Below are 72,089 nucleotides of genomic sequence, written 5' to 3'. Positions count from 1 at the left end.
GTAACGGTGGAACTCCTGTGGAAAATGCTATGTCTCTACCAATCGAACCAATCGGAGCTATGGTACAGGTTAGTATTTCCGTTTCAAGTTATGCATCATTGCATATGCGAGACCATAAGAATATATTATTTACCTTATGAAAAGAAAACATGGACTGAAACCACGGGGCTTAACCCCAGGAAACTCGTCATATGTTTGACAAGTAGGAAAGATTGCCTGGTTAAACTGGTTGCTATAGGAAAGAATGTTTGTCCAAAACCTTCGGTATGGTTTCTCTCAAGTCTGTCTAATTATTAGCGCTGGTATTATATGGCAGTTGCCGAGGCGTGAGATGATGCCCACGATGGCACCACTGATGCTATGGTGGGAGTATACCCAAATTAGCCCAGCTAGGTACTGCGGTTTTGTTTTGCCGTTGCGTGAGGATGACGCCCAGATTGGCACCATTGTTGCTATGACGGGAGTACGTCCAGATTAGCACAATGAATACTTGTCGAGCTGTATGGGACGCTCATGAGGACAAGGGTTTTTATAAATAATGTATATACCGATCGGACATAATAGCGCCAGTAGAGATTCTTGAGTGAACCTAATCCAAGGGTTGTTGGTTTAAAATTGGATGACTTCTTGTTTGACAATTGTTTGTAATACTGTTTGAAGGGCTGTTTTAACGAACCAGTATCATAAATAAAGTAAAGGAACATGTATGTTTAAACAGTGTGGTAGTAATTAGATAACAAAAGAAGGGTGAGTGTGGTGTGGAAAGTGGGAGAATGATACCCCGACGGTATCATTCTATGGACGGGTGGACCCGATGAGTCGGGTAACTTTCCAACGATAGAATTTTTTTTTTATGAGTCATAAATCTTAAAAGAGACAAACCTTGGCGGCTGTGCTTCTGAAACATGGGAAAAAAAGCGCACAGGTTGGTCACTCTAAGATTTATACTTTTAGATATAATTGCTTATAGATAGTTTTTAGATAGGGTTATGGTGGTCACGCTCCGCCATAGCGAGATAGGACCAATCCTTCACTAACGGTTCATGCCCGTGGCTACGTAGTAGCTAAGGCAATGTCCGTTGGTTTTTCTTTCTCAGGATTGGAGACCTATCAAAGGTACTCCGCTCCTCTCAAAAAGGGGCAGGGACCTCACACTGGTATCAGAGCCTAGGTTAAAGCTTGGGGAGATTTTTAGATTGATGTTTGGATGTTGAAGGATGCGAATGTTTGAAATAATAGAAGAACCTAGAAAAATTGTTTTGAGTTTTTATATGGTATTGAAGATTGAACTTACTTGGTACAGGAAATGTTCATTCAGCCTACCAGAATTTCCAGGTGTTCACCATCGTATTTGAAAATGCATGCCAATCACCAAATTATCAGTTTCGAAAAAGGGTGATGATGATTTTGGATAGGGTGTTTGCACCACCTATTCCAAGGGTGCATAGAGGATGGGGTATCAATTGGAGTCCATCTGGAGGAATCTATACCATCAATGCTGACAAGATATTGTGCATGGATACCAATCTCAAGAAACTTCGTTGGGCAGAGGAGTTAAAAGTCATCGAAGTTTATCTTTTCCTTGCTACTAAGAATCCGGATGCTACCATTACCTTGGGAGGAGAAAAGATATCTCAGACTCAATGGGTCTATAACCAAGTTACAAAAGTTATCCATGGTGGTAGGATTCGACCCATATGTGTATCTCATAGCTTTCAAGGGTCAAAAGAAACTTATTATCTTGATCCTTTAGCCTATCCTTTTGTAGTCACTAAACTCAAAATATAGAGACATTACAATCCTTGTACCTAAAGACTACCAGCCTTGGTAGTAAATAATGTGTATATAAATAAAGTTTGGATTAATATTATCTTTTGTTCGTATTATTGTCTGATCAAGTCTTGCCTTAAAGTGGATTAAAGTTATAGTATCCAATAAAGTTTCACTTAATCTATATTGCACAGAGTGCGGTGTACACATCTCTTCAAGAGAAAAAGCTACTTCTCAAGCAAGCTAAACTTCCATCTTTCAAAGGGGAAGGAGCCCTAGTTGAGCGCGATGCTGAAGTGTGGCTCAAAGAGATCGAGGATTATTTTTCTACTGGTGGTACTACTCCCGATAACCAAGCAATGTTGGCTATGTTTCGTCTCACGGGGGATGCCAAGCTTTGGTGGAAACAACACTGCAAAGATAACCAAGTAGCTCAAAACACTCAAACTTGGGAAGACATTAAGTATGCTGTCAAAGGACGTTATCTTCCACCCGCACACGAATCCCTTAAGATGAACGAATTCTTCAACTTACGTCAGTTTCATCTTACAGTGGAAGAATACTACTCCAAATTTGTAACTCTTAGACGCTATGCTCCGCCAATGACCGCAGATCAACAAGTAGCCCGTTTCTGCCAAGGGCTAAATGCTCCTTTAAATACTCGTCTAGAAGCCATGAGGCCTGTAAATTTGCAAGATGCTCTTTTAAGAGCTAAACCCTTAGCTAAAGAGATGTCAAACTCTCAAAGGGTACGAAATGGAAATTTAAAGAATGTTGGAAGGAGAGGACGGCCTATGATGTGGAACCAAAGGCAAGTTCACCCAGTTCACCAAACTCATCCAGTAGTTGCAGCTTCAGCAAATGGAGCTCAAAATGCAGATCTTAGATGCTATGAATGCAACGAGCTAGGACATTTCAGGAATGTATGTCCTAGGCGAGTCTCCGCAACAAATACACCTAATCGAGCTAGAGGACGAGGCCAAATAATAAATCGTGGAGGAAGAAATGGAGGATGAGTTCGAGGGCGTAGAATGGCTGCCAGAGTCAATGCTATCATAGGAGAACCAACATTGGGAGAAGAACAAGAGGAAAGAGCAACTCTACATGCTGCAATTGATAACCCAAGAGCAAGACAACAATATGCTGTCATTCAAACACCTGCAAATCACCGAGGTGAAAAATTTGAGCTTCTTATTGATTGTGGTAGTACTCATTCTTTCTTGTCACCTAAATGTTTAAGGAGGTTAGGACTTAATCAACACCCTGCAAGAAAGATGAGAGTTGAATTATCCAATGGAAAGGAGGTGTTATCTCAGTACACTGTGGGAAAAATAGATTTCAAGTTGGGAGAATACTCTAGTTCTGCTACTTTTCAAACCTTACCCATAGGAATCTATGATGGAATTCTTGGAATGGATTGATTAGCCAGTCATAATGCCAATATCCATTGTGCCCAAGGAAGTGTTACTTTTGTGGACAACCTAGGTCAAGAAGTCACTATTCAAGGCCAGAATGGACGACCAAAATCTTACTTGGTCAAAGCTAATCGTCTTTTGAAAGGGTTACGCAAGGGTCAACAACTTTTTGTAGTCAAGCTAAACAAAGTAGAAAAATCTTCTTCAACCCTGAACCAATGTGGCTAGAAGAATTTTTGGATGTTTTCCCCAGTGAACTTTCTGAACTACCACCACCTAGGGAGGTAGACCATGAAATCAAAATTTTTCCTGGTAGTGAACCAGTCTCAAGAGCGCCGTACAAGATGTCACTTCTAGAGGCTATAGAACTCAAGGAGCAGCTCAAGCAGTTGATTGAGCAAGGGTTTATCCGACCTAGTACATCTCCATGGGGTGCACCTGTTATCTTCCAAAAGAAAAAAGGATGGCTCTCTTCGACTTTGCATAGATTATAGGGGCTTAAATCAGGTTACCATCAAGAATAAATATCCAATTCCTCGTATTGATGAGATGCTGGACAGATTACATGGAGCCAAAATATTCACAAAGATCGATCTTCGATCTGGCTATCATCAAATTCGAATCCAGGAGGCTGATATCTCCAAAACAGCTTTCAACACTCGTTATGGTCATTACGAATTTACAGTGATGGCTTTCGGATTAACGAATGCTCCTGCAACTTTCAATCGTCTGATGCACGATATCTTTAGAGAATTCTTGGATGATTTTGTCCTAGTATTCTTTGACGATATCTTAATTTATTCCAAATCAGAGGAAGAGCATGAAGGACATGTTAGGAAAGTGTTAGAGCTTTTACGCCAAAATAAGCTGTATGCAAAGAAGAGCAAATGTACCTTCTTTACCCCTAAGGTCTGTTACTTAGGGTTTATCATTTCACCTGAAGGATTCTCTGTTGACCCTGACAAAGTCAAAGATATTGTGGAATGGCCTCAACCCACTTCACAAACCGAAGTCAAAGGGTTCTTAGGTATCACAGGGTGGTACAGGATCTTTGTAAAGGACTATGCTCTTAAAGTTGCACCACTAACTGACTTGCTAAAGAAAGGAGCTACGATACTTTGGGAAGAAAAACATGAATCTTGCTTCAAACAGCTTAAGGAGTATCTTGCTTCAGAACCTCTCTTAAAACTTCCAGACTTCACCCAAGAATTCGAGGTGATCACAGATGCTAGTAACCTTGCATTAGGAGGAGTCCTTACTCAAGAAGGAAGGCCTGTAGCTTATACTTCTCGGAAGCTTAGGATTCATGAAGTGAATTATGCTACACATGATTTAGAATTGCTAGCAGTTATTCATGCTCTCAAGCTATGGAGACATTATCTATTGGGCGCAAATTCCAGTTGGTAACAGATCACAAGAGCCTTAAGTGGATTGTTACCCAACCTAACCTTAACATGAGACAGAGGAGATGGATAGAGCTCATGCACGAATATGATTTTGATATTAAATTTAGACCAGGTAAGGATAATGTTGTGGAAAATTCCCTAAGCCGTAAAGCTTTTTTGGGGGCAATTTCCATGGCTAACAACCCTATTTTAGACAAGGTCTCCTATGCTGTTGTCAGAGATACACATTACCAGATGCTTGCTAGTATCCTACGTGAAGAGAGGGTATCATCAAATCAGCCTAAAACTCTATATTACTCCTTAGAAGATGGGAAAATTTACTATAGAAATCAATTATGCATACCTAAGGATTCTACCCTAAGGAATGCTATCCTATATGAAGCACACGATGGCCCAACTTCAGGACATCCAGTTTATGCCAAAACCATCAATGCAATTCGCAGAAGATACTATTGGCAAGGTATGAAGGGTGATGTCCTTCGCTATGTCAAGCAGTGTTTGTCTTGTCAAAGGATTAAGGCAGAGAGACTAAAGATGCCAGGTAAATTACATCCTTTAGATATTCCCCAAATGAAATGGGAATGTATTAGCATGGACTTTATCACCGGGTTTCCTTCTGTCCAAGCTGGATATGATTCAATCGTGGTCATAGTCGACTTGCTTACTAAAGTGGCTCACTTACTCCCAGTCAAGACAACCTTTACAGCTTCAGATATTGCTCTTCTGTTTGTGAAGGAGGTTTTCAGAATTCATGGTTTACCCAAGAGGATTGTTAGCGATCATGATGCCAAGTTTACTTCAAAGTTTTGGGTATCATTGTTTCAAGCTATTGGAACCCAATTATGTTTTAGTACTGCTTATCATCCTCAAACTGATGGCAAAACTAAAAGAGTTAATCAAGTAATTGAAGACATCCTCAGAGACTACTGCAATAGAGAACCTCGCAAGTGGATTCAATACCTACCCTTGGTAGAGTATGCATACAATTCCTCTACTCATAGAAGTATTAGAATGACACCTTTTAATGCTCTTTATGGTCAAGAATGTTTATCACCTCTTAACTTTTCTGACCCCACTATAAGGGTAGAAGCCTCAAAGAAAATGCTTGAAGAAATGGAAGCTCAAACCAAAGCTATTCGAAGGGATATTCAAGCGGCTCAAGATCAACAAAAGAAGTACACCAACTTACAAAGATTTGATCGGATTTTCAAAGAAGGCGACAAAGTTTTTTTACTAGTAAAGCCCAAAAAGATCAATCTGTCTCTCGGAAGGCATAAGAAGCTTAGCTACCGATATTGTGGACCTGACGAAATAATCAAGGTTGTAAGTGATCAAGCATATAGACTAAAACTCCCTTATCATCTCAAAGTGCATGATGTATTTCATGTAAGCCTGTTAAAACCTTATGTATATAACCCTGACCATGTCCTTGATGATGAGCAAATCATTTTACCTGCCCAAGATGTTCTACAATTCCAACCTGATACTATCCTAGAAACTCGAGAGAGAAAGATTAGGAATATATCCATCAAAGAATATCTTATCTTATGGAAAGATTTCCATATAGAAGATGCTACTTGGGAAGATGAGACATCCCTTCTTAAGGATTACCCTTTACTTTTCTTGAGATGAGGGCATCTATAATTCTAAGTTGGGGAGATTGTAAGGTCTCTAATTGCACACAAGTTCTATTACGCATTTGTATTTTTTTGAACCATCACTCCTTATTTAAGATATTCGAGTTCAAATTATGAATTGTAGGTTGAGAAAACCTAGAAATTAAAATTTACGCTACAAAATTCTGACATGTTTAGCTATATGAATCACTAACTAACTTATTGCAAGACTTATTTACTGATTGTAGAATTTTCTTTTACTACTGTAAAGTTTAACTTAAAAATGTAAAGTAAATTATCATTAAGAAAATAAATAAAATAATTATAAAGACAAAAGAATACACAAGGATGACAAATGAAGGCACATGGACTCACATAGGAGGGGACAAAGTGGGACACACTGTCACATGAAAAAGGAGAGGCTACTCTTGACTAATCTTAATGAGGGGGAGCTTGTGTGGCCTTATCTTTTGATGATAATGACAAAGTGGTCAAGCTCATGGGTACCACAAGGGTACCAAAAACGCGGGTATGATTTTTTTTTGGGGGGGGGGGGGGGGGGGGGGGGGGAAAGTTGGACGTTTTCTTTTTTGCTATAAATAGAGCATCCATGCTCACACTTTAGACATGGAGATTGCCTCTATAGCGCTCACAAAGTGCTGTCACTTCTCTTAGAGAGAAGGCGTCCACAAACCACTAAGAGAGCAAAAACTCTAGTGGATTAATAAGGTGCGTATTAAGTGAGCATTCAATTAGTTTTAAGAAGGATATACTCTAATCTCTCTAATAGATTAGTAAGATTCAATTAGTTATGTGTGTGTGTGCTATCTATTACTCTAATCTCTAATGGATTAGTAAGATTCAATTAGCTATGTGTGTGTGTGTGCTATCTCTTACTCTAATCTTCTAATAGATTAGTAAGATTCAATTAGCTTTAAGAAGGATATGTGTGTGTGTGTGTGTGTCTTATCTGTTACTCTAATCTCTCTAATAGATTGGTGAGATTCAATTAGCTTTAGAAAAGTATGTGTGTGTGTTCTCTTTTACTCTAATCTTTCTAATGGATAGTAAGATTCAATTAACTTTAGAAAAGATGTGTGTGTATGTTTTCTCTTACTCTAATCTCTCTAAGTATACCTACTCTCTCTAGTTAGTACATCTTCACTATTAACTTATATATTGTTAATTGAAAGTTAATACATAAGAGAACTCGTCATATTCTTATTATACATGAAATTCTCATTCACCAATGTTATTGTCTATTAGGTTAAATAGAATTTTGAATAATACTAAAAATTGATTTAGTTGAAGTATAGAATTGAAGTTAGAATTGGATTAGAAATGTCATGCATAAAAGTAATGCATTCCTAAACTTTCACTCGTAATTTACACACTTAATTTTTTATTAATTAAGATTAGCAAATATTTGATGTATAGAAATTAGATGTAGAACAACAACACTAAGTGTGAATCCAAGTTGGCGAGGGTTCAAATTACAGACTCTCTTTGAAAACAAGGAGATTACTAAGGAAATTGACCAATTTAAAGTTCTAAGTGTATACCATAAGTGTAGTACAAAAAAATGGCTCCAAAGCGTGCTCGAACACAAGGCGCTAATGATGATGAAGCCGGTACAAGTAACGGTGGAACTCCTGCGGAAAATGCTATGTCTCCACCAATCGGACCAATCGGAGCTATGGTACAGGTTAGTATTGCCGTTTCAAGTTATGCATCATTGCATATGCGAGACCATAAGAATATATTATTTACCTTATGAAAAGAAAACATGGACTGAAACCACGGGGCTTAACCCCAAGAAACTCGTCATATGTTTGACAAGTAGGAAAGATTGTCTGGTTAAACTGGTTGCTATAGGAAAGAATGTTTGTCCAAAACCTTCGATATGGTTTCTCTCAAGTCTCTCTACTTATTAGCGCTGGTATTATGTGGCAGTTGCCGCGGCGTGAGATGACTCCCAAGATGGCACCACTGATGCTGTGGTGGGAGTACACCCAGATTAGCCCAGCTAGATACTGTGGTTTTGTTTTGCCGTGGCGTGAGGATGACGCCCAGATTGGCACCGTTGTTGCTGTGACGAGAGTACATCCATATTAGCACAACGAATAGTTGTCGAGCTGTATAATGGGACGCTCATGAAGACAAGGGTTTTTATAAATAATGTATATACCGATCGGACATAATAGCACCAATAGAGATTCTTGAGTGAACCTAATCTAAGGGTTGTTGGTTTAAAATTGGATGACTTCTTGTTTGACAATTGTTTGTAATATTGTTTGAAGGGATGTTTTAACGAACCAGTATCATAAATAAAGTAAAGGAACATGTATGTTTAAACAGTGTGGTAGTAATTAGATAACAAAAGAAGGGTGAGTGTGGTGTGGAAAGTGGGAGAATGATACCCCGATGGTATCATTCTATGGACGGGTGGACCCGATGAGTCGGGTAACTTTCCAACGATAGAATTTTTTTTTATTAGTCATAAATATTAAAAGAGACAAACCTTGGCGGCTGTGCTTCTGAAACATGGGGAAAAAAGCGCACAGGTTGGTCACTCTAAGATTTATACTTTTAGGTATAATTGATTATAGATAGTTTTTAGATAGGGTTATGGTGGTCACTCTCCGCCATAGCGAGATAGGACCAATCCTTCACTAACGGTTCATGCCCGTTGCTACGTAGTAGCTAAGGCAATGTCCGTTGGTTTTTCTTTCTCAGGATTGGAAACCTATCAAAGGTACTCCGCTCCTCTCAAAAAGGGGCAGGGACCTCACACAAAGGTAGATTTACTCTCGTAAGCTAAGCTTTAATGGTAACTTTGCACTTAGGTGTACGCTTTAGTGACTACCTTGTACTTTTAGGTTTTACGTTTTAATGGAAACCTTGCAATTAGGGTCAAGTGATAAGAGTATCTATGCATCATAAATTAAGCTTCAAAGGTAGATTTACTCACGTAAGCTAAGCTTTAATGGTAACTTTGCACTTAGGTGTACGCTTTAGTGACTACCTTGTATTTTTAGGTTTTAAGCTTTAATGGAAACCTTGCAATTAGGATCAAGTGATAAGAGTATCTATGCATCATAAAGTTAAGCTTCAAAGGTAGATTTATATCATAAGCTAAGCTTTAATGGTAACTTTGCACTTAGCTGTAAGCTTTAGTGACTACCTTGCATTTTTAGGTTTAAGCTTTAATGGAAACCCCGCAATTAGGTTAAGTACTAAGAGTATCTATACAGCATTAAGTTAAGTTTCAAAGGTAGATTTGCACTCTTAAGCTAAGCATTAATGGTAACTTTTCACTTAGGTGTAATCTTTAGTGACTACCATGTATTTTAGGTTTAAGCTCTAATGGAAAGCTCAAAAACTCATAAATTATAGGATGACCTTTTAGCTTCCTAAAATGGAAAGCTAGGTACCATAAGAAAAGAGTAGTTGTCTAACCTTGATAGAAGTAGTGTAGTTCAATTTTTGGTATTGAAGAGTATTTCTAAAGTTTTCAATTTGAAGTTTGTTTGCGAATACGGGATGGGGGAGATAGGGGATAACTTCGCGGAATTGATCTCCGTGTTGTTTGAACCAAAAACTCTACAAGCTTCCATGGAGATGCCCCCTGGATGGCAAAGGATTGCAAAAACCTGGGAATCGACAAAACGGGGATTGGACACCCTACAATTGAAAGCTATACACAAACACATGGAGAGGCTTAAACCATCTTAGCATTCCTTTCTACAACCCATAGGTACACTTCATGGTTGCATGCACATACACCTCCATTCTCCTTTTTGGTTGTTGATATTGGTACGTTGTTTGACGTATTCCATTTCAAAATCTCTAGGCTTGGTGAGTGAATGGGAGATAGATTGACATACCCATTTTTCTTAGGTGTGACATAAGTATGGCTACAAGAAGGATGTCATGTAAGGCTCGAGGAAATCACTATATATATATATATATATATTGCATGCGTTCAAGGGCTACTTATAAAAACCCTTAGCTATGAATTTCTCCTTAATAGAAGGGACCATTTTGCTATTTGATTCGTAATTTTTTTCAAGATCTTTTTTTTAACACCCTTATAAATGTGAGAATTCAAGATAATATAGAACAAGATATTTTTGACTATTGAGCCCATTTGATAGGAATTTTTTTATTCTCCTCCTCCCCGCCCCCCCCCCTCCCCCCCGGGCATGGGAGCCATGAGGCAAGCTCATAGGATAGACAACCAATATATAGAAATTTTCCATGTTCCATGTGGATGGCCTCAAAGGTCCTTGTGAAGGATTCTATTAAGGCCCACTCTACAAAATTAGATGGAAACGTTTCTGCTAGAATGAACAAACAACATATTATGCACACATTTGAAGCAACGTATGAGGTGAAAGAAGAAAAGACACAATCCTATGTATTCAAATACAAGGGACCATACACTTTTTAGAAAACCTTGGTTGACTTAACGTTGTCCTAGCTTCAATTGAGAAGCTATATGCAGATGTTGCACCTTGCCAGAAGCAGCTTGCCATTTTGTGTCTGCTTGAACTCCATGATTCGCCCCTTCTGATGGTGTGCTTAGGAAGCTATGCATCTACTTTTGACCTTGTGTGCACATTTTGAACTTGGCTACATTGTCATCCGCATAGATCAATTGTACTTGCTTGATAGCAACCCAAGGACCACTATCATTTTGTACATTGCTACAAGAAATCAAGTCAATAGCACTCCTAAGTCATCAAGAACCTTTTGGGGATGCCATGGAAAGAAGTAGCACAACTTGCACAAAGATATTTATGATACTCACTTGACACGTATATTATGGCATTCATGTCTCCTCCTACTTTAGGGGAAAATGTCTAAATGTCACTTTCATTTGGCTGAATTGCCTATACTTGATGGAGTTCCTGTTGTTTTTGATGGATAACATCATATTCTGGGCCTGATGTACAAGTTCTCTTTTCTATTTAATGTTGTACAATATTAAGCTATTAAGCTAGAAGATACAAGATCTTTCTTTTCAAACAGTGATGATGACACCTATTAATGACTGGTCCATATTTTTTTCAATGTCCACTTTTCACTTACCCTCTACTTCTAAGCACGTACATAATATCTACATCAACATGGGACCACACCTGAAGACATCCTTTCTCACATTGTTTTGGATCAATGACCACACTATGCGATTGTGGCTTGATTGATCTAGTCACGTACCCCCATTAGCCCCGTTTCAGCTGTGTACCCACATCGTGCGCAAAAGGACTCAATGAATTTTTCACTCCTCCCCCTATTGCGGGGGATATTTATGGGCGAGCAGTTTCTGGCGAGCGCTTTTAAGGAATCAGGTGAGCAGATTCCTAAAAAGATTCTCTCTTTCTCTGTGTGGACTATCTCTCTCTCTCTCTCTCAAAGAGAGAGAGAGAGAGAGAGAGAACTATAGGTATGGAAGCTAGACAAATTGTTTCAAAAACAATATAGACAGGGGTACTTAAAACAAGAACTCCCATTAATAATAAAAAAGTTACATTTTATTAAACTTGCATTACATAAACAAGAAGTGTTCATCTGTTGGAAGGCCCAGTTTTAGTAGTTGATGTGCTCCCTTCGATTGGCATATTAAGATTCACCATGTTGCTTAGCTGCTGCCTCATTTCCTCCTCTGTGATGAGCCCAATTTTCTTCCAGCAAGAGAAAGCTAGTTGTCCCGTCTCGTTCAAATTGATTAAGCTCCGCATATTGAGTTCCTTGCGGCATTGATAGAGGCGATACACGTTGATGGTTGCCTTGAGAGCCTAACGAAACCAGTTGGCTCCATACAATGCCTCTCCATTTGGAATGGCTTCCATGGCATCCCAGGTAGACTTTATTTTACTCGCAAGATCGTCAGACATAGTGAAAGAAGGAGAGGGGTGCTAGGAAGCTAGTGGACGCTTTCACAAAAAATAACTCAAGTTATGGCAATTTATAGCCACTGTGGTAATATTATATTATTTTATACACGATTTGACACATAAACAACCAGTACTCAAACATGAAAAAAAGTTGCAAATGAATGTATCCCAATGTGACCATCCTAAGATAAAATTAGAAAGTAGTACAATTGTTTAGGTAAAGCATACTAAGAAGAAGTGAGCATTGTCAAATGCTATGCATCCATGCCTGGATAAGTCCGGCTTTGACTTAGTGCCCTGAAGATATCAACATCTGCCAAGATTGGTTGATGGATAAACATGTTCTCATTTTGGCTTAGCCCTAGCACATGCAGATAAATAAAATAAAAAGGTTTACATGCAAGATATGGTTTTTGATTTGACACCCATTCCATGAAGTCTGGGCATGTGCACGATGGCTGGTTGCTAATACAAACTTTGTACATCCCGACATGACCATCTTCACTGTTCGTCTCTACTTTGAAGACCTCACTAACACCATCTGCTGCACATATCTCTTCTACGACCTTTGCTCTTAGGGCTAGTGCTAGACTGATCTTGGGAGCAGCATCCTCGGAAATGGAAGTCTGATACCGTACACGTAGACCATCTCGCACTGTGGCTCTTGCACTGCCTTTAGGAGTGGATGCATCTTTTGACTTGAAAGGAGAGTTTGTCATATTTTTCTCTTGAGCAACTGGCGTTACATTACATACTCCTTCTTTGCTTAGCTCCACTTGATACCCCCCTTCATGCAATATTTGCACCTCATCCTCCGATAGGTTGGTGCCCACATGCACGGGCCAAGTGTGTGGTGGATGAAGAGGCTGCGGCTCAATGTTTTGGTCTACTATATGACAATGCAAGACATGATCTGGACAAAACCAAAACCATTGACGCACCACACCATTTGGATGTTTTCGATATCCTTCAAATGATGGGGCTGGTATACCAAGGCTAGAACCTGCTATACTGCATCCACACCTGCGTCCGCCTCTTGGTGTGCCACTACATGTGACCCTACTACCTTGTGGAGTTCGACGTATGGCCCACATTGCCTCATTGACCTTGCGCTCAACTACATACTACCCACTAGAACCTATACTTCGTTTTGGGGTTTGTGATATCCCTTCTTCTGCAAAGTTGATCTTACGTGGTCTTCCACACTTCTTGCAATCTTTGGTGACCGAGTTGTACTCAAGCCTATGTGATGCATCATCTTCCACATTGATAACCTCATTTGGCTTCCGTTTTTGCCTTGATGTCTCCTTATATCCTGTTAATGGAGTTGGTTGTTTATACATTGGAGTGCCCTCAGTAGCCGCATTCACTGCTCTAATCACCTGGCTAGGACGTTTTTCATGGCGTTCCATAAGATTTTGTATTGATGGACCCTTCCCAATGTGTTTTCCATGGCTGTATGAAATGGCCTTTGTGCTCTGTTAGATGGAATTTGCAAGGTCGGTTGTACATGCATCATATAATGATATGCGTTTACGGAAACCCTCCCCTGCTAGCGAGCTGCCATGCTTGCTCTTCGCAAGGTTAGTGCGTGGAGTGTTTGGTCCATCAGAGCTACTTTCTACGCATGTCATAATGCCACCACAATGTGCAATACGAATTTCCCACCAACTAAGCCATGAATCCATGTATGGAATGTTACGGTCTATGCAATGACCGTTACGCCACCAATGGCGTATCAGACGAGCCTCTGCTGCTGCAGCCTCTTTTGTTGGTGCTTGCCTACACTTCTCACACATTTCTTTGTGTGTGTGTTGACAAGCTTGCACCACATACTTCATTGTGTGTTGATTCAAGCTTTGCTTCCAATGGAAAAGACAAGAACGCTCTCGGCCGCTCATTGTATTGGTTTTGTCACCACCATTGAAAACAATTCGAACTGCATTCCAATTTTCTTGAGCTTCATCAGCCATGTAGCCAAAGAAATTTTCTTTGTCACACCCACATGATATCATTACATCATTAAGGCACTCCCAAAACAAACATTGCGTTTCCATGTCTTCCTGTTTCATTTCACAAGTTGCACTAGTCAAAAGGTCCTGCATGCTGCAAACAAATTGTTTTAGAGAGAGTAAATGGAAAGCCACAAAGCTCTTAAGATAGGCCATGTACCTTGGATCATAGACATGACAGGCTATAGTCACCCAATCGTTAACACGTCTGGTGTGATCAAACTGGATCCACGCATGTCGAAGATCACCATCCCGGTCTTGTCTCATTCGGTTGACTAGGTCCACACCGGATGCCAGACCAATTGTGGACATTTTGAAGACATAACATTTCTCCCCCTCCATACCTTGACCAGGGAACCAGCTTCCATGGAAAAAAGCATATGTGCAGTCTCGCTTCAGTTTTAGGAGTGCATCAATGCCAAAAGATTCTTTGTCAACCCCTCTACGTAAAATAGATACCGACCTCCGAAACCTGTCAATGTTAAAAGTGTTTAGATTAAAAAATAATTTAGCATAGAGTTTTGCATCGAAATAAGAATCTACGAAATTCTCATACCAGTTATCTTGCACCAACTGGCCCAACTCCTCAGCGATTGCAAATAGTTGTTGCTCGCCTAAAATACCTTCATTGGTGTTGTTGCAAAGAAGTGTGGTACTTATAATTTCTTTTGCCAAACACATTTGAACCTTCCTGGCTCCTGCGTGTGGGTCAACAGTCAAAATCCTTTGCACCATCAGTTTGGTGTTGTCCGTTAGTGTTTTGGATGTGCCGCTGCGCACATCGTGTCGATGTGTGCCACGATGAATCACGACTCTAGTGGCAGTCTCATCGGATGGCATGACATAGTATACTACACAATCACATGCTGCAATAAAAAAAGCAATTGCCTTACAAAAATGGCATGTAAGGCTCTTATCTCCAATCTTACAATATTCCCCAGGTCCAGTTGCTTTTTGTATGTACTCGTTGAAATGACTTGTATTGGGAATATGGTAATTAACCAAGCGGACACATTGTTCATTCATGCACTTGAAAGATTCTATGCAATGACTAAGACGCACTACACCTGCAAATACAATATTGGATGTAGTAGGCTTCGACCACAAATGAGGATCATACTTATGCTCCATCGCATCCATATGGTGCAACTTTCCCATGGTAGGTGGAAATTCTAGAACGAGATCGCCGTTGTAAGACCTTGGAATCTCTGTAACTTGTTCCACTACTTTGATTTGCATTAACAGCTTTGTCAATGTGCCCTTCTTCTCGGTTTGTAAGAGGTTTTGTCTTGTACTCCTTTTGTAGCTGTTTAAGGGCAAAACTTGAGGGGGGGTACATAGATCTATTAACTCCTTCGGACCGAATTGCATCTTTGACGGACTATCCACAATGGAAATAGGAATCATGCTAGGTGAGCCGGCATACTGTGTTTCATGAGATACGTTGACTTTGTATTTACGTGAAAGCTGCTCATCCAATACATAGATGAATTCACCCAAATTGTTGAGAGTCCTCTCAAGAGGCAAATTCATTTCAATATCACCTACTTCGATAACACCATCTAAAGTTGTAAATTGCATTGGAGAAATTAATTCTAAAAGAAATGATTCAGATATTATGAATTTACCATTGTAAAAAGGATAAGAAAACTCTTTACTCAATAAATATAAAGAGCAAGCCATAATAATGTGCTAAGCAAATAATTAAGCACAAGATCACAATTTATAAGCTAAAACAAATTGATTATATACTCACGTCTAATAAGTAGCCGTTATAAATTTAAAATTAATATTATTTTATTAAATTAAAAAATTAATGTTAAAAAATATGAAATTTAAAAAAAAAAAACAAAAATTTGTTTGTGTATGTGTGTGTGATCACGGGCTGGAGCGTTTTGCGTGGACGAAAGCAAGGCACTAACGCAAGATGGTCTTTTTGTTGTTTCATTCGCTTAGAAAGAGGCAGGCGTAGAAGAGAAGGGTTCGTAATTCTACCAAAATTAGTAGAGTTATAACCCACCAAAAAAATATTGTTGAAGTCATGTTAACCGTTGCCAATGTGAATGTCCTCTTGATTGAGTACGCAGTGTAAGCTTTGTTTTATCTCTACGAAATTTCAGAAAATAATTCTTTGTAGTAGGCGTCCCCAATTTTGAGCCCAATTTTAATTAAGTATGCTAGACAAGGTTAGGCAACTTTATTTATGAAATCCATCTATTGGTTGGAAAACTTGAGGGGGCGGGGGCGGGCAGAGGCCACAGGTTGGGTTTGGGGGGGGGCCGTGGGCACAGGAGCGGAGGCGGGGGCGGGTGGAGGCCGCAGGTTGGGTTGGGGGGGGGGGGGGGGGGGGGCGCAGGAGCGGAGGCGGGGGCAGGATGAGGGGGGGAGGGGGAGGAGCGGAGCGGGATGGCGTGCATACTCGCCCATGGCCAGCGCGTTGGCCATGGGCGGGCACACGCTCCACACGGGAGTGTGTGTCCGTCCATGGCCAACGCGCTGGCCGTGGGCGCGTGGGTGCCCATGGGCGCCTCTACCTCTGGCCAACGCGTGGCAAGAGGCAGATGCGCCCGCGGGCCCACGCGCGTCCACATGGACACGCAACGCAGGTGGCTGTTGCGTGTCCACATGGTCACGCGCCCTGCCACGGAGGCAGTAACGTGGCCACGTGGACAGCCACGTGTACGGTCGCCCAGCAACAGTACATGTGGCTATCCACATGGCCACATTACTGCCTCCATCGCAATGCGCGTGACCACGTGGCGGGCCACGTGTTCCGTCGCCAATCGACGGTACACGTAGCAAGACCACGTGGACACGCAACGGCCACCTGCGTTGCGTGTCCACATGGACGACCACGTGTGTGTGTCCACACACACACACACACAAAAAGTGTGTTGATAGCGGGAAAAAGAGCAGTGCAATCGGGTGGCCTCTGTACTCGTGCACACTCCACAAACCACGCCTCATGAAAACAAGCAAAGAACAAAACAAAGGGGGCACCACCCTAAATTAAGAGGTTTAGGGACCTCACACATAGTGCACATAGGCAAGTGAGACTTCTGGCATTATGATGGCATCAAAACATATGGCAAAACACATAGAAGCGAAGCTTAGGGACCTTATGTAGCATATATATACACAAGACATCAGCTTAACAATACAACGGCATTTGATCATACATAACAAGGATATAGAGAAGCAAGCCAAGGATGGCATAATCCCTTGTCAAAAACAATCAACCCAGCAAGTAGGTATGATCCTACTAGCAACACATCAATACCTTAGAGAATGATGGCGAGGATGGTGGCCATGGAGCATGAGAGAAGACTCCTTATTTAGGTTTTAGGGCTAGTAATGTAGCATACTAGAGGGAGAGAGAGAGAGGGAGAGAGAGTAGAGCTCTATCCATAGCTCCTCGTTGTGAGCAAGGTCGTCATAGCTTCGTTGCTTGGTGAAGTGGGTGAAGTGTTGGTTTTGAGTGAGAGAAGGCCTCCTTATATAGGTTTCTGAGAGGGTTTAGGATTAGGGATAAACATGCTTAAATCCGCTGATTGGGGTTACTTTTTTCTTAGGGTGGTCAACAGATTCAGGTCACCTGATATGTCATCATCAAGATATTCTCTAGAGTGATGTGAGAGGGGAGGATAAATGCTGATTTTTTTTTATTGTGACACATGGGGATAAGGCCTTGACCAGCATTTAAGAGCAGGTGAAGTGGCTGTTGAAACTGGAGGTTCTGCACATGTCAGGGGGGGACCTGGGGGGGGGGGGTGGCAGCTGGGTCCTCTTGAATATCAAATTCTCAAAAAATCCTCAACCATGGCTTCTTTTGACATGTGTTCTTTGAAAAAATCACCATGTCTCTTTTCAACTCAAAAGTCTTTATCCCTGTTGACTCACCTTTACCATAAGATTTTCTCCTCCTGTAACTGCATTGTTGATGCCCAATCACTGCTTCTAGTAACAGTGAACTGTTACCTACCAAATACTTATGGTGCAGTAAAAAATATTTACCATGGGTAAAAAAAGTTACTGTAGGTAAAAAGTGATTTGTATTTACCATGTAGGTGAAAAATATTTACTGTCGATAAAAAAGTGAAAACGGAGTATGCTGTGCTGTGAGTCCACACGAACATCCTCGTGTAAATTTCACTAGAAATTCACACCTAGAATGGGCTATTCTGTAAGATATAGGTTGTAGGCATGCATAAGAGCTCGTTCCCACGTATCTTCTGTCCATGGCACTTTTTACTCTTTGGTGCTTGTGAAGTAGATTTTTCTTCTCTTTCGAGATCCCTTGGACTAGAGTATCCTCATCTCCCCAACAACTGACTGTGCCTTTATTGCATCTTTAGAAGGGGTCCTAAAAACCATGCATCATATAGCCCTCCCCCTTAAGCTAGAGGTATTTGATGCCTCTAGCTGTAGGTTGTGCTACAATAGGGTTCTCTTGAATACTTACCGACCTGGTACCAATTGAATTTGCCATGTGACTGCTTTCTTGGCTGATGCACCCTGTTTAGTCCTTTCTGATGAATAATTGTATCCATCCATGACTAACAACTAGTCTCCTAGACCCTTGAAAGCCATACCCCATCCATTGTCAATATCCACTTTCACTGGTAGCATTCTCTTTTTTTCTTTTTTTCTTCTCTTTTTTTTGTTTGTCTTCTCTTTTTTTTTTTTCCCCGAAACGACTATGTACATGATTGTTACCTTAGTTGGAGCTCGAATATGATGAGCTCTCCTCTGAACCATCCTTAGCATTGATTTCACCAGCATATGGCTGTGAAAGACGACATTGGTAGGCCTTCAATCGCCAACCATTTACCGGGGTCTGATGTACCTTACCATCTAGGTCACCTAGTTGGTAACTACCATTTGAGAACCTCTATATCACTACAAAAGGGCCTTCCCACTTAAGCAAGAACTTACCATCCTTCCTGCGATCAAAGTGATTGTCGTATCTGAGCACTAAAGAACCTTCCTTGATACCTTTCTTGACAAGGTTGCTATTGAACTTCTTTCATTTATTCTCTGCCTGGGCTGCATAGTACTTCACTGCTGACTGTCGATCTAGCCCTAACCTCTCCAAATCGATGATTCTTCCTTCCACCTGCTTCTCTTGACTATCCTCTTGATGTGCTTTTAGAACTCGGAGGCTCGCTAGCTCCACTTATATTGGCAATAGTGCCTCTTGCCCGTAAACCAAGTGAAAAGGTGTATACCCCAAGGATGTTTTAAAGGATGTTCTGTAGGCCCAAATTGTTGCATCTAGGTGTTTGTCCCATGCCTTAGGATGTAAATGCACTTGCTTAGTGATGATTTTACATATAAGACCATTTACCTTTTCCACAAGACCATTGCACTGAGGGTAGTATGGTGTAGAGTGCTTGCGCTTGATTTTTAACTTGCTCATCAATTGCCCGACTAAATCAGCTCGAAATCCCGGTCCCTTATCCGAGAGAATCTCTAAAGGTGTGCCAAAACGGCAACAAATGCATTCAAAAATGAAATCACTCACGTCCTTGGCTGTGATGCGCTTTGTGGGACGAGCTTCTGCCCATCTGGTCATGTACTCCACCCCCATAATGATGTATTCCTTCCCTGATTGAGTGCAAGGTAGTGGCCCTATTGCATCTATTCCCCATTTTTCAAATGGCCCATAGGTTTTGATTGGATGCTGATTTTCATGGGTAGGATGCCTTGGTCCAGCTTTTTGGCAAACCTCACATGTGCGGCACCAATGTTGTACATCTCAATGAAGGCTTGGCCACGTGAACCCTGCTTGTAAAATCTTTCTGCTAGTAATCTCTTGTGCAAAGTGGCCACCACACACACCTTCATGACAACTAAACAAAATATCCTTTATCTCTTGGGATGCAGGAACTCTCCTTAAGACAGCATCTCTCCCTCTACAATACAAGTCCTCATTCACTAAGCTATAGCTGGTAGCCTTTTTTGCCAACCACCTACGTTCACTTTTACTCATACCAGAGGGTGCTTCACAATGCTCAAGAAAGTAAAGTAAATCATGCAGCTCCTCCTTTCCCTAGTATAAAGGACTTTTCACAAGGATAGCACCTACTATGAGAGTTTGTAGTTCTTCAACTGCTAAGGCATCTGCTTCTCGATTTTGATCTCTAGGTACAAAGTGCACTCGAACTTCTTTAAAACCCTTCAACAAGGCCTTTGCTACCCTCATCTTAACAGACAATTTGTCATTTTTACAGGCCCATACACCAACCATTTGCTTAACAATCAACATGGAGTCACCAAAAACATCTAGCTTTGTGATGCCCTGAGAAAGACAACATTGCAACCCTAAAACAAGGGCATGGTACTCTGCTTCATTGCTAGAATGAACCTCTTTTAGATGAAACCCTTTTGCAAAGATCTTCTCCTTCTCTGGACCTAATATTACTATGCCTGCTGATGCCTTGTCTTTGGTCCTCTTGTAAGCCCCATCAAAATACAAACTGTGTGCTCCCAGTAGAACTTCAGGCTCCGGGATAGGCGGTACCTTACTAGGTGCCTCTTTCTTGGCCTTCTCATAACACCTTTGTGTGAGGACATCTGCCAAACAAGCACGGGTGGAATCCTCTACTTGTAGTGTGTAGTCAAACTCTTGAAGCTACACCACCCACTTTGCTATTCTTTGAGACAATTCCATGTGTTGTAGGGCATATGGAAAAACCTCCTCAGTTGTGATCACCACAAATTGTCTCGGAAGTAAGTAAGCCTGAAACTTCTCCACTGCAAACTTAAGAGCTAGCACCAATTGCTCAGTTGCGCTGAAACCCTTTTCAGCAGCTGTCATCAGTCTACTAGAGAAGTAGACTGGTCTCATGAGAGATGTCTTTGGGTCTTTTTGCATCAAGACAGCTCCTAGAGCTTCTGGACCTACACTAGGATTTACATAGAATAATTCACCCCATGTGGGTTGTAGGACGACAGGCAATGAGCTCAAAATGGTTTTAACTTCTTGAAAGCACCTTTCACCCTCCTCACTCCATGTCGATGTAGTGTGTTTAGTGAGCTGCTGCAAAGGATAGATTGCCTGAGAAAGGAGATGTATCAATCGTCCCATGTAGCGAACCTTTTGAATGAAGGAGACTAGTTGCTTCACGTTTGAAGGAGTAGGTAAAGCTAACAATGTCTTTACCTTTTCAGGGTCAGCCTCAATACCATCTTGAGACACAACATGGCCTAGTAGAGTGACCTTGCTCTCACCTATGTGGAACTTGTCTTTATTCAATTGCCCACCCAATTGGACCAGACGGGTGAAACCTTCATCAACCTTGGACAGATGTACTTCCCTAGAGCTGTAAATGCAAAAATCATCAATGAAGACTCGTATGGACTTACCAAAGTAAGGTTGAAACACCAAGTTCATAAACCTCTGGAAAGTAGCTGGGGCATTAGTTAAACCAAAAGGCATAACTCTATAAGCAAAACACCCCCAAGGTGTTATGAAGGTAGTCTTTCTTTGGTCTTCATCTGCAATTCTGATTTGGAAGTAGCCTGAGTACCCATCACACACTGTGTACCTTTCATGACCAGCCACTTCATTTAGTATTTCATCTTGAAAAGGCAAAGGAAAATGGTCCCTTTTTGTGGCTGCGTTTAGAGGCTTGTAATCCACACATACCCTCCACTTCCCATTTTTCTTTGGTGCTACCACAACTGGAGACACCCACTCAGAATCTTCCACTGGGTAGATAAATCCTGCCTTGAGTAATCTTTTTACTTCTTTTAAGAGTGCATCTTGTTGCACTAGCCCTAATCTCCTTAGCCTTTGCACCACTGGTTTGGCACCTTCCTTTAATTGGATATGGTGTTGGGTTACCGTCACTCCTTTAATGTGCTCGTAATTAGTTATAAAGAGGCCAGCATGCTTCTTTAGTACCTGAAAATAGGGTTCTCTCTCTTCTTCTAGTAGGTCCTTAGCTAGCATCTCCTCTAAGCCTGTGGCTTCTTCCTTGTTTAGAGAGTCTTGACCACCTTCTCCTTCTGGGTTTCGCAGTATTATACCCATGACTTCCAAAGAGCTAGCATCCTCCTCAGATGACTCATCCTCAGATGAAGAGCAGCTGCTTGTGCTCCATTCATCCATAGAAGTCTCCATCTCTAGGTCTTGTTGTCTACCCTGCTTCATGTCATACACAATTTTTTGTTGCTTGCCACCTACCTTATGATTTGGTCGCAACTCAAGGGAACCTGTCTCCCAATCTTGCCTAGCTTTCATAGCCATAAGCCAAGGTCTTCCAAGGATTAGCGGATAGCCCTCCCCCTTAGTTGGGATCACATAAGCATCAATTGAGATTGCAACACCAAAAGCTGAAACCTTCACTCCATTAACCTTTCCCACACAAGCCACCCTTACATTATTTGCCATCTTAGCTTGTAAGGAAGTTTGCTCGTTTACTTCCAAACCCAACCTGTGCATTAATTTCTCTGTCATAACACAAATCTCGGCTCCACCATCTACGTACACATTGGAGACTCGCTGACTCTTAATCTTTGCATCAATGACTGGCACGATATCCTTCATGCCTCTTGCACTAATAGACCCAACTGACTTTGCCTTAGCCCTCCTGGTGCTGACCATCGTAGACCAGGTTCTACGCATCTTTGGGGAAAGGTGGAGGAGTTGCTGCCATGAAATCTTTGGTCCTTGCTTACTCACATCTGCTACCAGGTCGTAAGGTATGGATCCTACCCCAAGTGGAAAGTCTTCTACTCCTATGTGCCTCCTTGACCTACTCTTCCTTTTCTTGTCTCCTATCACTTGGGAGGAACCCTCATTCCCTTTATCCGGCTCTGAAGCTTCCATTTCATCAGTTCTTTGTCTCCTAACTCTCTTTATTGGCATGGCAACAGCTTCCTCCATTTTTTCTTTCCCTTTATCCTTACCATTGTCAAGACTTATGACAGAGACAGCCCTGTCCTCCCCTCCCGATGGTAGTGGAGGGATCTCTGTTGGTGCTTGTGGTGGTGGAGGAGGGGGTCTCAATATTTGGATTGGTGGAGCCACGTGTGCATTTTGTCCATTTAGTGGCCTAGCTCGAGGAGGAGTGACTTGCTGGCGAGGAGACCGTCTTTGATTACCATTTCCTTGATAGCGTCGTGGATGGGGGCAATAATACATGCCGTGACCTACCTCTCCACAGTTGTAGCAAATGTACTCACGTGCTTGCCTTTGTCCTTCTTGTCTATTTCGTTCATTTCCTGGCTGGGGAGCCCTTACACCTTGAACCAGATTGATGGACAGGCTCTCTAGTTGATTGGTGATTTGTTGAAGTAATTCTTGTTGAGAGGACTCTTGGTCTGTTGCCCCTGTCCCTGCTACTACCCTTGCCGTAGGTTGAGCTAACGGTGGAGGCTCCATTCCCCCTTGTAGTTGAGCTTGGAATTTTAACTTCCTATCCTTCTCCCTTGCATAAGTCATAGCTTTATCAAAGGTATCTGGGAATTTACCTTTTTCCTTTTCTCGAAGGATGGGGTAAAGCCCTGCCAGGAAATAGTCCTTCTTTAGGCATTCTGGTGCCCTTTCTCCTTCACATAGTGATGCACACCATTTCTCCCACAGGTTGGAAAACTTTCCTTCATAGCTTCTATAGTCATTGGGTGATGTTTGGCGTAGCTCTAAGAGCTGTCTCCATATCTCCTCTGGAGGCTCATGGCGGAGAAATTCTTAGATGAAGGCCATCTTTAAGGACTCCCAGTCTCTTCTTTCTTCAGGTGCCAAAGTTTGATACCATAATTTTGCACCTTCCCTCAAGACCAAAGGAAAGGTCCTTAACTTAGTAGCTTCGTCATCCCTTTCCGATACCAGAAAGGCCATTTCCAAATTATCCAAAAAGTCTGGAACAACCTCCCCAGGCTTACCATAAAAATTAGGGAAGTCCATAAGTGAGAGAGTAAACAATTACACAAACAGCTCCAATTTATTTTAAAATAGAGTATGGTAATTACAATTTGGAGCTTTAGCACAACTTAGCTCAAAATAGGATGAAGATCGACACATCAAAGGAATGGTAATAGTCTAGTAAGGGTAGAATGACAAGATGAGGAGAGCGCAAGATTTCCCCAAGTCTCTCGGCTCCAAACAACAGGGCTATTCTTTGCTGATAAAAGATTTTTCTATCAATACAAATATTCACACGGATATGACGCACAAAATGGAAAGGAAACATGCGAGGATCATCATTCTCATTATTGGTATCCATACTTACACACAAGAGCCTAGCTTAGTTGCACCACCTTGGGACCAATGAGCCTGATCAGCCACAGAAGGTCAGCACCTCGGATCACTTCGACTCTTCCTGATGCATCTGTGAAGACGTAAGGCATGATGGCAACACTTTGTACAATGCTGAGCCTTTTAGCAAGCAACAATTGGATGCTATTACCATAATCAGCATGACGAATGAAAGTGACACCATTAATGTGCAGCACATCATCAACTAAGATAGTTTCCTTAGATTGAGATAACTTCTTGAAAATTACCAGCAAAGGTAGGGCAGGGAGGCTTTTCACCCGGTCTCCAAAGAACTTTGGACAATATCCAAAGTGATCTTCACGCGGACCGGAGGTTGGCTTGGGATTGGTGGTGTCTGGATTCACAAAGTGCACTGGGAGCACTCGCAGACGGGCGGAAATCTTGTAGGCAAGCCTTCGCCTCTTTGCTTCAGGAGGATTTAGGGGTGAGAGTCGTGGTTGCAAGTTGGAGGTTAAGGTTGGTTGCTCATTAGCCTTTTTCTTGCCTGTAGTGGTCATGTAATCCCTTATTAATGAGATTAAGCCAAATGTTACCTTACGCTTGAGCACGCGCTGCGGCCTTGGGCCACTTAGGTGTAGAGGTGATCTTCCTCCTCTTAGTCGGCTCCTCAGGAAAGAGAGGTCTGGTGATGCTTTCTCTTCCCTTAATGTGTGTCACAGTACCTTCGTGTATGTTGATGTAGAATATTTCAAGCTCGTGTGCGTTGGAGGTTTCTGGAGCACTCATAGGTTGAGAGGAGAGGTATATCAAGCTCTTGTTCTCACTCTCCTTCGTTGGTGACGATCACGAACAAGGCATGTAGAAGAACTTACTTCTTGAATTTCAATGACACTGCAACCTGGTAACAAGACCTCGATGAAAGCTTTTAAGGCCTCTAAAGCCTCCTCCTCTTCTGTTCTCCAATTTGCAAACTCCTCACGCCATTCGTCCATGTTGTAGATTGCACATCTTCATTGCTTGTGGACTGAAGGTCTGTGTAGCCCTCCTCAGTGGGGGCACCAAAATGATAGCGGGAAAAAGAGCAGTGCAATCGGGTGGCCTCTGTACTCGTTCACACTCCACAAACCACGCCTCATGCAAACAAGCAAAGAACAAAACAAAGGGGGCACCACCCTAAATTAAGAGGTTTAGGGACCTCACACATAGTGCACATAGGCAAGTGAGACTTCTGGCATTATGATGACATCAAAACATATGGCAAAACACATAGAAGCGAAGCTTAGGGACCTTATGTAGCATATATATACACAAGACATCACGTTAACAATACAACGGCATCTGATCATACATAACAAGGATATAGAGAAGCAAGCCAAGGATGGCATAATCCCTTGTCAAAAACAATCAACCCAGCAAGTAGGTATGATCCTACTAGCAACACATCAATACCTTAGAGAATGATGGCGAGGATGGTGGCCATGGAGCATGAGAGAAGACTCCTTATTTAGGTTTTAGGGCTAGTAATGTAGCATACTAGAGGGAGAGAGAGAGAGGGAGAGAGAGTAGAGCTCCATCCACAGCTCCTCGTTGTGATCAAGGTCGTCATAGCTTCGTTGCTTGGTGAAGTGGGTGAAGTGTTGGTTTTGAGTGAGAGAAGGCCTCCTTATATAGGTTTCTGAGAGGGTTTAGGATTAGGGATAAACATGCTTAAATCCGTTGATTGGGGTTACTTTTTGCTTAGGGTGGTCAACAGATTCAGGTCACCTGATATGTCATCATCAAGATATTCTCTAGAGTGATGTGAGAGGGGAGGATAAATGCTGATTTTTTTTTATTGTGACACATGGGGATAAGGCCTTGACCAGCATTTAAGAGCAGGTGAGGTGGCTGTTGAAACTGGAGGTTCTGCACATGTCAGGGGGGACCTGCGCGGGGGGGGGGGGTGGCAGCTGGGTCCTCTTGAATATCAAATTCTCAAAAAATCCTCAACCATGGCTTCTTTTGACATGTGTTCTTTGAAAAAATCACCATGTCTCTTTTCAACTCAAAAGTCTTTATCCCTGTTGACTCACCTTTACCATAAGATTTTCTCCTTTTCTCCTCCTGTAACTGCATTGTTGATGCCCAATCACTGCTTCTAGTAACAGTGAACTGTTACCTACCAAATACTTATGGTGCAGTAAAAAATATTTACCATGGGTGAAAAACTTTACTGCAGGTAAAAAGTGATTTGTATTTACCATGTAGGTGAAAAATATTTACTGTGGTAAAAAATATTTACTGTCGGTAAAAAAGTGAAAACGGAGTATGCTGTGCTGTGAGTCCACACGAACATCCTCATGTAAATTTCACTAGAAATTCACACCTAGAATGGGCTATTCTGTAAGATAGAGGTTGTAGGCATGCATAAGAGCTCGTTCCCACGTATCTTCTGTCCATGGCCTACAACCCCTTGGACTAGAGTATCCTCATCTCCCCAACAACTGACTGTGCCTTTATTGCATCTTCAGAAGGGGTCCTAAAAACCATGCATCATGTGTGTGTGTGTGTGTGTGTGTGTGAACACACACACAAACTTAAACGCACACACACACACGGGCGTGTGTGTGTGTACACACACACACATTCGCGTTCGTGTGTGCACCACACACACGCGCCTCAGTGCAGCGTGTGTGTGTGTGGCGCACACACACGTGCGCGTGCGTGCAGCGTGTGTGTTTGCACACACACACACACGTACACACGCACGTGCACGTGCACACACACACGTTGCACACACACACACGCACACACGCTGCACATACACATACACACACACACACGCTGCACATACACACAAAAGCACACGTATACACGCACACACGCACGGACATGGCAAAACACACACACACACACATTCCTTTCTCTCACACACACAATCATAAAAAAATTAAAATTAAAATTAAAATTAATAAAAAATTAAAATCTTTATAAAGTGACCTTCTCTTCTTCATTTTTCTTCTTCTCTATTCTCTTATGCTACACAGAGCTCTCTGTCTCTCTCTCTCTCTCTCTCAAGTTCACATCTCAAACTTCCAACCTACAAATTCTCATAAATCATCCTATATCTATTTCTTATAAATTATTCTTCTTTCTTGCAAGCATGAGAACAAGAAACCAAACAAAAAATACTGGTGCAATTGATGAGGTGGATGTTACTACCTCACAAGAAGTACCTCTGTTAGGCACACAGGATACCCAACAATCTCAGGCATTCAGTTCTTTGGATCGTATTGTATCCATTGTAACTGGAGTGGCTGGAACATCACAATCAAGCGCCGGACCCAGTCATCTTGTGGAAACAGGTACCGCTATTGAGAATGTCAAAGACGAAGTGTTTGGAAATGTTGTCGACAAACACATTTCTTTGGGTTGGGTGGATTCTCACAGAGTACCATACGATGGGAAACTTCCACGATTGCCTCTTTGTCGACTTCTCTCAAACCCCGCCATCCGCACGCATGATGACCATGTGAACGATTTGCAAATATCTATTGCAAATAAAAGCTACCAACCAACGATGGTAAGATTTATTGTTAGTGAACGAATTCCTGGGGAGGATCACAAACAATTTACTCATCGTGGTCACGCTGCGAGGGATCTTGCAATGTCATATGATTTGGATGAAGAGCTTCGCCAAATCCCGGAGCTTAGTCACATGGTCGAGAGGTACTTTGTGGTTTGGGATGGTAATCTTCGATTGGAGGCATGGATGCGGTGGATGAACGAGAATGACATTCCAATTGAGAAAGCGCCAAAGGTGGAGTGCATTCTAGTTGTCTTTCAGCCACATGAGGTAGCGGAGTTTCTATTGGTTTTGGGTATGATCAATAGGTGAGCCCTTTTATTTTTTCGCTAATGTAAATGCATCTTATTTGTAAACTATATAAATTACAATCGATTGTTAAACAGGGCCATGAGCGCTTCAGTGCCTCATACGACTGTTCATGATATTTTCATGATGAGAAAGCTAGGGTTGGCGGACCCTACATCACTTCTGCAAAAATTCCCCGAAAGAGCGCGTTTGGCAGCGGAAAGGGCTTTGAATCTTAGAGGTCCAAATAAGTCTAAGTGGCTAAAATTTCCAATGGCTGTCCTTGCGCAACTACTTTGGAAGCTATACTTCAAACCAATTGTATATGAGAATATGTTTTGATTACGAAATTTTATTATTTGTATTTTGATTGAGTCTTTTGAAAATAATAGGAAGAGTTCGATCATATGTTTAGTAGTAAAACGGAAGGGCTGCCATCAAAAGGGAGTTTTGACTACGAGTTGGCACCTGACGCTTACGAGGAAAGCATCAATCTAGCGCTTTCTCAAACGGAGCAATACTTTACGCGCAAAGGGCTAGAGATAGCCACCATTGCAAATCCAGAAAATGGCAGCGATTTTTTCCAAAAATGTATTTCATTTACTAGTTGGGGTGAGAAGACCACGAAAATGACACCCTCGAGAGTGGCAGAGGTAGCGTGCGCACACATTAGCCCAACAGAGTAAGTAATAGTCGTTTAAATCATTGGATATATTTCTTTTTTTATTATGTAACAATAAAAAATAAGTCTCGCGTTTCCTTTGATAGGAAGTGCCGATTGCTTGATTTGCTCCAAGCCGATGATGCATCCTTGAAGGAGAAGGGCATCGGTTTGATGGAGAAGGCCTGGATCCAGTGGCTTTGATATCACGTCTACTGGTGGCGGTTGGAAAGGTTAGATTTCTCAAACATTTGCACCAGATAGCAGTTTGTTGTGTAACTTGTGACTTATTATTTGCTGCTGCAGGAGAGTGCTTGAGATGGCCGAGAAAATGGAGGCCGAGAATCATGATGTTGCTATCCAACATGAGAAGGCTGAAGGTAGGCATGGTTGCACGCTTGCCCACACATTATTGACATACAGACGCAAGCACTTTGAGAAGGCCTTCAATAAGTGGAGTGCTCTGATCAAATCCACACATGAACCCGAAGAGCAACCCCATTTTTCTTGTACGGCACGACGCTTGTTGTACAGGCTCGACATCTTTAATTGAAAAATTAAGAATGTAGTAGGATACACTAATCTTGTTCTATGCAAATGAAAACTTTGTGGTCTGTCTTGTCGATGGTGGAGAGATGCTCTTGTCTTTCCCATTCCCGAGAACCCCAGTGATGCATGGTGCAGGTCGGAGAGAGAGGAGACGGGCTTATATCCTGACAAGTGGATAGATGACTTGCGGCCAAAGGGAGCGTGGCTCAAGTGTCCTTGGTGGCAGGACTACCCAGACAAGGAGTACCCACCCAAAGAGGAAGAGCTATACATAGGTATGCCTCTATGTAGTTTTTACCTTTGCCATGAAGCAATAGAATATGGACTCAGTAACTCTTCTTCTTTTAATTAATAGCGGAGCATAGTGCGTCACGGAAGAAAGCGGTTGTGATAGACGATGCTCTATCTCCAAACACATCAAACAAACCGGAGAGGAAGAAACAGACCTCAAGGAAAGACTCGCAAGCACAACAAGCTGACAAGCAACGTGGGAAGAGAAAGAAGAGGGCTGTAGTTTCGAGCGACAGTGAGAGCGAGCATGTGGTTGTGGAGTATTCTGTAGAAGTCAGCGATAGTGCTCATAGCCTTGGTTCTATGAGTCACAGTGTACCGACACTATCCTTCACTCCCAGACCAGTGGGGGGCATCCAGGAGTCCCCTCCATGTTCACCATCACATGGTAGGGCTGTAGAGGACTTATCAGACATGGCCAGAGTTGTGGGAGATAACCATCCAGGTACGTGAAAATGCTTAATGTTGTGTTGTTCTCTTTAGCATTGCTTGAAAGATATATTTGATCTTATGTTGCTATATACAGATATGCATGTAGAGCCACGCCACCTTGCAGTGCATGCTAGTGCCAAAGAGTTGTCAAAAGCTATTCCAGATGTGTTGTGCAATGACAGGTAAGCCACGCTTATATACAATCATAGTTATGTGCACACTTATAGTGCTAACAAAAACTGCATGCAGTTCTATGCAGTCACTACGTAGATTCTTGGGCTCTCTATCAGGAACAGGGCAGATGAACCCCAGCTTGAGATTGGGTGGCGTACGTTTGGTGTACATGGCCTTTCCCTTACACACTAGGCCACATGCAGCTAGCACGGGTGGGGTTCCTATATGGAACCAATGGGATAGTGATCTTGTGGATGCTGCATTCCTTCTGGCATCCGAGTTTCTTTTGGTGGATGGCATGATTGTGGCGACATGTCGTGCAGAACATCTTTCCATCGTCACTTCGAAGGTAGAGGGATCTGGTTAGTTGTACGACTGTTCAGGACTATTTAGAGGGGGTATGTTGTTTTTTTGTTTTGATGATGAATAGTAACTTCGATGTTCATGGGTCAAAAAATAATGTTTTACTTGCTCCCCGCAGGTTGGTACTTTGTTGCTAGCCATTTTTTCACCCCCTAGAACTAGTGGGTGCCGGCTTCCGAGGTAGGATCGAGCGGATGGAGAGATTGCAGCAAATGTACGTGGCTTCTTTGCAGATGACGACATGTTGTGGGAGAAGCTACCAGGATAAGATTCCACACAGTGGACGCTTGATCGTATGGGCCGGCCTTTTCGTAGAGGTGTTGAGAGGAGTCCAGCGTTTGCCAGGTGGTAGAATTTTTTTGTTAGCTGTTTTTATTGTTCCTATAAAATTATAGGTATATAAATCTTAAGGTAACTTTTTTTATGTAGATGGCTACTAGGTACCTTCACAAACATGGGAGATGCTGTGTTGGATTGTTTTGCAGGAGTTGGGACATTGCCATCACAATGTTTACTACTACGTAGACATTGCATTAGTTGTGAGAAGTATTGGGTAGTTTTGAGTGCTTGTTTGGAGCCAGCTCAGCACCTACCTTCCGATTTAGGCTCGACATTGATGTTTCATAGGAGTGTCAGAGCTCAGGTAACTGAGCAACCGCAGCAGGTGTCCGAGCAGCTTCATCCGCTTGACCCACCGTTCCCGACACCATTGAGCAGTCAGGGCGGGGCAGTAGCAGCACCATATCCCACTTTCACAGCCCCATTTTTGGCATGGCGTGCAATTGGACCATCTCCCAGTGCATTCATTGCCTCCACATCTGAGGCCCCACCCGGGGTTGATCCATTGCCTCTTTCACTACCTACATCCCCCCCCACATATAGTTCACACCTTTTGCCATTTGGAGTAGTTCCCCCACCATTGGTGCACTGCCCCCGTTGGCACGACCTTTGTTTCCTCCCAGAGGATATGGCCCCCCACCGCCCTTCTTTCCTCCACGTCACCCATGATGTATCACCCCCCATATGTATTTACTTTGGATGCAATGGAACTCATAGATTTGGGGTTTGCTAGATGAAATAGACCCTAATTGTGTGTGTAAGGAACTGCTATTTCTCTTATTAATAGTATATTGAATGATTCACCGGTGTTTTTTGTTTGAATGTAAGTTGGTCGTGAAATGACAATCAAATTTTAGTTGGGGGGAGAGAGAGAGAGAGAGAGAGAGAGAGAGAGAGAGAGAGAGAGAGAGAGAGAGAGTTGGGTAGATTGTCCCTTCTTTTGAGAATCCGCTCGCCTGATTCTTAAAAAGCGGGTCGTTTTCTGGACGAACCCATCAACGAGCCACCAAAAGGGACTCAAATCATAGGATGCGAGTCTTATCAGCGAGTGAGCTCCAAGTTACGGGCCCTTGGCCTCTTGGTGAAGGTGTTCATCTTGAGTATCCCGGGAGTCCCCGTAACACTTGAGTATCGCCAGAAACAGCTCGCCCACAAATCGCGTCCCCCTATTGCATTGGTCCAACTCTTTCCCATAGTGCGGTTGTTATATGTGAGCTTGTCACCCTCCTATCACGTTGTTCTAGCTCTACGGCCACACCACATAAGAACCTTGAATCACCTTGTAAATCGGATTCCTAAGGTTTTCCTAAATCGTGTGCAAAAGCGCTCAGAGACTTTGACACTCCCCACGTTGGGGCCATTTTAGCTCTTGCCCACACCGCGTGAAGAGGGCATCGTACAGCTTGTCACTCCCCCCCTCATCGTGTCATTCTCGCTCCATGCATACACCATGGAAAATAATCTTGAGTGACCTTATTATTTGGACTTATTTTTCTAAATCATGTGCAAAAGCGCTCAGAGGCTTTGACACTCCCCATGTTGCTTCATTTTAGCTCTTGCCCGCACCGCGCGAAAAGGGCATCGTATAGCTTGTCACTCCCCCCCCCATCGCGTCGTTCTGGCTTCATGCACATACCATGCAAAAAAATACCGAGTGACCTTATTATTTGGATTCCTATGGTTTTTCTCATACGAAAAAGATATTAGCAAAAGGCCTATTTGGTGCCACACTATGCCTTGCTTGCACAACGGGATAGGGGGTATTTTTAGAATCTCACTACCCCAACCCTCATGTTGTGTGGGTCATGTTTGGAACACCAATTTGGTGCCACAGTGTGCCTTGCTTGCACAGCAGGATAGGGGGTTAGTTTTAGAATTTCATTACCCCATTCGTGACATGTGGGTTATTTGCATTCACAGATTCACCTTTCATGCCTACTATAGATCTCTTTTTATATACAGATCTATTAAGCATATTGCACCCAAGCATAGTCACTAAATTTCTCAATTTTCTTTTACAATAATAATACTTGTAACTTTTAAAATCTATATTATTTTAAGCTTTTGACATCATAGATAAGTCCGAAATGCCCAAAAACCTCGAGAACGGCTGGCTATATGCCTCGTTCTGACACCCGGAGAGGTCGCTATGGCCGAAAAAGGCCTCCGGAGGCATTATCCGGTACGGTGGGAGGAGAGGGCCTCGCATCGTATAGGATAATGCCTCCGGAGGCCTTTTTCGGCCATATTGACCTCTCTCGATGTCAGAACGAGGCATATAGCTAGTCGTTCTCGGGGTTTTTGGACATTTCGGACTCATTTGTGATGTTAATTTTTTTTTCATTTTTCTCTATTTGAAAGTTATAATTTTAAGTTAAGTCAAAAGAGTAGTGAAAAAATTTCAAGCTCAAGAATAGTTAAAGGAAACTTGTCTTAGGAGTTATACATGAGTAAAATGATTGTGTGGCAAAGGGGAAATAAATGTTAATCCCGATGTTGCAATGTTTAGAGGAACATATGTTGTTGTAACTTTACAAGGTATTTTATTGTGACATTGAATGTTTTGCAAGGAGATTGAAAGTAAATTTATAAGGAGGTTTAAAGTAAATTTACAAGGAATTATATTGTTAAATTGATAGCCTTTTGCAAGGAATGATATTGTAACTTTGCATCTAAATAGTCTCCTCCTTGGAATGATTGTGATGTTCACAACAAGGTGGTTGTTGTTGGTTTGTTGATCTGATTCTCTATAATTGCCTCCCTTGGTATCGATTGAGTAGTTATTTTAGTGCATTGCTTCTTCTTTGTCATCCTCCCTTTATTGTTGATATGAAAAATGAAGTTTGTGCTTGATAATGTGACTTCTATGTGTTGCAATGGGCCCTTGTTTTCCAAAATATGGTCCATGTAGATAGTGCATATGCTGCAGGATATCATGAGATCCAATGTTCAACATAGAAAACAAAGTAAATATTTTGCTTTTAAACCTCCTGTTGAAGCATCCTACAAAACATTTCCTGTCCTTTTAGAAATAGTTGGATCCTTCTTCAAATGCAGATGGCCACCATGCAAATCTATTTATGAGAGTAAGGCTTCAAATTTTTATATTTACCTTCCAATTTGTGGATCAACAAGATATACGCTGACTTCTGTCCATATCCATTTGCTTGCTCCATTGGCTTTGTAATGCTTGAGCTCAGATACCTGTAGCCCCTTTGATACACAACCTTCACGGTTTCTTACACTTGGTTGAGCTTGATTTCCATATGGAACAACTTAATGAGTTTCTAGGCAGAGTGGAAATGGTGAAAAAGCTTGTGAGGCTGAAGGGAGCTTCTAACTAGAGCAAAACTAGTGAGAAAGTTTGGAAAACTTGTGAGGGTGAAGTGAGCTTCTAGGAAGAGCAAAAATAGTGAGAAAATTTGGAAATCTTGTGAGGGTGAGGAGACAAAAATGATTTCCATGCAGAGTAGAAATGATGGGAAAACTTGTGAGGTTGAAGTGAGCTTGTAGACAAGCAAAACTAGTGAGAAAAATTGTAAAGCTTGTGAGGGTGAAGAGAACAAAATGGTGGTTCTCTTGCAATGGTGAAGAGAGAAAAACCGCAGTGGTCCTTCTAGCTAGACCAGGAATGGCGGTCCTCTTGCGAAGGTAGAGAGAGCTTGGAAAGCTTGTGAGGGTGAAGAGAGCCTAATGAAATGGTTTGAGGGAAAGAGTAGTGAGGAAAACCATCATTCAAAAGTGAAATTTTTGTATTTTCCACCAAGCCAACAAAATAGGTCCAGTAGGGGAGAAAATAGTGTGAAAATGACATCTTTTGTTCATATTGAAAGATCTGTACCGAGATACTCTTTAAGTGCTCTAGATATGCTTTGAATACCCAAACGGTCAAATTTGGAGCCGTTTTGACCGTCAAATGCTCCGCTAATTAGCAAGCTAACCAATTCCTTACACAACCCTTTTGAGGCCCTTTTTGGCCCTAATGTAGTCCAAAACCTTCAACCATGACAAATTTGACTGTAGGATTTTTCATATGTAGATTTTCCATGTTTTTGGAAAAACTTTTTCTGGGGAGAAAATGGTAGGAAAAGAAATGAGCAAAGAGGCAAGAGGATGGGCTGAGCTAAACATCGTATGGGCTCTTTTACTGAGGAATGCAAAGTTATTTCTCATTGCCCCTTACCCCTTTTGTGCATCTACTGGCCTTTCTCTCTATTTCGTGTCATGCTGAGTGCCACTTGTTCCCTTCGCGCTTGGGGGGGAGGGAGCGGCATGTATGAGCATGATGCACGTTGGTACAGCCAAATGTTGTCGATGATAGAAATGGGCACAAGCGGGGCAATGTGGTCGTGCAGATGCGGGCCAAGATGATAGTGTAGCTGTGAAGTGCGGCTATAGCCAAGGGCGGGTGAAAGTGTATGCTTGATGCCGCTTTTTAGGCCATGGGTGTGCTGCGAAGCGCTAAATTGGATGGTGTCTCTATATGCCCAAAGTGGTGGTTATGCATGCCAGAGTGTGGCCCTTGGTGTGCTTTCCGAGCAGGTCCAGACGGCTCATCAAATGGAGCCCGGATGAAAGAGATATGGCCGTTTGAAGTCGGGTGCGTTGCAGATACTCGCCGGATTGGGCAGGTGCAAGTGGTCGTCTAAAGTTGATGTCGGTGCATATGTGTGTAGTGCTCGAGTTGTGGAGCATGCCTGTCTTCTCGGATTGTGAATTGGAGTTCTGGATAGCAAGTTATGGCCATTAGAAGATTTTCGGGGGCCAGGTCTGAGCCCACTTGGCTGTATTTGAAGATGTGCCATCTGGCGTCTTTTGAGTCTCATCAAGGTTCTCGGTGAGAGGCTGTACTGTGTGGAGTCAGCAGAAAGTCGCGGCTTGTGATTCTGAGCCCTGAGCATCGAGTTACAGTAGGGAGAAAAAACAGAGCATTGGGTGGTTGGGTGCATGCAGATGCATTTCTCGGTTTTTGGCGGCCTCAGATAGCTAGCTCAGAGAATCCGAAATGCAGTGGGGTTTGCACGGCTGGAGGGCCAACTCAGTAAGAATCCGGTGCGGTTTTGCGGCTCGGTCATCGGACAATGGAGCAGTGGAAGGGAATCTGGGGAAGAAAGCCAGGAAAAGCATTTTTTTATTGTCACAATTGGATGTCTTTGAAGGAATTTGGGGAGCCCAAAGGGCCATCACCCTATGGGCCGCCACATGGCACAATGGAAAGTCACGCATGCGGAGCAAGAGGCCGGGAGCTCGGACTATATGAGCTGAGCCATGAGGCCCCCTTAGTATCGCGCCAGGGGCGGCGCGCCCGCGCGGGGAACGTGATGACGTGCCCTCCTTAGATGGGCTGTGTTCACACGGGCAACGCCGCGAACTCCCAAAACCTTTTGAAGGTGGTTTTTTTTGGAGGCTTTTTGGACGGTTTGCTCATTTGGAGCCACAGGAAGCTCACAAGGAGCACAGGCCATGGTGTCCTTGAAATCGGGCTTAAGCGGGGGCTCGCCCTTTCGTGTATTTTGGTCCATGCCGATTGCGGCGATGAGGATTGTACAGTTTCTTGCGTGAATGAAGAAGAACTACGCCATTCCAGTCAAGTTTCTTGCGCGGTCTCATCCCCCTCTTTCCCCCTTCTCTTCTGCTCTCGTGTGTGTGTGTGCGGGCATGTCAGCAAGTGTGTGCCGCTCCGACGAATTGTTGCAGAGAGAGAGAGAGAGTGTGTGTGTGTGTGTGTGTGCGGTGATTTAAGCATATGGGAGAGCGCAAAGTGGCTGTAGTGAAGCGTTTATGTCGTGTCGTGCTCCGCACGGGTGTGCGCGCGTTGTAGCGGTGTGATTTTGGATCGGTTGGCCGACGATGCGTCGATCAAAGTTGGGTTTTCAGTGGATTGGGGTGCAATGTGTGCCATGGGCTATAGTTGGCAAACCGTGTTGGCGCACTGGATGTGTGCTCCCCATTCCCCCTCTCCATCTTCTGGTGCCCCGACGGAGGAGCGCGCTGATAGCTCCCCGGTGATGTGATTTGAAGTAAAGATGTGGCAAAGCAGTGGCTCGATCTTCAGCGGAAGCGAGGATGCGGATGACTGGCTGGTAGATTATGAGTTGTTCCTGCTATCATTGCAGATGACAGGTGATAATGACAAGGTGCGTACGGTGCCCTTGGTGCTGCGAGGAAAAGCGAAGCTATGGTTTGATGGTCTGCAGGCAGCAGACAAACGGGTTTGGCTGAGTTTTAGAGAGCAGTTTTTGCTGCGGTTTTGTAAGGTGTTATTGATTGATGAAGTGGAAGCTCAGATCAAAGGCCTCCAGCAAGATGTGAGTGCTAATTTTGAGGTTTTTGTGGCCGAGTTCGAAGCTCGTTGGAAGCAATTGGTGGCTATCACCAATGTGGTCAATGGGGATTGCTTCAAGATGGAAAATTTTCTTGCGTGTTTGCATCCTGTGGTTAGAGAAAATGTGGATGATGACGAGACTAGGTGCTATGGTGAAGCGGTCCAGGTTGCCAGGTTAAAGAGCCGCAAGGTGAGAAGAAAAGTGGAGCTTGGCTTGCTTAAGCCGGTAGATTGTGCGCTGATTGTGGCAGCAGCAAGGTGTTCTTGGGATAGGTCAAGGATGGTGCCAGGGATGCGAAGTGTGGAGCCTGTGGAGGTAAGGCCGATGGTCAATTGCGCTTGTGTGGAGATGCCTGTTTGCAGGGTGCCAGTGCCTGTGGTGGATGAGCTTGCCAACGAGGGCAAGCCATGTGTTCAAGAGAGTCTGTATGCAGCAAAGATGGAAGATGCCAAGTGCCAAGTGAAGCTTGAAGAGGCAATAGAGCCTGATCTTGTGGAGTCTCTGCTCGAGAAGATGGCAGGTTATGGCCAGGTTGTAGATGCCAAGAGTTTGGATTTTGATGAGGAGAGTGTGCAGGGCCAAGCTGGCAGTAGCCAAGCTTTTTTGGAGCTGCTAAAGGATGTGAATACAGGTGCCGAGTCGGCCTATGGCAGTGATGGTGATGGGAGTTTGAGCTCGAGTTTGTGGGATACAGGTGACGAGGACGGGTCCACGTCCTACGGTGAAGGGACAGACTCTAGTGAGCCTGAGATGGTACAAGTAGAGCTACCTGGTTTGGTATATAAAGATGTGATGGTTGCCAATGTGGATGAAGAGCAGGTGGAAGTGCCCAAGCTTGGGGCTAAGGATATGCATGCAAAGGTTTTGTGCTGCACCATGCTTATGGTGATGTTGGTTAAAGTGGCTGTGCAATGTGCTTTGATAGTGAAGTAGGTACGGAGCTTGGCCAAAGAGAAAGCTGCCATGGAGGTGGAAAGTGAACGGGTTGAAGAGAATGGTCTACAAGAGGCACTGGTGGAGCCATGTGGCTCTCTTGGTTCGGATGAGCATGAGGATACGGTTTTTGAGGATGCCACATGCATGGATTGCGACGGTATGATGCCATTAGAGAGGCCTTTGGGTGATGAACAGGTGCATTTGTCCATGGGTGAAGAGGAAGAGCAGGCTATGGGTGCTGTGAAGCCATCAAGGGAGATGTGCCATTGGGTGATGAAAGCCATGCTTATGAGTGCAACATTGCAGTGGGCATGTCTCCAATTTTACAGGAGTCTGTGGAGGATTCCTCCACTTTACATGGTTGGGTGGAAGGATCAGGTTTGTCCGTCGATGTTGGTTTGTACGTCGATGCAGGTTTGTATGTTGATACCAGTTTGTCCGTTGGTGTGGCTATTAAGCCGAGTGGTGAGCACGGTGGTGCTCTTTTGGATGCTTGGATGCCAGTAGCTGCATGGAGCAGTGAGGAGATGTTGGGTGCGTTTTATATGCACTATTCGGTTGGCGTTTGGGAGCAGTTCTATAGGGAGCTGTTGCTTGTAGATGAAAATGACCAATGCCAGGTGTTTGATCTTGGAGGATAATAGCAGATAATGCAAGGGGTTGAGCAGCCCGCCTGATGAGCAGCAACTAGGAGCTATTTATATACTATATATACATTTTGTGGTGTGTTTTGTGGTTTGCTCAGTGTTTGCCAGGCTATGCCATTGTGGTGTGCAGAAAGTGTGCTTTTAGTTGAGCATGAATGTTCAACGAGGGGTTGGGCAATGATGGTACAGCCAAATGTTGTCGACAATAGAAATGGGCACAAGCGGGGCTATGTGATCGAGGAGATGCGGGCCCAGGTGATATTGTAGCTGTGAAGTGCAGCTGCAGCCAAGGGCAAGTGAAAGTGTATGCTTGATGCAGATTTTTAGGCCATGGGTGTGCTGCCAAGCGCTAAATTGGATGGTGGCTCTATATGCCCAAACTGGTGGTTTTGCATGCCAGAGTGTGGCCCTTGCTGTCCTTTTCGAGCAGGTCTAGACGGCTCATCAAACGGAGCCCGGATGAGAGAGATATGGCCTTTTGAAGTGGGGTGCGTTGCAGATCCTTGCCGGATTGGGCAGGAGCAAGTGGTTCGCTAAAGTTGATGTCGGTGCATATGTGTGTAGTGCTCGAGTTGTGGAGCATGCCTGTCTTCTCGGATTGTGAATTGGAGTTCTGGATAGCAAGTTATGGCCATTAGAAGATTTTCCGGGGGCCAGGTCTGAGCCCACTTGGCCGTATTTGAAGATGTGCCGTCTGGCGTCTTTTGAGTCTCGTCAAGGTTCTCGGTGATAGGGTGTACTATGTGGAGTCAGCAGGAAGTCGCGGCTTGTGATTCTGAGCCCTGAGCATCGAGTTACAATAGGGAGAAAAAACGAAGCATTGGGTGGTTGGGTGCATGCAGATGCATTTCTCGGTTTTTGGCGGCCTCAGATAGCTACCTCAGAGAATACGAAATGTAGTGGGGTTTGCACGGCTGGAGGGCCAACTCAGTGAGAATCCGGTGCGGTTTTGCGGCTCGGTCATCGGACAATGGAGCAGTGGAAGGGAATCTGGGGAAGAAAGCCAGGAAAAGCATTTTTCTATTGTCACAATTGGATGTCTTTGAAGGAATTTGGGGAGCCCCAACGGCCATCACCCTATGGGCCTCCACGTGGCACATTGGAAAGTCCCACATGCGGAGCGAGAGGCCGGGAGCTCGGACTATATGAGCTGAGCCGTGATGCCCCCTTAGTATCGTGCCAGGGGCGGCGCGGCTACGCAGGGAAGGTGATGACGTGCCCTCCTTAGATGGGCTGTGTTCACACGGGCAAGGCCGCGAACTCCCAAAACTTTTTGAAGGGGGTTTTTTTTGGAGGCTTTTTGGACGGTTCGCTCGTTTGGAGCCACAAGAAGCTCACGAGGAGCACAGGCCACGGAGTCCTTGAAGCCGGGCTTGAGCGGGGCTCGCCCTTTCGTGTATTTTGGTCCACGCCGGTTGCGGTGATGAGGATTGTACTGTTTCTTGCGTGAATGAAGAAGAAATATTCCATTGCAGTCGAGTTTCTTGCGCGGTCTCATCCCCCCTTTCCCCCTTCTCTTCTGCTCTTGTGTGTGTGCGTGCAGGCGTGTCGGCAAGTGTGTGCCACTCCGACGAATTGTTGCACAGAGAGAGAGAGAGAGAGAGAGAGAGCGAGAGAGAGAGAGAGAGAGAGAGAGAGAGAGTGCGGTGATTTAAGCGTATGGGAGAGCGCAAAGTGGCTGCAGTGAAGCGTTTATGTCGTGTGGTGCTCCGCACGGGTGTGCGCCGCGTTGTAGCGGTGTGATTTTGGATCGGTTGGTCGACGGTGCGTCGATCGAAGTTGGGTTTTCAGTGGATTGGGTTGCAGTGTGTGCCATGGGCTATAGTTGGAAAACCGTGTTGGCGCACTAGGTGCGTGCTCCCCATTCCCCCTCTCCATCTTCTGGTGCCCCCACGGAGGAGCGCGCTGATAGCTCCACGGTGATGTGATTTGAAGTAAAGATGTGGCAAAGCAGTGGCCCGATCTTCAGCGGAAGCGAGGATGCGGATGACTGGCTGGCAGATTATGAGTTGTTCCTGCTATCATTGTAGATGACATGTGATAATGACAAGGTGCATACGGTGCCCTTGGTGCTGCGAGGAAAAGCGAAGCTATGGTTTGATGGTCTGCAGGCAGCAGACAAACGGGTGTGGCAGAGTTTTAGAGAGCAGTTTCTGCTACGGTTTCGTAAGGTGTTATCGATTGATGAAGTGGAAACGCAGATCAAAGGCCCCCAGGCAACCTAGCCTTCTCTCGTTCGGAAGGTAGAGTGGGAGGAGTGAATCTATCACGGATAGATCGCTTCTACACGAGTGACCATTTCAGTGACTTGGGTGGGACAATTGGCATTCTAGCAGGAACTTTCTTCCCGGGCCATGCACCAGTGATCCTCACAGTGGCAGAGAGGCAGAGTAAGGGAGCACAATGCTTTGCATCCTAGAGATGTTCTTGCTAGACTCTGCACTCTGGACAGAGAGCTTGGACCTGTAGGATTCTCCTGCTAACAGAGTGGCCTCATGACTAGCTCAGATTAGTTGGTTCTTTCACTAGGAGTCTTTGGATCGCCTCACTGCAGCGAGAGAGAGAAGCAACATCTCAGACGGGGTATTTCTTCGTTGCAGAGGATGCAGGAGCAGCATCCAAAAAGTCCTTGGTTGGAGGAGCAGCTACAGCACGCTCCCCAGGAGCTTGTTAGCACACAGGAGCGGCGACATGAGTTTGCCTTCCATCAACAGCCATCTCAGTGGACTCAGGTAGGTGACACTGTGGTACTGGTGCTTTGTTCGAGGCAGTGGGACCTCGGCAGGCGCATGCCAAAGTCAGTCAATTGAGGAGGCCTGATGGGTAAGCTCCTTTTGAGCTAGAGGACATGCCTGCAATTGCTACAGACTTTCACCATGAGATATTATCAGCAGAGCCTCAGTCAAAGCATCAAGATGCATGTAGGGAGCAGGTGTGGGCACTGAATTCCTTGCCATGTGACCGAGGAGATGCTTCAGAGGCTTGAGCTGCTATTTCAGCTTGAGGAGTTGCACATGGCTCTTAGTGCACTCCCTCGTGGTAGCTGTCAAGGTGAGGATGGCTTGACTCCCAATTTTTTCTTAGAAAACTAGGACTTGCTTGGCCCATATCTCTGTAGTGCTTTCTAGTACATCTTGCACATAGGAGAGATGCCTGACAGCTTGAGTGAGGGTCTGATCTACCTCATTCCCAAGGAGGGTGGCTCCTTGGATGAGATTCAACAGTGGCTCCCCATCACCATCCTCAACTCAGCCTACAAAATTCTTGCCAAGGCTCTAAGTTTGAGGATCCAGCCACTTCTAGAGAGCCTTATACATGGGGCTCAAACAGGTTTTTTCAAGGAACGCAACTTATCCTTCACAAACATCTTTTCTTTTTGGGAGGCTTTTGCTTTAGCGTGGCTCTAGAGGATCTGGTGATTCTTCTTCTCGATTTGAGAAGGCCTGATTGGGACTTTCTGGAGGGCACTCTACGTAGGATGGGCTTCTCAGATGCTTGGGTCATAGGGGTGTCAGCTTTGTACAGATGGGCACACAGTCAGGTACTCTTGTCAGGAGGTAGAGGTGATCGTTTCATGCTCACACATTCGGTTAGACAGGGCTGCCCTCTTGCCCCCTTCCTCTTTCTATTCTATGCTAAGGTGATGAGCAGGCTTTTGGTATCGCAGTAGGTTGGTTTACGAGGCTTAGCACTCCCTATGAGGGGGGATGAGCTACTAGTGGACGGTGAGTTTGCTAACGACTCAGCCTTGTGTTGGAATTAGGGTTGCAGAGAAACACACACAGCTTGGAGAAGACGAAGGAAGCTCAAGGCACACAATAGAGAGTGTGTTACTTAGTGTGCAATGGAAAGATAGATAGCCCTAGAGTGATGGGCGTATATACAATGCACGGGGGAAAAAACCTCCTAAAGAGGGAAAAAATGCCCCGGCGGTCCTAGTGTGTTCACACACATCACTACCACATGTATATGGTAACAAATCCCCCCTGGAGTGATGCGGTGAACGAGAGCTGGCACATGAGTAAAGGGAAGTGCCATGCCCTGAGGACAGGATCAGTCCACAAAGGGGAGTAAGCCCAAAGCTTTGCGGAAAGCTTCAAGCTTCTCACGAGACAATGCCTTTGTGAAAAGATCTGCAAGGTTGTCCTGTGTTGGCACATAAGCCAAGCTGATCTCTCCTGCTGAGAGCCTCTCCCTGACATAGTGGTAATGCACCTCAATGTGCTTTGTGCGAGCATGAAAAACTGGGTTCCTCGCAACTGCCAATGCGCTCTGACTGTCAGTGTAGATAGTGTTGGCAGTGTCCTGTCCAACACCCAAGTCAGCCATAAGGCGTCTGAGCCATACACACTCAACCGTAGCTGTGAAGACTGCCCTGTACTCAGCCTCACAACTCGAAGTGGCCACAGTAGGTTGCTTCTTGCTCAACCATGATATACATGAACTGCCAAGCATGAAACAAAAACCACTTGTGGACACTCGCGTGTCAAAACAACCAGCCCAATCTGAGTCCGAAAAAGCATGTAAGCCTGGAGGCAATGATCCCCCCTTGGGATAAAACAAGCCAAGATGTAAAGTGCCACTAAGGTAGCGGAAAATCCTCTTGACAGCCTGCCAATGCTTAGACCCTGGGCTATGCATAAATCTGCTGACCTGCGAGACTGCAAACTGAATATCTGGCCTCGTGTTGCATACATAAATGAGGCAGCCAACAGCAGTTTGGTAAAGAGTGACATCAGCAGGATCGCCAGCATCATGTAGACTCAACTTCAAACCTGTTTCCATGGGAGTGGCAATAGGTTTGCAATCCTCAAGTCCAAACTTACATAGCAATGTCTCTATGTAACTTTTCTGACACAAGGCAATACCACCATCACACTGCTTAAACTGTATACCCAAGTAATGATGCAACAGCCCCAAATCTTTCATCTTGAAAGTAGCATTCAAATCAGCCTTAAATTCAGCAATATGTCTCTCATTTGGTCCAGTGATCAGCAAATCATCAACATAAAGAACCACAATGAGAAATACATCATCCTCACGCTTTACATACAATGTGCTTTCTGTTGGACTGTTACGAAAGCCTCGTTTAACCAAATGAGTGTCAGCTTTCTCATACCAAGCACGAGGAGATTGCTTCAACCCATACAAAGCCTTCTTACATTTGCACACTTTGTCCTCTTGTCCTTTTATGACAAAACCGCGAGGCTGCGTTACATAAACTTCCTCAAATATGTCACCATTCAAGAAAGCAGTAACAATGTCTGATTGATGTACATCCCAACCAAAATGAGCTGCCAATGCACATAGAAAACGCACAGTAGTCATACGACAAGTGGGAGCAAAAGTCTCTTCATAATCTATGCCTTTTTGTTGTGCATAACCCTTTGCAACAAGTCGAGCCTTATGGCGATCGATCTCACCATCCGGCTTGCGTTTCAACTTGTAAACCCACTTGGTACCAATGGCCTTTTTGCCAGGAGGCAAATCACATAAAGTCCATGTGTCATTCTCTATAAGTGCATCATATTCTGATTTCATGGCAGCAATCCAATTTTCTGAATTCTGTGCTTCATCAAAAGACAGAGGCTCCTCAACATCATGTAAACTAGACACAGCCAAAGCATAACAATCTGATGCATAAGATGCATGGCAAGAGCCTGAACGAGTACGACTAGATAAAGGTGCATCCAATTTACTGTCACGCAAAGTGTGCACCAGCCATTTTGGCATACTACTAGCCTGCTCATTTTCAGCCCTTTCCTCATCAAGTACATCATGTACATCTGCATCAGTAATAGGCTGTTCTAAAACATTTTCAGAAACTCCCATAGGCTGTACATTTGCCTCATTGGAACTTACATTCGTATTTCCACCACTGAAAAGAGGCAACAAAGTGTCATAAATGTCCTGTGAGCTTACATTACTGTCTCTAGTACATGACAGCAAGGGTTGAACAGAATCTTCCACAAACACTACATCCCGTGAAACCAAAATACGTTTTGTTTGCGGATGTACAACCTGTAACCTTTGCTTTCAGCACTATAACCAACAAAAATACATTTGACAGCCTTATCATCCAATTTTCTGCGCTGCACTTGTGGCACCAAAGCATATGCCAAACAGCCAAAAACACGCATGTGCTCAATAGAAGGTTTTCTATCATGCCATGCTTCATATGGAGTAATAGACTGCAAAGCTTTCGTAGGACACCTGCTAAGTACATAAGTGGCACACATGATGGCCTCAAGCCAAAAAGAATGCGGCAAAGCTTGACTTTTGACCATACATCGTGCCATTTCCGTTAGTGACCTGTTTTTCCTCTCAGCAACACCATTTTGTTGAGGTGTATAAGGCACTGTACATTGGTGTTTTATCCCACGACTAGCCAGAAATGCATTAAATTCATGAGACATATACTCCCCCCCTCGATCGGAACGGAGGGTGCCCATAGTACATTTTGAGACATTTTCAGCCATAGCCAAAAATTGTTTGAAGCACATAAAAACTTCGGACTTCGCTTTAAGCGGAAATACCCACGCATGCCTGGAGTAATCATCAATGAAAGTCACGAAGTACAGGTAATTGCCCAAGGACGGAGTTTGCATGGGCCCACAAACGTCACTATGCACAAGCTGCAACCTGCATGTGGCCCTAACTGAACCATCCTTTGGAAACTTAGAACGCTGCATTTTACCCAGAATACAGCCTTCACAAACATGTTTGATAGGTGCTTCAAGAGGCGGCAAAGAAGCAACCATATCAGATTTCTGCAAACGCAGCAAACTGGCAAAATTCAGATGACCAAAACGTGCATGCCAAAGTTTTGCATCTGAAATAGCCCTTGAATCTGCAACAGCATTTGCAAAATTTTGTCCACACTTGTCATACAAAGTGAGCTTATACAGCCCACGGCACAAAAGCCCAGATGCAACAATTTCATCACCAAAACTGAGATCATGAACTGTACATCTGTCATCCACAAATTTGACTACAAGTCCAAGTCTAGCAAGTGCGGATACAGACAATAGATTCTTCTTGATCCCAGGTACATAAAGTGCATCAACAAGTGTGAAGGAACTGCCATTAGCAGCAGTGAGCACAATCTTTCCAACTCCCTGAACTGGATAAGAGGCGTTGTTGGCACAAGTGACTGAATTCCCATGAGGGACAGACTCGAGAGAGGTAAACAATTCACGATGTGAGGTAATGTGCTTTGTAGCACCACTGTCGAAATACCACACATGTGAATCTGCAGCAACTGACAAGCATGCATCATGGACAACAGGATTGTAAGTGCACTCTGCGCTAAAAGCCCATTCTGCATCAACATCAGCATCACAATCTCCTTTCACAGAAGACTCAACAATGGCTGCATTTGTAGTGGAACCAGCATTTGCAGTGGAACCACCCTCTTTCTTCTTAGCCTCTTTGGCCTTCAACTTAGGACACGACTTGATCAAGTGATCATTGGCTTTACAATAATGGCAACGCATCTTCTTTTTGCCCTTATCACCAGAATTGCCAGACGAAGTGCTGCCAGCAGAAGCATTAGGAACAGAATTTTTGCCACTCGCAGCAGAACCATAAGAAGTGGCTGCATTACTGTTACCACCCTTTCTTTGAGAAGCAATAAAAGCCTGTTCAACTGCACGCTGCCTAGTCCTGTTTTTTCTAGAAAGTGACTCTTGCAACAGCAATGTGCATAATGCATCAAACTTGACAACTTCAGGATTTCCTTGGGTCATCAGTCTCCAAGTACTAGCAAAAGTCTGGTAGGAATCTGGTAAGGCATCAAGAACAGTCTGCACAAGGGAACTGTCAGAAATGACTTCACCTGCAGAAATGAGTTGCTCATTGATATCCTTGACACTAGCAAGGAAGGTGTCCATATCATCTTCCTCATGCATAATCTTCGACTCTAGCTCTTTACGCAGCAAAGCAATTTTAGCCTCATTGCGGCTTGCATAAAGACCTGCTAGAATATCCCAAGCCTGTTTTGCAGATTTTGCTGAACGGATGTGAGGAATAATGGTGCGCTTCACAGACAACGCAATCAATGCATGAGCCTGCGCATCCTTAACATCCCAACGAGCTTGTTCTGCTGTAGGAAAAACAACTCTAACAGCTGCAATCCTTGCAGCAAGACCTGCAACATCCTCAATATCGCCTACATCTTCAGAACCAGGACGTACATCAATGCCCTGCACAATGTTCCAGACACCTTTTGACACAAGAACGTGTTGCATCATATAAGCCCACATAGGGTAGTTGTCCCCATCCAACCTGTCCTCAGCAGCAAACATCTTGAACACATCTGTGTTGTTGTTGTCAGCCATGGTAAATGCTGCACCTGATGTGAAAACTGCCCGAAAATAGGAGAAATGGAGCGGGAACAACTTGTGCTATATAGCACAAACCGTAGAAGACTATAAGGCACCTGTTATGCAGAAAACGGCACTGACAGAAAATCTGCACAAAATGACGAAATAACCTGTGCAGTACTGCCCGTAGTGGAAACGGAGGTCGAAATGAGCCCAAATCAAAATTCTGAGCAGACCAAGCTCTTCGAGCTTTCCCAAAATATTTGTCGACCTGCGAACGCTTGCCAAAGCTCACTGAAATTGGAGAAAGTGAGCAGGCGTGTGCTGGAGCAGCTGGCGACTAAGCCCGGGAGGACGTGACCTGCTCTGATACCAATTGTTGGAATTAGGGTTGCAGAGAAACACACACAGCTTGGAGAAGACGAAGGAAGCTCAAGGCACACAATAGAGAGTGTGTTACTTAGTGTGCAATGGAAAGATAGATAGCCCTAGAGTGATGGGCGTATATACAATGCACGAGGGAAAAAACCTCCTAAAGAGGGAAAAAATGCCCCGGCGGTCCTAGTGTGTTCACACACATCACTACCACATGTATATGGTAACACCTTGTACTTGGATGGCTAGGAGGCCAACCTTCACAGGTGTGAGCAGGCTCTTGAGACCTTCTGTTGTCCCTAGAGCAGCATCAGCCTACTTGCATGGAGGAGCATCTGCGATAGCCCCTTGTTTGGAACCCCATGGTTTGCCCTTAGAGAGGTCACTTGGTTGGTAGTCGGCCTCATGTTTCTTGGGGTGCCATGGCAGTGGGTCCAACACGCTCTTTAGGTGACTGGTTACAGTTTTCAGGCCTTTCAGAGGAGCTACAAGGCATGAGAGGGGTGCAGAGCATGTGCCAGGACATCTCAGAGGCAGTACCAACTGAGTGGCTCACGCCTCTTGAGTTAGCAGCGCCCAAATGGATGCGAGCCTTCACACGACTGGAGGTCCTCATCACTATTCGGGCTTACTCAGAGACTGCTGTTCCTTCCCTATTTTTTGAGCTACAGGGTGAGAGATGCTTACAGGGAGTTGTAGTAGAGGCCCGGCAGGTGGCAGAGTGCTGTTTTCAGAGGATCCGAGTGGTGGGCATCTGTGGGAGGACTTGTGTCATCGATCCCGACCCAGCTGCTGCTGTTGAGACTGGACATTGGAGACTGTGGGCTTGGGAGTGTTCTCCACTGGCATGAGTACAGTGGGATCCTGGAGAGTGGCTTTGGAGGGACTCGGTCTCTTCTACAGACCACCCAGGTGTCCCTTTCTTTCCGTGCAAGGTTCGACTGGGACATCACATACTTGCAGCACAGAGAGAGGCTTGCCCTGCTGTAGCACCTCATTGGCAGGAGGAGGGTCTCACAATTGAGTTCTTGGCAGTGTTTTGGGAGAGGTTGTGGGACTCCAGACTACCGAGGCGAGTCACTTTGTTTCATGGCTGGTCGCACACAGAGCTATAGCAGTTGGGAGCTGGCTTGTGCATAGTGGTCTCTCGTCCGCATACACAGCTTGTGACCATCTTGTGGAGAGTCAGTGTCACTGTCTTTGGGACTGTCTCTTGGCACAGCAGGTGTGGCTGCGTTTTCTTCGACTGATGCCCGCTCTTTCCACGACTCGGCAATACACTTGGGGGGCAGCTGCTTGGTCCACTCGCACAGGCCAGGCACTTCAGTTTGAGCTATCATCCACCAACAGGATGATAGTGATGCAGGGGGGGCGACCTACACTCTAGCCTACCACATAGCTTACTCCACAGGAGTGGTGCAAGGAGAGAGAGGTGTGTTGGGAGCTCATCGTGGCCTAACACTCTGGTTCATCTGGCGGGCCCGTTGCTTCTGCATCTTCGAGGCTTGCCCTGTACCACCAGTAGAGACTATTTGGGACTTTTGGCTTGAGCTGGTCCATACTCTCAGATGATAGTTCGGGAGACTCCAGGGCAATTCCGACCGCATGAGGGAGCGTAGAGAGGCTTTCCTTTGACTTTGGCGTCCTGGGCCATTTTTCACCATGGATCAGGGTGTTCTTAGATGGCACTGCCGTCCACTTGTGTAGGTCTTCCCTCCTCCCATCTCCTGATATAGCCTCATTGTACATATGTTGTTTTTTCATTGGGAGATTCTCCCCATCATGTTTGTTGTAGTCCTCTCTTGTAGAGGAGGTTGTAGCCCTATGGGCAGTTTCATTAACTAATAGAAGGATCGTTTTCTCGAAAAAAAAATGATGATAGTGATAAATCTAATGACTATCATGATGAGGTTAGAGATGAAAAATTTAAACTCAGGGATTTGGTGAAGGAGAAGTCATAGTTGGGACTATTGAACTCAACAACAGGTTTGTCTCCCACAAACTCTATTGGCATCCTTATGACTCACGAAAAAGAAGAAACTCTACCAATGCAAGCCAACAAATTTGAAAGAAAGAAACAGAAAAGTGTTGACCCCAATAGGGCCCCAATATCTTTATTTAAAACTTCTTAAAACCCTAAAAAATGATTCAATTACTTTTGGTTTTTGTTTGAATTGTAAAGGGTTGACAAACCCTGTCAGAGTTGTTAGTATAAAAGAATGGATGCTTGACTTACACCTATAGGCTAACTTTATCTGCCCATAGGAGGTTAAAGTCAAGGGACTCATTTTGGATTCTAATCTTCAAAAGATTAGCCCAAATCATAAGTGATTTTACACTAATCATACTATAGGAAAAGGAGCCTTTTGTGATTGATGTTGATCTCAAGCATGAATAGTTGATTAACTGAAGTACATGTTGGTCGAAAGTGTCACTAGGTTGCTATGACTTTCAAGGAACCTTACAACTACAATATTGCTAGTCTTTATGCTTCAAACTATGTCTCCAAAAGGACCATCACCTGGACAGATCAATGCAGTACACTCAATGATCCTCTGCTAATCATAAGTGACTTCAAAATGGTTACTTCTTTGAATGATAGGAAGTTATTCAAGGTAGGGAGAAGCAAGGTTGGGATGAGAAACTCCATAGTTGAGCAGTCTTCCCTTGATCTTAGCAATCTGAAGGATTAGCTTAGGAAGGAAAAGATCCTAGAGGCCCAGGGTGCTCTTGCTTGGACCAAGAAAATTTGGGCAAGCAAAATAGACAAGCCCAGTAAGCACATATTTCAATGTTAAAGAGAAAAAAATACAAGGATTTCATCCCCTTTTTTAATCAATAAGGAAGGTTTCCATGCCACTTCTCATAAGGTGAATGCTGAAATTATCAGGCCTTACTTTTTCAACATTTTCTCTCCTCTCCCCTCAAAAACAATCTAAGACACTAGGTAACTGCACATGCAAGTCTCTACCCAACCTTACCATATATAGGCTCTTAGCTTGCTAATTATAGCACCCCTAGATCGCATGTGAGTTTTGTCCCTTGGCCTAACATTACTCCCCCCTTGGAGAAGAATTTTTTTCCTAAAAAACACAAGTGGTGATGTCTCGTTAAGAGCACTAATGTTTTCCACAGTGGCATCCCTCAGTTGGGCCAAGTATCCATTGACTCATTGATAATTGGCACTATAGGAGGTTCAATGAAACAAAGAGAAGCATCTTGATTTTCCAAATTGTTTTCCTTTTTCAATTGCTTGTATCCAAAATTGGACAAATACAATAGTGTGCAGACACAATGTATAACTCATTTGAGTACTAAAAATGAGTTACCACAACTAAGAGGTGTCAAAATGCATAACCATGTTTCAAACTTTCTAAAGGTACAGGACAAGGAGGAATACCTCATCGCAATAGTGTGCAGACACAATGTATAACTCGGTTGAGTACAAGAAATGAGTTACCACAAATAAGAGGTGTCAAAATGCATAACCATGTTTCAAACTGTTTGAAGGTACAAGAACAAGCAAGAATACCTCATCCCAATTGTCCATGAAAGTAATATGCTTACATAGGTCATCAACAACGCATTAGGAAAAATATGAACCCTCTAGGGACCCTAGGAAAACTATGAACCCTCTAGGGACCCTTTGGGATTAAGGTTAACTAGAGGCCATGAGAAGAGGGTGGTGGACACACTACATACCCTCAAAAAAGTAGGGGGGAAAAGTAGTCTTACACTTCTTAATGGCCTCTTACCTAGAAGGGGGGAGGGGTGGGGGGGGGGGCAAGTTGGAACCTCCAAGTTTCCCTCCTTTTTTACTTGGTTTTGAAAAAACCCCAAAAGTTTGAAATGTTTCAAATCTCTCAAAAATAAAATCTTATCTTCTTAAAAATCACATCTTCTTTGAACCCCCCAAAACCTATTTTATGGTCAAAAAAGTATTTTTTGACCTCGAAAAGTCAAAATGTGCACCAAAAATCCGAGAATTCAAAATTTTGCAAAAACTATTATCCAAAGCCCCCCAAAGCTATTTCCATTTCTAAAAAGTGATTTCTCTCTCAAGAACCCCTTTTCCAAGCCTGCTTGGTTGCAACCATTATACTCACCATCTACTCCAATACTCTCTCTACTATTATCTCCATTGTTGCAGCAAGGACTCTCCTCTCTCCTCTCGTCCCACCTCCCATTGCCACACCAAGAAAGGATCATCCACATTCTCCTACCTCTATTGCCACCATGCTCCTCCCCTCCTCTATCACTACCACCTCCCATTGGCACACCAAGAAATCTCATTCCCTTTCTCCCACCTGCATTGTAGCAACAAGCAAGGTCCTCCTCCTCCTCGTAATTTTTGTTGCTCACCCATGGCCATCTCTACTCCGCAAAGGCAGCCAATGGATGAGGTCATATCACTTACATGCCACAACACAAGAGGTTTACATGGTGAGTGGGTGCCACAAGAATTCACCAAACGTGCTTGAATATACATGCAGCCATCTGCTATTGGCCCTCACCATGTTTGAAACCATGCAAACTTGGCTCATCATGGGAAAGGAAAGCTCCATGGCTTCAAGAGTCGTAAGGACAAGGGGACCATAGCCACCATGCAACATCTTTTCTCAATGTCAAGCATGCAATTGCAACAAACACATGGATTCCCAACACATTGTAAGTATGTGTTTTGAGAATACAAAGCTGCGTGTGGTCATAGTGGAATGTTTTTATGGCTTCATAATTATGATTTTCCATGATTTTGCATTCATATTTCCATCCACATTGGTGGAGAAGCAGCCACTTCATAGCCTCTCTGGCACATTCAATGATGTACATGAGAATCTTGGAGCAACAATTTTTGCACACCTTTGCTCAACCAAAATAGTTCAAAGAATATTTTTTTTCTATCCTCACTTCTATACAAGGGTATGAGAAGCTTGAACGCATCAACGCATCTTTCTTATTAAGTATGGAGTGGCCACATCCAGATTTATGGTCAGTAGCATCTTCCAAGAAAAAGATGGTAATAGATGTCCAAACCTCCTTGAAGCATTCTAAAGCTTCTAGGTTTGTGGGGTTAAGTTGGTGTTTGCCTACTCATTTTTTTGTGCATATCTCCAAAGAGTTTGGATTTGTGGAGACTACCACAATGCTTTGTATGTAAGATGTGCATTATGATGATTAAGGGAGGCTTTTAGAAGAGGATGGAGTTTTGTTGATGGCATGCACAATGGGGATATGTACAATTGTAAGGTTGGAGTATTAGGTATTGGGATGTGCTATTTAAAATCCTGCATGTCCTTGTACATACGATTTCACTATGATCGTTGGATGTGAAAGCTTGGAGTGTGGACTCCCTTACAATGTGTAGATGGCGCTATTGCAAGCTTTGACATTATAGTGAGGATGCCCAATGATTCTTTGGAGCCTGTCCAAGTGAACAAGCATTGGACCCTCAACAATGTGTGAGAACATTTGGCCATTATGGTTTTTGAGGACCTTCAACAAGCACAATTTTGTCTAAAAGGTCACAAGGTGAGTATCCTTCCACCAAATTTTCACTCCATCAAATTTTGACTATCATTGCCTACTTATTGTTGAGAATTTCTGGAGATTGGAAAGAGAATGGAAGACAAAATGAACTTCCAGGAGGATTGGGACATGGATGGAACTATTCTTCACTATTATAGCTTTGTAACTCTTGCATTTTTGGAAACAATCCCCTCTGTAATCATTTTTCATTGCTTCGGAAAATTTTAGACTTTAAATATGATTTTTCATTCTACAATAGCGGTCTTGTGTACAACTTGTTTCATTACCACTTTTAATAATTATTGAAACCTACGCGTCACAATAAGATAAAAGTCCATTTTTAATAAAAGTACCCTTTTTTGAAGTGTTTTTCTTTAATGAAAAAGTGTCTTCTTTAAACAAGGAACCATTATAAAAGGGGTCCCTAGACAACTCATTCTAGCTTTTCACTATTGCAACCCTTGAGCTCTTCCACTTTCTGTTTATACTCCATACTAGATATGCATGCCTCCACAGCCTCTCCATCTTCACTCACATCCACCCCTTTGTCACAAGTTACCCTCTTCCTCGAGGACACAATTAGAAGAGGAGCTTCAAGGGCAAGGTGCTTGCCCAGATAGGAATACATGTTTCTGTTGGCTCAACTGACCCTCAAGCAGTAGCGCACTCCCTTCTAGATGGAGAGTCGTCTTATGCGCAAGAGAGACTCTAGGAAACGGCTAATAAAATGATGGGCTCCCCGAGTAAATGATGTAAATTTTTACCTTCTCAAAAATAGTGAAATACTCTCTATCTTGTTAAATGCACAAATTATGCTTGATTATATTCTTCATGCATTGTACTCTCCCCTCTGCTAGAGCCAACATTGGGGTTCTCCATATAACACTTGAATTTATACAAGATCTGTGCCTTGTAAGAGTCTTGGACTGTAGATAATGGAAAAAAATATTGCAAAAAAGGGGGTCGCCACAAGGGCGCACCAAACACCCAAATAGGGATAACTCTATGGCTGATTAGTACGTCCTTGAAAGGCTATTAAAGGATGGATAGAAGCCACTTATAGGATCGTAAGGGTACAAACGGCCATCCACCCAAATGTCAACATTCCTCTCACCAGTGGTACGTCGTTCGTGTGATGTCCTTTGCTCACCCTGATGTGCAGCCTTTGGTGCAAATGTCATGGGCAAGCGAATAGGTACGCTTTTGGTGTGTGGAGTACATGCTGGTGGAGGCACATGATTTGTGATGTCCTCGAGCACCAGGGAAATTGTTGCATGAGGAAGCAAAGGATGAAAAGAAAGAGGGGGGGAAGGGAGAGGGAGGGAGATGGGAAGAGAGAAGGAGGTAGGGGGGGAGAGGGAGAGGTGGAGGAGGAGAGAAGGGGGCAGGAGGGAGAGGAGAGTGAGAGATGAGGGAGGATGAGGAGAGAACAAAGGTTTTTTTTTTTTTTTTTTTGGGGGGGGGGGGGGGGGGGGGGGATTTTGAGAAAGTAGATTTTTAGTGATCGTAGGTGAAAAAAAAGGTCAAAAATGATTTTTTTGATATATATATATATATATATATATATGTATGTATGTTGGGGGGAGGGATTTTAAGTCAAAACTAAAAAAAAAATGACTGTTTTGAAAAAAAAAAACTTTAACCCTGAGTGACCCAAGTTTTTGCTAATGTGGCCACAGCCCTTTACTCCCTTCACTTTCAAAAAGCTAGAGAGAGAAAGTGGCCTCCTAGGTCCACATCCTACATGTGTCTTTAAAAAAAGGACTAGAAAAGCCTACTCAAAACTAGCTTCTTGAATGCACAACATTAGCGTTGATTCCTAAAAATTAGGATTCCTCACGAGGCCCATGCAAAGTCCATAATTCTTCTAATGTACCAAGTCCTTGACTTGCTATCGTTTCTTAGTAATAGGCTACCTCATTAGAAATGATGGTCAAGGTTGAAAACTTGACAATATTATGCAAGGACTAAACCTAGTTGCAACATGCTTTGCATCATGATGAGCAGATTCCAAACTAGAAAGGTAACCTTTGCTAGTTGGGTTGCTGTGCATGTGAGCAGATTTCCAAACTAGAAAGGTAACCTTTGCTAGTTGGGTTGCTTCTCACTAACGTATGCTCTTAGCATATCCTTTAGCTATAGATAAATACATACATACCAACTACCCATTTGCCTTTAGATGAGTGGTAGTATGTATTTTTTGTTGTTCTCTTCCCAACCGTTTACAAACAGTCCTCCAAGAATCACTAGGAAATGTGGGTGCTCAATTACTCAAATTGTGGTGCAATCCATAAAAGCTATACATATTGTGATCAACCAACTTGGTTAAAGAATGAATTTGATTGAATCAACCATATACAGTTTAGACCGTCTATCTACAAATACCAATACCAAGTTTGCGTAAATCTCATAGAAATAGTGTACCTGTGGTGGAATATGTTTCATAATTAGCTATTTTATCCATGAATTTGCATGCCGTTCCAAACAAGATTGTGTTAAACACTACAAGAGGTTTTGCAATATAGCGATGCTATTAGTGTGACACTCAAATGTGAAAAATTCACGGCATCTCTGTAGGCGTCGCTATGAACGTCGCTATAGTCTTTGTTGTATAGAGACGCTCATAGCGACGGCTATAACAACTCCGACGCTGTAAAAAAAATTCCGCGAGCGCCAAAAACTCAGATCTATAGATCTAAGTTTCGACACTCTTGCGATATAGGTATATCCGCGTCCCTCTCTTTCTTCTCTCACACAAATACAAATACACGAGGAGAGGAGGGAGAGCCATGATTGCTCCCTCCCTATCATCTCTCTAATGTTCCCTTCTCCTCTTTCTTTATCTCTCCCACACACACACACATTGTGTGTGTGTGTGTGTGTGTGTGTGTGTGTGTGTGTGTGAGAGAGAGAGAGAGAGAGAGAGAGAGAGAGAATGTTCACACACATGCATAAACAAAGAACACACACACACACACACACATTGAGAGAGAGAGAGAGAGAGATAAAGAAAGAGAAACATAGAGAAAGAGAGAGAGAGAGAGAGAGAGAGAGAGAGATAAAGAAAGAGAAACATAGAGAAAGAGAGAGAGAGAGAGAGAGAGAGAGAGAGAGAGAGAGAGAGAGAGAAATGAAATGAAACATTATATTAAACGTCTTCAAAATGTCAAAATGATTTATGAGACCAATCTGATAAACTCCTTGTGGGTCTAATCTAATATCTGCATTGTCTGAGAAAGTAGTGCAACGATTGGTGAAGAGCTTCGTCAATGTCCGTCTTTTTAAATAGACATACTGTGCGTCTTTCATATTGCGCTAGAGTAGTCATGATCCCCTGATGAACCTTCGATCAATGTCGTCGACGTCTAGCTCTCGCGAGCTCAATGGCTCTATCAACTAATATATCTTTAGTATGAGAGAGAGAGAGAGAGAGAGAGAGAGAGAGGAGAGAGAGAGAGAGAGAGACATAGACACAAATACACATACATTAAGAGAGAGAAACTAGGAGAAAGAAAGAGAGAGAATGAGAGATACAGAAACATATATCATAGTTACCCGAAATGAGAAATCAGATTGCGAAAGAGGGCATGACAACGAGCACAAAATGCCATTCCATGTTACAGCTAGACACTCACATCTGAAACATGGAATGGGGATTCAGAACGGGAAATTGGAATGGAAACGGGGAACGGAGACGTGAAAATTGCCATTCACTGTAACTATGACATATATAGATTAAGAGAGAGAGAAAGTGAGATAGAGAGACATAATCATAGGTTTAGGATTTAGTTTTTTTATTTAAGTTAGCGTTTAGGTTTAGATATAATGTTAGAGCTTTGTTTATGTTTAGGATTTAGCTCTATATTTAAGGTTCAGAGCATAGTTATGGACATTTAGTGATAGTTAGTTATGAGAGCTTAGGTTTAGATTTAAGATTAGATTTTGCACACCACAAAACAATGGCTTCACTTACAACCATAGCTCTTCAGGTAGTTTACACTAGGGAATGGCTACAACTGAACAAGAGGCAAAGTAGTGAAGTTAATTCATAAGAAAGGCTCAAGGATGATTTATTTAATTTGAGGCCAATCGCATGTCTGAATTCTGTGCACAAGATCTTCTCCATGTCCTTATCTAGAAGACTTAGCCCCCTTATAAATCAATTTACCTTGAAAGGACAAAAGGACTTTATTAAGGGGAGGTTTATTCTTGATGCAGTAATTGCACTATGGGAATGAATGGAATATGTAGAGGAAACTGAGGAGGATTTTATCTTCTTCAAAATTGATTTTGACAACGCTCATAATAGGATAAAATGGGTATTGCAAAGGTTATATGACACGAGGCCAGGCAAGTTTTTTATCGAATTTGTTCACATTATATCTGGTAGTGCATTTGCGAGAATGTCTGTTAATGGAATTCTTACAAAAGCTATCGCCATTGACAAATCCATTAGACAGGGTTGTCCTTTGATCCTTTATTGTATGCAATCTCTTTTGATGCCTTGGACTGGCTTATCAAAGATAATATAGAACAAGGGAAATTATATACAACAAGGGAAATTAAAAGATTTTGACATCTCTAATTCTGTTGAGCAGTTATGTTTGCAGTAGTTTGTTGATGACACTAATGTATTAGTGAAGAATGACTTCCAGTCTGTTGAGAGTTTTTGGTTGCCTTAACATTTACTATTTGGGCCAGTCGTTTTGTTATCAACCATGCTAAAACAAGTTATAAGATTTCAAAAGGTCCATGTCGTGCAATCAGTGTATATATAGTCTCGATGCAAAGCTATTGCAGAGGCCCACTGCCATGTTTTATTAATGGCCTTTAATGTCTCTTTCAACCAAGATAGAATTGGATACTCGAAATATTTAGAAAAAAACTCTTTCTCGACAAAACCATCAACCTAACATTTCTGCAAGAGTTTTTGTTTTTAACCACTACTTATTGTCTACTTTGGTCTTTTCTTTGTCTTGTTGGTCTCCTTCCCAATATCAATTGAACAAAATTTTACTCTAGCAAGAAGGTTTCTCTAGGGAGGTTCAAAGGAGACAAACAAAATTTCAAAGTGTCTTGGTAGACTTGTTGCAAACCTAAAGAACAAGGAGGTTTGGAGATCTTTGATCTTCAACACCTCTCAAACAAATTAGCCAATAAATGGATCATGGGGTCCTCCTTCTCTGACTTTTGGGTTGTTCTCATCGAAATCAAAATAATCTGTTCCATCTGAAAGGTTACAAAGCTTGGTTTGGTCTATCATGACAAGCTTAGAGATTTTAATTTCAAGGGCTAACTTCACCCTTAGAAAGTCTGATCTTGTTTGTAGGTTCTCAAATGCATGAAATAATCAAAAGTCTAGGTGCTCTCCCCCCAAAATCGTGGAATTTTCAAGTCCATTTTGGCTTCAAGATTCCATATGGTTTGGATGGTTTGGCCGTTCAAAAGGCTGGAAGCTATCAAGGAGGGCTTAGAAGTGTTTAAAGTAGGAATCAAATTTTGGAAAGATGCATATAAAGATGGAAATTGGCTAACTAAATATGAGCTCATCCAAAAATGCCAAGTCACTCAAGGCTATACAACTTTGGTCTCAGAAAGGTGTCAAAGATTTGAGGGCTGGTTGTAGAGATGTGCCAAAGGACAACTTACCTCTCTTTCTCAGATTTGTGATAATATCTATTTGTCTAAAACTTCTGACACCATTATGGATCCAATCTTAGTCAGAAAGCTCAATCATAAATGGGGTTTATCCTAGAATGCCATGAAATGCAAATACAGGTTTGAGTGTATTTGGGCATAGCCTCTTGCCATAAAACACAGCTATCTCACGTGGGTAATCCTCCACCTAGGTATCTGGTTAGGTACAAAAGCCAAGAGTATTGGGGTATCACATGGAATTTGCTCCAAGTGTAAGTGTCATGAAGAATCTCTTGTCCACCTATTTGTACAATGCAAATTTAACATGTTGTTTAAATCAGAGATTCAAAAGGTCTCGAGTGTTGAGGCCTCAACGTTGAACTGAAGGTCCTTGTTATTGGGGGAATGTAGTCTTTTTTATGTGCCTCTATGGACCTTAGGGGTGCCCTATTATGACAGGTCTGGCTCAAAAGAAACAAAGTCCTCTTTGATCATGCTCACTCCTCATACGCAGTTTCCCTGACTATCACCGTTATTGGAGTTATGAAGGAAATTTATGGTATGATTAGTGATGCTACAGTAATGGAAGTCAAGGATCTGCGAAAAGCCCTCTTGAGATCGAAAGACTATCATTTTCTCCTTTTATGAGCCCTCAGGAATGTAATTGATACTCAATAGCAGTATCTCTTTTTTTTTTAATGTATTTTCTTTCCACCCTAATTGCTGGTCAGGATTACTCTTATCCTTCCTTAGGGGTTCTTGTATTTTCCTCTTTGTTTTTTTAATTTACGAAGTGCTTTTCTCAAAAAAAAAGAGCGAAGTTCAGCGAGCTACATATTCTTGCGTAGAGGTGACGCAGCAAGTCATCGTCATGAGCTGAACAACCTTCTGGTACTGCACCCGTGCACCGTCTGCCATTCGCTTTTTGGCCGGAATGCAGCTGCTATCCCATCATCTCTCTCTCTCTCTCTCTCTCTCTCTCTCTCTCTCCCCCTCCCCATCCAGCGGCCCCGCCTGCCGTGGCACGCACACACGAGACACATTATTAGGCGGTTTAGAGCCAATTATTCGGCTACAATGACACATTTTCTTAGGACTTGGCTGCTTGAGACGAGAGAGAGAGAGAGAGAGAGAGGCCCGGGGGGGGGGGGGGGGGCACGAATTATAAAGTTGCAGCTTTTCAATCGTTCATTCATCTGCAAACAGTAGACTGCATATTATATCGCACAAGAAGGACTAGAATTCTTAGATATTTCTGGACTTCTCTAAAAAAGCAGCAGCCTTTTACATTCCTTATTAGTAGTTCTACGTTTGTCAGAGAGGTGGAGCGCCTAGTAGGTATACCATTTTCTATTGTATGTCTAAACCCTGTTGCGTACCTGATTGAGTCATACTGCATATTGTTCTGCATCTCCAGAGCCTTATAACACTTTCAAGCTAAGGCTCTCTGAGGAACGTCTCAATATTATCGTAGCAGACAGACAAGGTAATGGAATTGCAATATACTTTGTGTGTGTGTGTGTGTGTGAGAGAGAGAGAGAGAGAGAGAGAGAGAGAGAGAGACCTCAGACCATACTCCTACTCCTCTCTTTTAATGTAGTCTGCTGCATTTATTTCTTAGCTTAGCAAGTAATGTTCATGGTTTGCTCCTTTTAATAATTTATTGAGACTGCTCACGGTGCTCATTACTGCCTTGCCACAGAAATTGAGTTATAGCCAGGAGTAGCACCCACCATACATACGCAGATACAGAATGAGACCCAGGGGGGCAACTATCACTAGAGGAAGGGCCTCTGCTGGTCAAGAAAGCAGTTATGAGGCCTTGCAGTCCATGCTGTCCGGTGAATACACAGAAGAAAGCAATGGTGCACGAACCATCCGACAAACTGGCGGCAAGGATCGCCACAGCAAAGTGTTCACTTCACGCGGTCCACGCGATCGGCGTGTCCGCCTTTCTGTTGGCACTGCAATCCGCTTCTATGATCTGCAAGATAGGCTTGGCTTTGAGCAGCCTAGTAAAGCAGTTGAATGGCTCCTCCTTCACTGCCAACCCTCTATCAGGGCCCTCCCTCAACTCGGAACTTTCCATCGGCGGCCGCACGCACAAGTTGCTGCATTACCGGCGCCTCAACCAGCTGCACTTTTAAGTGATCATCCTTCATCTCACAATATGCAAGCCATGAATCACAAATCCTCTCTTGAAAATATGACACATTACAAGAACATGCACAGTCAATATAGATTTGGCCAGCTTGATCATATACTAAGGTCACAAGTAGCAACATTGCAACATCAACAGAGAATGCAAGCATGTCTCCCTAATGGTAATTATTCCCTAAATACACACGCACTCTATGATGCAGCACATGCTCAGGATCAAAGTATAGAGGAGGATATTCCACAATCCTCCCATCCCAGTAGTAGTGGGGGAAGCTCAGATCACCCAACATCGCTCTCGAAAGCGTCACAAAAGCTATTGGTCGAACCCACAACCTGCAGCAGTCAATCTATATTTCATTCAAGTCCTTCATGTAATTTTTCACAGGCAGATCAACATGCTCTGGCTGATGTCCATATTTCTAGCTTCATATCAGATAGGAATGCAGCCGGCATTGGAATAACGGCGCAAGAAGCACATGAGCAAGGTGTCTTGGACTTGTCGCAGAGCATGAATTTGGGTGCCAGCAATATGATGGCTCTCTATGGTCATTCCTCAGTAACAGACTCTAATACAGGAAGACTGTATGGTACACCATCCAGATCTGCCAGTTATCCACTGATTATTGGCAATAAAAGGAGCATGGAGAATATGAGGCAGAGGGCTTCTTTCATAGATAACTCGATGCATGGTACTCAAACAGAAGGGATACTACTGCGGGCAGGGACGGCCTCTTCGGCAGAGCCAAACAAATATATCGATGCAACCTTGCGATGGCAGCAGTCTATAGGAGCAGAAGCGAACGATGTTGCAAAGGGCGCTGTGATGTCTTTTCAAATGGGGCAAGGAGAGAGGGAAGACCCATTGTCAGTGAGCAATATAGAGGATACAATGCAGATTTTGTATGGGAAGATGGGCTTCTCATGTAGTGCCAATTTGGATGTGTCTCCAAGTGAGTCCAACAGCAACAACATTAATAGCATAGCAGTAGCAGCAGCAGAAAGTAATTATGATGAGGATCATGGCAAGGCAAGTACTGATGAGCAGTTATACAGCGCCAGGCAAAGCTTTGACTGGGCATTAAAGCATGCATTGCTTAATTAAAAGTCACAAGTGTGATCAGGGCACCCCTAACTTCTTAATGACCTGTAATTACTTGAGATTTACATTAGAAGATCGATTATATACCAAAATACTAATTAAGGTTAAATTAGTCATAAACGTCTCGATTTTCCTGAAATTTTATCTGTTGAAAGCTTTACAAATTATTCACAGGACTCTAGGTAGATTTCTAAACAAAGGCCTATAACATTAAATTATATAAGTAGGAGAATCGAAGGATTTTGCTTTCCAACACACCCGCAACTGTGATTGTTACCGCTGCTTTTTACTAGAGTAATATTGCAAGTCAATCTCAGACTTACCGCGGCGACTTAGACAGCTGTCCATGGCCCATGATGTCTATATCTGCCAAGGCAAATTGTGGCAAGACAACAAATGTCGAAAATCTAGCGGTGCAGGTGGAATCGCATGTGGCAATCCTTCTTGCCAGCGCTCTCTCTCTCTCTCTCTCTCTCTCGTCCGATAATCTTTGAGGTCTCTTAGTTTCCTACTACGTTAAAACTCTCTCCTTCTTCCACCTCCTCCTCTCTCTCTCTCTCTCTCTCTCTCTCTCTCTCTCTCGTTGAGTTCAAAACTAGTGGGATACATCTAAAGCTTCTGTCTCTCTCCTCTCTCTCTCTCTCTCTCTCTCTCTCTCACTCTCACAGCACGTCTTGAGTGTGTTCACTTGGGATTGGTTTAAGACCTAAACTTTCTTCTTCATATTCTTGACTAAAACTTTCTTCTTCCTCAAAAGACAAGATCTTGAGCATTGGATGGATGGATGGATGCAACACATAAAGAATTGTTTGGGAGATGGGTTGCATTATGCTTGCTATCTCAATAGATGCGTAGTGAATCAAGCTTTTCTGTAACACCAAGGTATTACGGCTTGGTAGAAATAAGATGAGTCGCACTTTATACATTACACCACCCATATTGTCTCCAAGTACAAACAACCATGTTCTTCACGATAAAAAGAAATCATACTCAACCTTATATGCTTCACCCTATCCTCGTGAACTATTGTAGCTATTCGGCTTACACTATAAAAATCTCTGATTGTTTGCCACGGTCTTTTACCGTGTTTTGTAGAGAGAAGATCCAAATTCAGTTGGACAAGGAAGAGAGAGGAGGACGGGAGGGATCTTTTTCGTATTTAAACTATTACCGCGATTATTTTCTCTATTATTACCGTATTTATTACCTCAATTATTACCGTGTTTATTTTCGAGGGTAGATTTAGCACCTAAACTTTCAAATTCTGGCTTAAACATCTCCCCCCCCCTCCCCCTCTCTCTCAATTTTTGGTGTTTCCCTCCTCTCAATAAAAATTAAAGAATATTATATAAAATTTTCAAATTTAAAAAAGAAAGATATGAAAACATGTAACAATAGTTAGCTATTTACTATTACACTTGGTTACAACTAAACTAATCACTGTCACTTGATTAACATAATTGAGCATGTTCACAAAATTAGAGAGAGGAAGAGGGGGGGAGAGAGAGATGAATGGATTACACAACCAAAAATCTTCATAACTTAAAGTATGCAAAATGTTTATGAATTATCTTCCAAAAGATCCCTACATGAAGCATCATCCAATTCTAAGCCCATGGCTCCTAAATCAATAAAGAGAGAAACAGAATTGTCGTTTGTGGATGCATTGGCTTTATCATCTTCGAATTCGTCATCCTCCGTCTTACCATCTTCATCAACATGACCATCATCCTTGCTAAGACTTGCCGCTGCCGAACTTGATTCATCGATCTCCCTCTACTCTGTCTCCACCTCATCCAAAGTAGGAGGCGGAAGAGGGTCGAAGATGGTCTCCACTTCGTTAGTGGAAAAAATGGTTCTCCCCCGAGGTGTTACGTGAATTACGAACCAAAGTTTTTGTTGGTGGATTATTGGGATAGATGACCTATAGAAGAGAAGCTCAAAGTGAGTAACATTGGTATAATTAATGTTACAAGCAAATAAGAATAGAAAAGGTAGTCACTCACCTGCAATTGCGCGGTAAAACTAAATTGTCATACCTCCTTGTGTGATGCACACTAGAGTCCACCATGTGGAGGACATTCTCGTGTCGTCTAGACACATTTGCAAACCAAAAGGTTCTAAAATTAATCTTTAGTATTCTTTCAATAGTTCCACAGTACCTAGCTTCATCACGGTCTGTGTCAAATTTTCCCATGGTGGTTCTATGCTCGTCAACGTGGCGTGTACAAAAGTGACGACCTTTTGACAAATGTGGCGTGTACAAAAGTGCTTCTCTCTCTTGGAAACGCCACATTTGTACACGTGCTTCTCTCTCTTGGAAACGCCTTGCCTTTGCCACTATCCACAAGTCCACCCACTTGGTCATAATAACTGATAGCAAAACGACAATGCTCATCTGCGTACTTCTTATATCGATCTTGAGCTTGCTTAACATTTTGTCGAGCAACTCGAAGCATGTCAAAATGGTCTTGGAGAAAATCCTTCGCTTGATGTATCTTCTCCTTAGTCAACCCCACCGTAACGGGTGATCTAAGTTGAAATCCATACAAAAGCATAAATGGACCAAACCATGTAGTCACGTGCTTTGAACTATTATAAGCAAATTTCAATATAGGTAAGTAGTCTTTCCAATTGGTTTGCTTCTTGCTAATGTACGCTCGTAGCATATCCTCTAACGCTGATTAACTCTTTCTGTTTGACCATCCGTTTTTGGATGATCAGCCGTACTTAGATTAAGTTTAGTTTTCAACTTTTGGAACACAGCTCTCCAGAAGTGATTATCGAACTTTCGATCTCTATCACTAATGATACTAGCTGGAATACCGTAAAGTTTATATATATGCTCTACAAATAGCCGTGCTAATTCTGTTGTCTTAACCGTAGTCTTAGTGAGAATGAATTGACCCATCTTTGTGCGACGGTCTACAATTACCCAAATGGCATCATGGCCACGATTTGTAGTAGGTAGTCCTACTACAAAATCCATAGAGATACTCTCCACTTACCTTGTGGAATCTCTAAAGGATGTAAAAGGCCACCTACCTTGAGGCGCTCTACCTTATGAACTTGGCACTGTTGGCAGTTTAGTACGTACTCTTGAACATCATGATGTAAGCATGGCCAATAAAATTATCTTCGAACTAAGGCATACATCTTATGAATACCTGGATGACCAGCACTTGGACTATCGTGACACTCAAATATGATTTGGCATCTAATGTCTTAGTCCTTTGGCACACATACTCTACCCTTGTAAGTAGCCATCATCAATGGAGAAATTCTTCCATCGCTTAAGCTCTTCTTTAGTAGGGGGTAGAGCTATGTGTGTTGGAGTTTTTATCTGCACGTGGAGAGACATGTTGATTTGGCTGTTCAGAGACATGTGAGCATGAGGGATCCCCTTTTAAAACTGCACTCCACACTTTAGCATATGATTGATCTTGTGCACACGTAATGACTCTAAAAATCCACTCTTTATTTCCGTGAAAGTAAGTGAATTAATTTGAGGCATCCGACTTAGTGCATCCGCTACTATATTATATCACCCCTTGCGATATCGTAGCTTACAATCATAATCTTGAAGGATTTCGGCCCATCTAGCTTTACGGCCCTTCAAGTCTGTTTGAGTAGTAAACCATTTGATACTCTCATGGTCAAAAACTACTTCAAACTCGGCACTATATAAATAGTGTCGCCACTTTCGTAAAGCGTGAATTATGGCATAGAGCTCTCTCTTATAGACATAATAATTCTGTTGAGCTCTATCTAACTTTTTAGTTTCAAAGGCTATAGGTCTTCCCTCCTGGAGAAGTACCGCACCAATTGCTTTATCACTAGCATCAGTCTCTACCACAAACGGTTTAAGTGGGACGACGATTGCTAGGATGGAAGCAGTGGCTATAGCTACCTTGAGCTGTTCAAAACTGCGTTTTTGGGCTTCTTCCCAAGAAAACGTCTTACCTTTCGCTTTAAGTTGTTCCGTCACATAAGAACAACAATTTTGGCATAATCACGAATATATTGTCGACAAAATCCAGCCGTGCCTAAAAATATTTGAAGCTCCTCAACCGTGTTGGAATGTGGCCATCGAAGAATGGCAACGACCTTGTCAGTGTCCATTTTGATGCAGGCATAAGAGATCACATGACCGAGGTAATGTATCTTTTTTTTAAAGAAATCACACTTGCTTTGCTTAGCATACACCACGTTAGCTTGTAGTTGATCAACACTAATCGTAAGTGTTCTATGTGTTCATCTTCAGTCTTACTATAAATGAGAATGTCATCAAGGAAAACCACAACAAATTTTCCAAGATAGGGACGTAAGACACTATCCATGAGTGTCATAAATGTAGATGGATCATTGGTTAGTCCAAAAGGCATAACCAAAAATTCCAAATGCTCGAACCGTGTTCTAAAGGTAGTTTTGGAGATATCTTGCAGTAGGATACATACCTGGTGGTATCCCGAACGAAGATCTATCTTTGTATAGTATCTTGCCTCGTGGAGTTAATCAAACAAATCACCCACACGAGGCAGAGGATACTTGTTCTTGATGGTTATCGCATTTAATCCACGATAATCTACACACATGCGCATAGTACGATCTTTCTTTATTACCAATAGAAGGCGAGATGCCCAAGGCGAAGTGCTAGGTCTAATGAAACCACGAGCGAGGTAGTCATCCAACTGACTCTCAACCTCCTTGGCTTCTTTAGCACTCATACAATAAGGTGGTTTACTCACCGGTTTAGTGCCTGGCAAGACATCTATGCCATGTTGCACATCACGTGTAGGGGGTAAAACCGGTGGTAAATCACTTCAGAACACATCACTATACTCCGTGAGTAAGTGAGTCAGCTTTTGCCGTGCAAAAGGAGAAAGTAAACTAGAGTTATACTGGGATGGAGAATCTTGTAATTCCTGTAATGTTTGTTTTACACAGTTGCACATTGGTCTATAGAATTAAAATTGAGAGCACTTTGCTTGTTAAATTGGTTAACACTTTGTTTATCAATAAAATTTATTGCACTTTGCATACCATTACTAGAATTCACAAGACTTAGAGACAAGCAATAACACAAAAAGACTTCATCTATTAAATTTGCTTTCTACAAAATAGAAAGCTCGGCTGTATATATAAGAGGTGCAGATGGTATATTTTTCTCACAAAGCAAAAGCACATGTTTATCGTTGGCTATAAAGGATAAGGAGTTGTGTTCATAACTAGTGTGCAATGTGTTTCGTAAACCATGCAGCCACTCTGTCCTAAAACTACATCAGCACGGTCCATGTTAATAACTTGGAAGTCAAGGTCATCGTATGATCTTGAACAATAAGCTCAGTTCTCTGAACTACCATGTCCCATACTTCTTTATCATTCCCGGACATCTGCTCCACCACATACTTGTGAGAGCAGGGAGTCTGTGTAAGCTTCAATTTCTTGACTAGCTTATAGTTCAAGAAGTTATGAGTTGCACCATCATCCACTAAAATACGAACACGTTGTTCGTTAATAGTGGCATGCATGCGAATCAAATCATGGGGGCTAAAGGTGGGTTGCCACATTGAAGCAGGCATACAACTCTTGTGCTTTTCTTCCATATGAAGAACCTCTACAGCATAATATTTAGGACATGAATCTAATGCGAGGTGTTACACCGTGTGCATGGACTTTTCTTTGCCTTGCAAAAGAGGACAATCTTTCTTGTTATGTTGGTCCAAAAGACATCTAAAACAAAAATTGTGTTTCTTCGTACGCTCAAAATCGGCAGTGCTGAGAGACCCACGTGGAGTATATCGTGAGTGCTTAGGCTTCTTAGCTCTTGTGAGCATGGAGAGGTAGATTGTCTCTTATTCCTCTTGGAACGTGTGGAAGATCTACCTCGCCATTGGCTCTTAGCCACATTGCTCTTAGCAAAAGTATTCTTAGAGTAGGGAACATTTCCTTTCCTCTCTTGGTCATCATCATATCTTTGGGCATGACTGATGGCTTTTTCCAAAGTTTTTGGATGTTGGGTCTTGACATGAAGACAATAGTATTTGTCAAGACCCCTATTAAAACCCCATATCTTTTGGAATTCATCTAGACCTTCTAGTTTTAATACGATTTCCCGATACTTTGAAAGGTACTGTGTGAGAGAGAGGCCAGACATGCGGCATGCATCCCATGCTAACCAATTCTCATCTTCTTCATTGGAGTCCAAAAACTCTTTGGGAAAAGAAGCTTGAAATGTAGCCCAAGACGGAGGACGGGCATCTATTGCAAATATCACCACCACTTATAGGCCTTGCCTTTAAGAGATAGACTTGTTTCCACGGACATATTTATCTACGGGGTGTGTCTCAATCTATGAATATCACTCCATTTGTGTAAGAACGTATTGACCGTATCCTTGTTGCGATCACGCTGTTCCCCGTGAAACTCAGGAATGGTGATATTGTATAGTTATGCATTGCTACCTTCTGCATCTTTTGTAGCACTTGTCTCTTGGACTCCTTGAGTTGTGCGAGCTTGGTTCCCTTGAATCGTGCCACTTGTGGCTCCTTGAGCCCTTTGTGAATTCATAAATTTCACAAGTAACTCCACAAGATTGGTAACATTTGCATTAAGTGCAGAGAGGTTGCATTCAAGTACGCTTTGGTGATTTTCCAAAATCTTAAAAGCAACCATATCTACATGATCTCCTAGATCATCGTCATCATGCATATTAGTTTCAGCTGCACCCATGGTGCCCTGATTTTGATCTACGTGCTCAAAATCAAACGTGTGTGTAGGTGGGACATCCTCACTGGCCATGGTAAACACACACTAATGCAAAGAGAGAAAAAAAAAACGACTTGTACCTTGTGAAATTGAAGTCTTTGTGTTTTGTATGCTCTGCGATTTGCGTTGCATGCAAATCTCGCCTTGCAAGAATTGGAGCGCTTCATCTTTCATTTGTTGTAAGAATACCTTTGTTGATTCTTCACAAAATCCCGTCATTTTTGTGAAGGCTTTTGTTCACTTTGAAGCTACCTCCTTGAGGAAAAAAGAATTTTTGGAGGAAAACTTGCCTTCCTCCAAGAAGTGAAAAGAAAGCGTGAAGCTACTTCCTTGAAGTTTGAAGCTTTCCCTTTCCTTCTAGTTTTCCTTTCAACACAGCTATGCTATATTTCCTTGTTATACACAACAAGGGTCAATAGCTTGATAGTAAAGTGTTGGCCTCTTACCCGCATGGGGTAGGTTCAACCCTCCTTCATGCAAGGGTTAAGCGGACCTTCCTATGCGTGCAGCCAACGGAAGCCTTTAGAGGCTCAGTGCCGTAGAGTTACCGGTCAAGTTTGTCTTGGTCGCTCGCCTTGGTGGATGGGGCAGACGTGGTCGGCTGTCATTGACTGTCCACGCGCTGTGCACGGAAAAGCGTGTCTATCTTCTTTTACTTCACAACGGAGACGTCGCTGTCCGTGGAACATGGGAGCGAAGCAGCGCGTCATAGCACATGCAACCCGCTTTTCCTCTTCTCCAAACAAAGCTCGGATACTAGTGAAAGGGCGGTGGTGATGCGTGTGCTAGTCTCCACCCAACCGTGCTATCCTATAGCCTCTCCCTAGCGTACACACTGTCTGGCCGTGCCGTGGGACTTGCCCATAGCACCCATGTCCTTACAATAACCTTTGCATTGAGAATACAAAAGTATTGACCACTCGAGATAGATTCGTATCCTTGTTAAGTAGTTTCCCATTTCCACTTGACAAGTGTGAAGTCATCCTTGCATCTTTCTCATTTGACCACATGCGAGGCATTGAAGGATCAATTTGTGCCAAATACTCAGAGATGTAACCAAATGCCTCTTGCACAATCCACTCTTCGGCCATACATGCCTCTGGTTGAGATCATAGCGGCACAAAATCTTTGAGAGTCTTGAAATCCTCTCTGAGAAGAACATCCATCATGTGTGCACTACTCCACATATAGCGATCTCCTCCACCACGTGAACCAAGAGGTGGATTTGACTAAGAAGGACCGATCGAGGAAATGCATCCTCAATGGTATACACAATTTTTATTGCAAGTGTTTGAGCAGCAAGGATAGCATCTATTTCAATTTCCTTGGAGCTCACAAATATACAAGAAAACACATAAGGATACACTAAGTGCTAGTTGAGATTATTTACATAAAATAAGTGTAGTTAAGTAGAGTCTTGTGGTGTACTTTACTAGCTCTCCAAGTTTGAAAATAGCATCCTTGACTTTCTGCTCTCGGCATATACACATACTCACCGGCATAATGAACTACAATGTAAATTAGGGGAAGGGAAAGTGAGAGAAATTCATAAACACAAACTATAGATAGAATAGGGAGAGGGACATTATCTGAAGCATCTTGTGCCAATCATGGGACTTCAATCCATACAATTGAACGCGTCCACCCATCTTCGCTCTTGTGAAAGCTCCCTTTAGAGACCTCATGTATCCTATTGGTGTGCGAATAGAAGCAATGGTACCCTTAACTTCGTCTAATTCTTCGTGGCTAGTATCCATGGTGCTTTAGGAAGCACAATATTTCCATTGGGGGCAAGACATGGAGCAGTAGAGGCGGGGAAATGTTTCAGAAGCCTCAAATCCTCCCTCGAACCCAAGGAGTCCTTCTTGCCAATAATGTGGTCCCATAGTGTTAGGGCTACATTCTTGAATATGTGCATGGGATCGAAGAGGTCTTGTATTTTTAAGTCCTTACAATATGGAAGCCTTAAAAATATGGAATACCTTAACATACCTTTTGGTGAAGGACACGGAGCCAAATTGTTGTTGTGTGATGAGTGGAAGGAGAAAAGTTACCAGAGCCTGAGTCTAATAGTAGGAAGCACTCTAAGACTTGTGGCTACCTTTACCATGAGTAGCACTATAAGGTTGGTTGTTATAAGACTACCTAAGGGTAGCTACAAGGTTGACATTGATAGCTACCATGTTGACAGTGATAGCTACCAATCCACCAGGATTGCCATGGAAAACTGGTAGCTTGCACCAAGATTGCCATGGTAGACTAGTAGCTTCCACCAGGATTGCATGGCAGACTGGAAGCTATTACTCTTGGAGTGGTAGGTCCAGCTAGCACTAGGATACTGATAGTTACCAAGTTAATAATAATAGCTATCAGTACACCAATACTACCATGGAAATCTGGTAGAAAGCACTATCAGACTGGTGGCTACCTTATCATGACTGTGAGACTGTAAACTAGCAGGTTGAACATGGTAGTAGCAAATTTACCAAGAACACCATGGCAGATTGGTAGCGACCCCTATGAGACTAGTAGCTACCTTTACCAAGGACAACATGGACGCTATCAAAGTCTGACAGTGGTAATTATATGGATCACAGTGGTAGCTACCAGTCATGTATAGTAAGCTACCTATTTGGCACTGGTAGTTACTAGGTCTAAAGTGTAAAGACCAAGGGACTGCCATCCTGGTCCATCCGCCCAGCCTCCCTTTAATAGGCTCCTAGCCCCTTGGTTTGGCCCTTGGCCTGAGATTACTCCCCCCTTGGAGAAGCGTTTTCGTCCTCGAAAACAAAAGTGGGGAATTTCTTCTTAAGAACACTTATGTTTTCCCAAGTGGCACCCTCTTCAGGGCGATCTTTCCACTTGACTAAAGCTTGACTACGTACATGATGACGAGTACAGAGTTCATGAAAATCTAAAATGCGTTCAGGTTCATGCGGTTGAGTGGGAGGTTCAGTGAAATCAACCAATATCTGCTGGCCGATAACATTGTCGTCCCCATGCAAGCGTTTACGTAAACGACTTACATGAAATACCGGATGGACACGCGAGTGCGTAGGTAACTCAAGTTTGTAGGCCCTATCACCAACTCGCTTGAGTATCTTGAATGGCCCGCAATAACGGGGAGATAATTTGGGTGTCGGTCCAGTCTTCAGAGTTTCTGAATGCTCTGGCACACGCAAAAATAACTCTTCACCTTCCGTGAAGGTAACTTGCCGACGTTTCTCATCAGCATACTTCTTATACTGATCCTGTGCTTGTCGAACATTTTGACGAGCAAGTCTC

At 43.1% G+C, this 72,089-nt stretch overlaps 1 protein-coding gene across 1 annotated transcript; it reads left to right on the top strand.

The window, feature by feature from the left end:
- The first annotated feature begins 59,939 nt into the window (after window positions 1–59,939).
- Window positions 59,940–62,156, top strand: LOC147460182 (uncharacterized). Its single transcript, XM_086511281.1, has 3 exons — window positions 59,940–60,115; window positions 60,195–60,263; window positions 60,480–62,156. Exon 3 carries the CDS (start codon window positions 60,531–60,533, stop codon window positions 62,037–62,039), a length of 1,509 nt encoding a protein of 502 aa, XP_086367407.1. The 5' UTR covers window positions 59,940–60,115; window positions 60,195–60,263; window positions 60,480–60,530; the 3' UTR covers window positions 62,040–62,156.
- Window positions 62,157–72,089: the final 9,933 nt, after the last annotated feature.

This window comes from Adiantum capillus-veneris, chromosome 4, assembly GCF_014529385.1.
Source record: "Adiantum capillus-veneris isolate H3 chromosome 4, ASM1452938v2, whole genome shotgun sequence".
NCBI lineage: Eukaryota > Viridiplantae > Streptophyta > Polypodiopsida > Polypodiales > Pteridaceae > Adiantum > Adiantum capillus-veneris.
This window is presented reverse-complemented; position numbering and strand designations above follow the sequence as displayed.

Coding starts and splice junctions, on each gene's coding strand:
- LOC147460182 (XM_086511281.1), top strand. CDS start 60,531: ATGAGACCCAGGGGGGCAACTATCACTAGAGGAAGGGCCTCTGCTGGT.